The sequence below is a fragment of the Salmo salar genome, chromosome 15 (genome assembly GCF_965601325.2).
Source record: "Salmo salar chromosome 15, fSalSal1, whole genome shotgun sequence".
Classification (NCBI taxonomy): Eukaryota; Metazoa; Chordata; class Actinopteri; order Salmoniformes; family Salmonidae; genus Salmo; species Salmo salar.
The window spans coordinates 16739504-16811592 of record NC_138305.1 but is presented as its reverse complement, the minus strand read 5'-3'; positions in this window follow the sequence as shown (position 1 = coordinate 16811592).

Below are 72089 nucleotides of genomic sequence, written 5' to 3'. Positions count from 1 at the left end.
TACCTCTATACCTCCACCTGCAGACCCATACCTCTATACCTCCACCTGCAGTCCCATACCCCTATACCTCCACCTACAGTTCCATACCTCTATACCTCCACCTACAGTCCCATACCTCTATACCTCCACCTACAGTCCTATACCTCTATACCTCCACCTACAGTCCCATACCTCTATACCTCCACCTGCAGTCCCATACCTCTATACCTCCACCTACAGTCCCTTACCTCCACCTACAGTCCCATACCTCCACCTGCAGTCCCATACCTCTATACCTCCACTTACAGTCCCATACCTCTATACCTCCACCTGCAGTCCCATATCTCTATACCTCCACCTACAGTCCCATACCTCTTTACCTCCACCTGCAGTCCCGTACCTCTTTACCTCCACCTGCAGTCCCATACCTCTTTACCTCCACCTGCAGTCCCATACCTCTATACCTACACCTACAGTCCTTTACCTACAGTCCTGAACCTCCACCTACAGTCCTATACCTCCACCTACAGTTCTGTACCTCTATACCTCCACCTGCAGTCCCATACCACTATTCCTCCACCTACAGTTCCATACCTCTATACCTCCACCTACAGTCCCATACCTCTATACCTCCACCTACAGTCCTATACCTCTATACCTCCACCTACAGTCCCATACCTCTATACCTCCACCTGCAGTCCCATACCTCTATACCTCCACCTACAGTCCCCTTACCTCCACCTACAGTCCCATACCTCCACCTGCAGTCCCATACCTCTATACCTCCACTTACAGTCCCATACCTCTATACCTCCACCTGCAGTCCCATACCTCCACCTGCCGTCCCATACCTCCACCTGCAGTCCCATACCTCCACCTGCTGTCCCATACCTCCACCTGCAGTCCAATACCTCCTCCTGCAGTCCCATACCTCTATACCTCCAGCTGCAGTCCCATACCTCCACCTGCAGTTCCATACCTCCACCTGCAGTCCCATACCTCCACCTGCTGTCCCATACCTCCACCTGCAGTTCCATACCTCCACCTGCAGTTCCATACCTCCACCTGCAGTCCCATACCTCCACCTGCAGTCCCATACCTCCACCTGCGATCCCATACCTCCACCTACAGTCCTATACCTCCACCTACATTCCCGTACCTCTATACCTCCACCTACAGTCCCGCACCTCTATACCTCCACCTACAGTCCCGCACCTCTATACCTCCACCTACAGTCCCACACCTCTATACCTCCACCTGCAGTCCCATACCTCTTTACCTCCACATGCAGTCCAGTACCTCTTTACCTCCACCTGCAGTCCAGTACCTCTTTACCTCCACCTCCAGTCCCGTACCTCTATACCTCCTCCTCCAGTCCCATACCTCCACCTGCAGTCCCATACCTCTATACCTCCACCTACAGTCCCATACCTCCACCTACAGTCCTGTACCTCTATACCTCCACCTGCAGTCCCATACCTCCACCTACAGTCCTGTACCTCTATACCTCCACCTGCAGTCCCATACCTCCACCTGCTGTCCCATACCTCCACCTACAGTCCTATACCTCCATCTACAGTCCCATACCTCCACCTACATTCCCGTACCTCTATACCTCCACCTACAGTCCCGCACCTCTATACCTCCACCTACAGTCCCGCACCTCTATACCTCCACCTACAGTCCCACACCTCTATACCTCCACCTGCAGTCCCATACCTCTTTACCTCCACATGTAGTCCAGTACCTCTTTACCTCCACCTGCAGTCCAGTACCTCTTTACCTCCACCTGCAGTCCCGTACCTCTTTACCTCCACCTGCAGTCCCATACCTCTATACCTCCACCTACAGTCCCATACCTCCACCTACAGTCCTGTACCTCTATACCTCCACCTGCAGTCCCATACCTCCACCTACAGTCCTGTACCTCTATAACTCCACCTGCAGTCCCATACCTCCATCTACAGTCCTGTACCTCTATACCTCCACCTGCAGTCCCATACCTCCACCTGCTGTCCCATACCTCCACCTACAGTCCTATACCTCCATCTACAGTCCCATACCTCCACCTACATTCCCGTACCTCTATACCTCCACCTACAGTCCCGCACCTCTATACCTCCACCTACAGTCCCGCACCTCTATACCTCCACCTACAGTCCCACACCTCTATACCTCCACCTGCAGTCCCATACCTCTTTACCTCCACATGCAGTCCAGTACCTCTTTACCTCCACCTGCAGTCCAGTACCTCTTTACCTCCACCTGCAGTCCCGTACCTCTTTACCTCCACCTGCAGTCCCATACCTCTATACCTCCACCTACAGTCCCATACCTCCACCTACAGTCCTGTACATCTATACCTCCACCTGCAGTCCCATACCTCCACCTACAGTCCTGTACCTCTATAACTCCACCTGCAGTCCCATACCTCAACCTGCAGTCCCATACCTCAACCTGCAGTCCCATACCTCCACCTGCTTCCCATACCTCCACCTGCAGTTCTATACCTCCATCTACAGTCCCATACCTCCACCTACATTCCCGTACCTCTATACCTCCACCTACAGTCCCGCACCTCTATACCTCCACCTACAGTCCCGCACCTCTATACCTCCACCTACAGTCCCACACCTCTATACCTCCACCTGCAGTCCCATACCTCTTTACCTCCACATGCAGTCCAGTACCTCTTTACCTCCACCTGCAGTCCAGTACCTCTTTACCTCCACCTGCAGTCCCGTACCTCTTTACCTCCACCTGCAGTCCCATACCTCTATACCTCCACCTGCAGTCCCATACCTCCACCTACAGTCCTGTACCTCTATAACTCCACCTGCAGTCCCATACCTCCATCTACAGTCCTGTACCTCTATACCTCCACCTACAGTCCCGTACCTCCACCTACAGTCCCATACCTCCACCTACAGTCCCATACCTCCATACCTCCTCCTCCAGTCCCATACCTCCACCTGCAGTCCCATACCTCTATACCTCCACCTGCAGTCCCATACCTCCACCTGCAGTCCCATACCTCTATACCTCCACCTGCAGTCCCATACCTCTATACCTCCACCTGCAGTCCCATACCTCTATACCTCCACCTGCAGTCCCATACCCCTATACCTCCACCTACAGTTTCATACCTCTATACCTCCACCTACAGTCCCATACCTCTATACCTCCACCTACAGTCCTATACCTCTATACCTCCACCTACAGTCCCATACCTCTATACCTCCACCTGCAGTCCCATACCTCTATACCTCCACCTACAGTCCCTTACCTCCACCTACAGTCCCATACCTCCACCTGCAGTCCCATACCTCTATACCTCCACTTACAGTCCCATACCTCTATACATCCACCTGCAGTCCCATATCTCTATACCTCCACCTACAGTCCCATACCTCTTTACCTCCACCTGCAGTCCCGTACCTCTTTACCTCCACCTGCAGTCCCATACCTCTTTACCTCCACCTGCAGTCCCATACCTCTATACCTCCACCTACAGTCCTTTACCTACAGTCCTGAACCTCCACCTACAGTCCTATACCTCCACCTACAGTTCTGTACCTCTATACCTCCACCTACAGTCCCGTACCTCTATACCTCCTCCTCCAGTCCCATACCTCCACCTGCAGTCCCATACCTCTATACCTCCACCTACAGTCCCATACCTCCACCTACAGTCCTGTACCTCTATACCTCCACCTGCAGTCCCATACCTCCACCTACAGTCCTGTACCTCTATACCTCCAGCTGCAGTCCCATACCTCCACCTGCTGTTCCATACCTCCACCTGCAGTCCCATACCTCCACCTGCTGTCCCATACCTCCACCTGCAGTTCCATACCTCCACCTGCAGTTCCATACCTCCACCTGCAGTCCCATACCTCCACCTGCAGTCCCATACCTCCACCTGCTGTCCCATACCTCCACCTACAGTCCTATACCTCCACCTACATTCCCGTACCTCTATACCTCCACCTACAGTCCCGCACCTCTATACCTCCACCTACAGTCCCGCACCTCTATACCTCCACCTACAGTCCCACACCTCTATACCTCCACCTGCAGTCCCATACCTCTTTACCTCCACATGCAGTCCAGTACCTCTTTACCTCCACCTGCAGTCCAGTACCTCTTTACCTCCACCTCCAGTCCCGTACCTCTATACCTCCTCCTCCAGTCCCATACCTCCACCTGCAGTCCCATACCTCTATACCTCCACCTACAGTCCCATACCTCCACCTATAGTCCTGTACCTCTATACCTCCACCTGCAGTCCCATACCTCCACCTGCTGTCCCATACCTCCACCTACAGTCCTATACCTCCATCTACAGTCCCATACCTCCACCTACATTCCCGTACCTCTATACCTCCACCTACAGTCCCGCACCTCTATACCTCCACCTACAGTCCCGCACCTCTATACCTCCACCTACAGTCCCACACCTCTATACCTCCACCTGCAGTCCCATACCTCTTTACCTCAACATGCAGTCCAGTACCTCTTTACCTCCACCTGCAGTCCAGTACCTCTTTACCTCCACCTGCAGTCCCGTACCTCTTTACCTCCACCTGCAGTCCCATACCTCTATACCTCCACCTACAGTCCCATACCTCCACCTACAGTCCTGTACCTCTATACCTCCACCTGCAGTCACATACCTCCACCTACAGTCCTGTACCTCTATACCTCCACCTGCAGTCCCATACCTCCACCTACAGTCCTGTACCTCTATACCTCCACCTACAGTCCCGTACCTCCACCTATAGTCCCATACCTCCACCTACAGTCCCATACCTCCATACCTCCTCCTCCAGTCCCATACCTCCACCTGCAGTCCCATACCTCTATACCTCCACCTGCAGTCCCATACCTCCACCTGCAGTCCCATACCTCTATACCTCCACCTGCAGTCCCGTACCTCTATACCTCCACCTGCAGTCCCGTACCTCTATACCTCCACCTGCAGTCCCGTACCTCTATACCTCCACCTGCAGTCCCATACCTCCACCTGCAGTCCCATACCTCCACCTGCAGTCCCATACCTCCACCTGCCGTCCCATACCTCCACCTGCAGTCCCATACATCCACCTGCTGTCCCATACCTCCACCTGCAGTCCAATACCTCCACCTGCAGTCCCATACCTCTATACCTCCAGCTGCAGTCCCATACCTCCACCTGCAGTTCCATACCTCCACCTGCAGTCCCATACCTCCACCTGCTGTCCCATACCTCCACCTGCAGTTCCATACCTCCACCTGCAGTTCCATACCTCCACCTGCAGTCCCATACCTCCACCTGCAGTCCCATACCTCCACCTGCTGTCCCATACCTCCACCTACAGTCCTATACCTCCACCTACAGTCCCATACCTCCACCTACATTCCCGTACCTCTATACCTCCACCTACAGTCCCGCACCTCTATACCTCCACCTACAGTCCCGCACCTCTATACCTCCACCTACAGTCCCATACCTCTATACCTCCACCTGCAGTCCCATACCTCTTTACCTCCACATGCAGTCCAGTACCTCTTTACCTCCACCTGCAGTCCAGTACCTCTTTACCTCCACCTCCAGTCCCGTACCTCTATACCTCCTCCTCCAGTCCAATACCTCCACCTGCAGTCCCATACCTCTATACCTCCACCTACAGTCCTGTACCTCTATACCTCCACCTGCAGTTCCATACCTCCACCTGCAGTTCCATACCTCCACCTGCAGTCCCATACCTCCACCTGCAGTCCCATACCTCAACCTGCTGTCCCATACCTCCACCTACAGTCCTATACCTCCACCTACATTCCCGTACCTCTATACCTCCACCTACAGTCCCGCAGCTCTATACCTCCACCTACAGTCCCGCACCTCTATACCTCCACCTACAGTCCCACACCTCTATACCTCCACCTGCAGTCCCATACCTCTTTACCTCCACATGCAGTCCCATACCTCCACCTGCAGTCCCATACCTCAACCTGCAGTCCCATACCTCCACCTGCTTCCCATACCTCCACCTGCAGTTCCATACCTCCACCTGCAGTCCCATACCTCCACCTGCAGTCCCATACCTCAACCTGCAGTCCCATACCTCCAGCTGCTTCCCATACCTCCACCTGCAGTTCTATACCTCCATCTACAGTCCCATACCTCCACCTACATTCCCGTACCTCTATACCTCCACCTACAGTCCCGCACCTCTATACCTCCACCTACAGTCCCGCACCTCTATACCTCCACCTACAGTCCCACACCTCTATACCTCCACCTGCAGTCCCATACCTCTTTACCTCCACATGCAGTCCAGTACCTCTTTACCTCCACCTGCAGTCCAGTACCTCTTTACCTCCACCTGCAGTCCCGTACCTCTTTACCTCCACCTGCAGTCTCATACCTCTATACCTCCACCTACAGTCCCATACCTCCACCTAAAGTCCTGTACCTCTATACCTCCACCTGCAGTCCCATACCTCCACCTACAGTCCTGTACCTCTATACCTCCACCTGCAGTCCCATACCTCCACCTACAGTCCTGTACCTCTATACCTCCACCTACAGTCCCGTACCTCCACCTACAGTCCCATACCTCCACCTACAGTCCCATACCTCCATACCTCCTCCTCCAGTCCCATACCTCCACCTGCAGTCCCATACCTCTATACCTCCACCTGCAGTCCCATACCTCCACCTGCAGTCCCATACCTCTATACCTCCACCTGCAGTCCCATACCTCTATACCTCCACCTGCAGTCCCATACCTCTATACCTCCACCTGCAGTCCCATACCCCTATACCTCCACCTACAGTTCCATACCTCTATACCTCCACCTACAGTCCCATACCTCTATACCTCCACCTACAGTCCTATACCTCTATACCTCCACCTACAGTCCCATACCTCTATACCTCCACCTGCAGTCCCATACCTCTATACCTCCACCTACAGTCCCTTACCTCCACCTACAGTCCCATACCTCCACCTGCAGTCCCATACCTCTATACCTCCACTTACAGTCCCATACCTCTATACATCCACCTGCAGTCCCATATCTCTATACCTCCACCTACAGTCCCATACCTCTTTACCTCCACCTGCAGTCCCGTACCTCTTTACCTCCACCTGCAGTCCCATACCTCTTTACCTCCACCTGCAGTCCCATACCTCTATACCTCCACCTACAGTCCTTTACCTACAGTCCTGAACCTCCACCTACAGTCCTATACCTCCACCTACAGTTCTGTACCTCTATACCTCCACCTACAGTCCCGTACCTCTATACCTCCTCCTCCAGTCCCATACCTCCACCTGCAGTCCCATACCTCTATACCTCCACCTACAGTCCCATACCTCCACCTACAGTCCTGTACCTCTATACCTCCACCTGCAGTCTCATACCTCCACCTACAGTCCTGTACCTCTATACCTCCAGCTGCAGTCCCATACCTCCACCTGCAGTTCCATACCTCCACCTGCAGTCCCATACCTCCACCTGCTGTCCCATACCTCCACCTGCAGTTCCATACCTCCACCTGCAGTTCCATACCTCCACCTGCAGTCCCATACCTCCACCTGCAGTCCCATACCTCCACCTGCTGTCCCATACCTCCACCTACAGTCCTATACCTCCACCTACATTCCCGTACCTCTATACCTCCACCTACAGTCCCACACCTCTATACCTCCACCTACAGTCCCGCACCTCTATACCTCCACCTACAGTCCCACACCTCTATACCTCCACCTGCAGTCCCATACCTCTTTACCTCCACATGCAGTCCAGTCCCATACCTCTATACCTCCTCCTCCAGTCCCATACCTCCACCTGCAGTCCCATACCTCTATACCTCCACCTACAGTCCTATACCTACAGTCCTGAACCTCCACCTACAGTCCTATACCTCCACCTACAGTCCTGTACCTCTATACCGCCACCTGCAGTTCCATACCTCCACCTGCAGTTCCATACCTCCACCTGCAGTTCCATACCTCCACCTGCAGTCCCATACCTCCACCTGCAGTCCCATACCTCCACCTGCTGTCCCATACCTCCACCTACAGTCCTATACCTCCACCTACATTCCCGTACCTCTATACCTCCACCTACAGTCCCGCACCTCTATACCTCCACCTACAGTCCCGCACCTCTATACCTCCACCTACAGTCCCACACCTCTATACCTCCACCTGCAGTCCCATACCTCTATACCTCCACCTACAGTCCCTTACCTCCACCTACAGTCCCATACCTCCACCTGCAGTCCCATACCTCTATACCTCCACTTACAGTCCCATACCTCTATACATCCACCTGCAGTCCCATATCTCTATACCTCCACCTACAGTCCCATACCTCTTTACCTCCACCTGCAGTCCCGTACCTCTTTACCTCCACCTGCAGTCCCATACCTCTTTACCTCCACCTGCAGTCCCATACCTCTATACCTCCACCTACAGTCCTTTACCTACAGTCCTGAACCTCCACCTACAGTCCTATACCTCCACCTACAGTTCTGTACCTCTATACCTCCACCTACAGTCCCGTACCTCTATACCTCCTCCTCCAGTCCCATACCTCCACCTGCAGTCCCATACCTCTATACCTCCACCTACAGTCCCATACCTCCACCTACAGTCCTGTACCTCTATACCTCCACCTGCAGTCCCATACCTCCACCTACAGTCCTGTACCTCTATACCTCCAGCTGCAGTCCCATACCTCCACCTGCAGTTCCATACCTCCACCTGCAGTCCCATACCTCCACCTGCTGTCCCATACCTCCACCTGCAGTTCCATACCTCCACCTGCAGTTCCATACCTCCACCTGCAGTCCCATACCTCCACCTGCAGTCCCATACCTCCACCTGCTGTCCCATACCTCCACCTACAGTCCTATACCTCCACCTACATTCCCGTACCTCTATACCTCCACCTACAGTCCCGCACCTCTATACCTCCACCTACAGTCCCGCACCTCTATACCTCCACCTACAGTCCCACACCTCTATACCTCCACCTGCAGTCCCATACCTCTTTACCTCCACATGCAGTCCAGTCCCATACCTCTATACCTCCTCCTCCAGTCCCATACCTCCACCTGCAGTCCCATACCTCTATACCTCCACCTACAGTCCTATACCTACAGTCCTGAACCTCCACCTACAGTCCTATACCTCCACCTACAGTCCTGTACCTCTATACCGCCACCTGCAGTTCCATACCTCCACCTGCAGTTCCATACCTCCACCTGCAGTCCCATACCTCCACCTGCAGTCCCATACCTCCACCTGCTGTCCCATACCTCCACCTACAGTCCTATACCTCCACCTACATTCCCGTACCTCTATACCTCCACCTACAGTCCCGCACCTCTATACCTCCACCTACAGTCCCGCACCTCTATACCTCCACCTACAGTCCCACACCTCTATACCTCCACCTGCAGTCCCATACCTCTTTACCTCCACATGCAGTCCAGTACCTCTTTACCTCCACCTGCAGTCCAGTACCTCTTTACCTCCACCTCCAGTCCCGTACCTCTATACCTCCTCCTCCAGTCCCATACCTCCACCTGCAGTCCCATACCTCTATACCTCCACCTACAGTCCCATACCTCCACCTATAGTCCTGTACCTCTATACCTCCACCTGCAGTCCCATACCTCCACCTGCTGTCCCATACCTCCACCTACAGTCCTATACCTCCATCTACAGTCCCATACCTCCACCTACATTCCCGTACCTCTATACCTCCACCTACAGTCCCGCACCTCTATACCTCCACCTACAGTCCCGCACCTCTATACCTCCACCTACAGTCCCACACCTCTATACCTCCACCTGCAGTCCCATACCTCTTTACCTCAACATGCAGTCCAGTACCTCTTTACCTCCACCTGCAGTCCAGTACCTCTTTACCTCCACCTGCAGTCCCGTACCTCTTTACCTCCACCTGCAGTCCCATACCTCTATACCTCCACCTACAGTCCCATACCTCCACCTACAGTCCTGTACCTCTATACCTCCACCTGCAGTCACATACCTCCACCTACAGTCCTGTACCTCTATACCTCCACCTGCAGTCCCATACCTCCACCTACAGTCCTGTACCTCTATACCTCCACCTACAGTCCCGTACCTCCACCTATAGTCCCATACCTCCACCTACAGTCCCATACCTCCATACCTCCTCCTCCAGTCCCATACCTCCACCTGCAGTCCCATACCTCTATACCTCCACCTGCAGTCCCATACCTCCACCTGCAGTCCCATACCTCTATACCTCCACCTGCAGTCTCGTACCTCTATACCTCCACCTGTAGTCCTTTACCTCTATACCTCCACCTGCAGTCCCGTACCTCTATACCTCCACCTGCAGTCCCATACCTCCACCTGCAGTCCCATACCTCCACCTGCAGTCCCATACCTCCACCTGCCGTCCCATACCTCCACCTGCAGTCCCATACATCCACCTGCTGTCCCATACCTCCACCTGCAGTCCAATACCTCCACCTGCAGTCCCATACCTCTATACCTCCAGCTGCAGTCCCATACCTCCACCTGCAGTTCCATACCTCCACCTGCAGTCCCATACCTCCACCTGCTGTCCCATACCTCCACCTGCAGTTCCATACCTCCACCTGCAGTTCCATACCTCCACCTGCAGTCCCATACCTCCACCTGCAGTCCCATACCTCCACCTGCTGTCCCATACCTCCACCTACAGTCCTATACCTCCACCTACAGTCCCATACCTCCACCTACATTCCCGTACCTCTATACCTCCACCTACAGTCCCGCACCTCTATACCTCCACCTACAGTCCCGCACCTCTATACCTCCACCTACAGTCCCATACCTCTATACCTCCACCTGCAGTCCCATACCTCTTTACCTCCACATGCAGTCCAGTACCTCTTTACCTCCACCTGCAGTCCAGTACCTCTTTACCTCCACCTCCAGTCCCGTACCTCTATACCTCCTCCTCCAGTCCAATACCTCCACCTGCAGTCCCATACCTCTATACCTCCACCTACAGTCCTGTACCTCTATACCTCCACCTGCAGTTCCATACCTCCACCTGCAGTTCCATACCTCCACCTGCAGTCCCATACCTCCACCTACAGTCCCATACCTCCATACCTCCTCCTCCAGTCCCATACCTCCACCTGCAGTCCCATACCTCTATACCTCCACCTGCAGTCCCATACCTCCACCTGCAGTCCCATACCTCTATACCTCCACCTGCAGTCTCGTACCTCTATACCTCCACCTGTAGTCCTTTACCTCTATACCTCCACCTGCAGTCCCGTACCTCTATACCTCCACCTGCAGTCCCATACCTCCACCTGCAGTCCCATACCTCCACCTGCAGTCCCATACCTCCACCTGCCGTCCCATACCTCCACCTGCAGTCCCATACATCCACCTGCTGTCCCATACCTCCACCTGCAGTCCAATACCTCCACCTGCAGTCCCATACCTCTATACCTCCAGCTGCAGTCCCATACCTCCACCTGCAGTTCCATACCTCCACCTGCAGTCCCATACCTCCACCTGCTGTCCCATACCTCCACCTGCAGTTCCATACCTCCACCTGCAGTTCCATACCTCCACCTGCAGTCCCATACCTCCACCTGCAGTCCCATACCTCCACCTGCTGTCCCATACCTCCACCTACAGTCCTATACCTCCACCTACAGTCCCATACCTCCACCTACATTCCCGTACCTCTATACCTCCACCTACAGTCCCGCACCTCTATACCTCCACCTACAGTCCCGCACCTCTATACCTCCACCTACAGTCCCATACCTCTATACCTCCACCTGCAGTCCCATACCTCTTTACCTCCACATGCAGTCCAGTACCTCTTTACCTCCACCTGCAGTCCAGTACCTCTTTACCTCCACCTCCAGTCCCGTACCTCTATACCTCCTCCTCCAGTCCAATACCTCCACCTGCAGTCCCATACCTCTATACCTCCACCTACAGTCCTGTACCTCTATACCTCCACCTGCAGTTCCATACCTCCACCTGCAGTTCCATACCTCCACCTGCAGTCCCATACCTCCACCTGCAGTCCCATACCTCAACCTGCTGTCCCATACCTCCACCTGCTGTCCTATACCTCCACCTACATTCCCGTACCTCTATACCTCCACCTACAGTCCCGCAGCTATATACCTCCACCTACAGTCCCGCACCTCTATACCTCCACCTACAGTCCCACACCTCTATACCTCCACCTGCAGTCCCATACCTCTTTACCTCCACATGCAGTCCCATACCTCCACCTGCAGTCCCATACCTCAACCTGCAGTCCCATACCTCCACCTGCTTCCCATACCTCCACCTGCAGTTCCATACCTCCACCTGCAGTCCCATACCTCAACCTGCAGTCCCATACCTCAACCTGCAGTCCCATACCTCCACCTGCTTCCCATACCTCCACCTGCAGTTCTATACCTCCATCTACAGTCCCATACCTCCACCTACATTCCCGTACCTCTATACCTCCACCTACAGTCCCGCACCTCTATACCTCCACCTACAGTCCCGCACCTCTATACCTCCACCTAAAGTCCCACACCTCTATACCTCCACCTGCAGTCCCATACCTCTTTACCTCCACATGCAGTCCAGTACCTCTTTACCTCCACCTGCAGTCCAGTACCTCTTTACCTCCACCTGCAGTCCCGTACCTCTTTACCTCCACCTGCAGTCTCATACCTCTATACCTCCACCTACAGTCCCATACCTCCACCTACAGTCCTGTACCTCTATACCTCCACCTGCAGTCCCATACCTCCACCTACAGTCCTGTACCTCTATACCTCCACCTGCAGTCCCATACCTCCACCTACAGTCCTGTACCTCTATACCTCCACCTACAGTCCCGTACCTCCACCTACAGTCCCATACCTCCACCTACAGTCCCATACCTCCATACCTCCTCCTCCAGTCCCATACCTCCACCTGCAGTCCCATACCTCTATACCTCCACCTGCAGTCCCATACCTCCACCTGCAGTCCCATACCTCTATACCTCCACCTGCAGTCCCATACCTCTATACCTCCACCTGCAGTCCCATACCTCTATACCTCCACCTGCAGTCCCATACCCCTATACCTCCACCTACAGTTCCATACCTCTATACCTCCACCTACAGTCCCATACCTCTATACCTCCACCTACAGTCCTATACCTCTATACCTCCACCTACAGTCCCATACCTCTATACCTCCACCTGCAGTCCCATACCTCTATACCTCCACCTACAGTCCCTTACCTCCACCTACAGTCCCATACCTCCACCTGCAGTCCCATACCTCTATACCTCCACTTACAGTCCCATACCTCTATACATCCACCTGCAGTCCCATATCTCTATACCTCCACCTACAGTCCCATACCTCTTTACCTCCACCTGCAGTCCCGTACCTCTTTACCTCCACCTGCAGTCCCATACCTCTTTACCTCCACCTGCAGTCCCATACCTCTATACCTCCACCTACAGTCCTTTACCTACAGTCCTGAACCTCCACCTACAGTCCTATACCTCCACCTACAGTTCTGTACCTCTATACCTCCACCTACAGTCCCGTACCTCTATACCTCCTCCTCCAGTCCCATACCTCCACCTGCAGTCCCATACCTCTATACCTCCACCTACAGTCCCATACCTCCACCTACAGTCCTGTACCTCTATACCTCCACCTGCAGTCCCATACCTCCACCTACAGTCCTGTACCTCTATACCTCCAGCTGCAGTCCCATACCTCCACCTGCAGTTCCATACCTCCACCTGCAGTCCCATACCTCCACCTGCTGTCCCATACCTCCACCTGCAGTTCCATACCTCCACCTGCAGTTCCATACCTCCACCTGCAGTCCCATACCTCCACCTGCAGTCCCATACCTCCACCTGCTGTCCCATACCTCCACCTACAGTCCTATACCTCCACCTACATTCCCGTACCTCTATACCTCCACCTACAGTCCCGCACCTCTATACCTCCACCTACAGTCCCGCACCTCTATACCTCCACCTACAGTCCCACACCTCTATACCTCCACCTGCAGTCCCATACCTCTTTACCTCCACATGCAGTCCAGTCCCATACCTCTATACCTCCTCCTCCAGTCCCATACCTCCACCTGCAGTCCCATACCTCTATACCTCCACCTACAGTCCTATACCTACAGTCCTGAACCTCCACCTACAGTCCTATACCTCCACCTACAGTCCTGTACCTCTATACCTCCACCTGCAGTCCCATACCTCCACCTGCTGTCCCATACCTCCACCTACAGTCCTATACCTCCATCTACAGTCCCATACCTCCACCTACATTCCCGTACCTCTATACCTCCACCTACAGTCCCGCACCTCTATACCTCCACCTACAGTCCCACACCTCTATACCTCCACCTGCAGTCCCATACCTCTTTACCTCCACATGCAGTCCAGTACCTCTTTACCTCCACCTGCAGTCCAGTACCTCTTTACCTCCACCTGCAGTCCCATACCTCTATACCTCCACCTACAGTCCCATACCTCCACCTACAGTCCTGTACCTCTATACCTCCACCTGCAGTCACATACCTCCACCTACAGTCCTGTACCTCTATACCTCCACCTGCAGTCCCATACCTCCACCTACAGTCCTGTACCTCTATACCTCCACCTACAGTCCCGTACCTCCACCTATAGTCCCATACCTCCACCTACAGTCCCATACCTCCATACCTCCTCCTCCAGTCCCATACCTCCACCTGCAGTCCCATACCTCTATACCTCCACCTGCAGTCCCATACCTCCACCTGCAGTCCCATACCTCTATACCTCCACCTGCAGCCCCGTACCTCTATACCTCCACCTGCAGTCCCGTACCTCTATACCTCCACCTGCAGTCCCGTACCTCTATACCTCCACCTGCTGTCCCATACCTCCACCTGCAGTTCCATACCTCCACCTGCAGTTCCATACCTCCACCTGCAGTCCCATACCTCCACCTGCAGTCCCATACCTCCACCTGCTGTCCCATACCTCCACCTACAGTCCTATACCTCCACCTACATTCCCGTACCTCTATACCTCCACCTACAGTCCCGCACCTCTATACCTCCACCTACAGTCCCGCACCTCTATACCTCCACCTACAGTCCCACACCTCTATACCTCCACCTGCAGTCCCATACCTCTTTACCTCCACATGCAGTCCAGTCCCATACCTCTATACCTCCTCCTCCAGTCCCATACCTCCACCTGCAGTCCCATACCTCTATACCTCCACCTACAGTCCTATACCTACAGTCCTGAACCTCCACCTACAGTCCTATACCTCCACCTACAGTCCTGTACCTCTATACCGCCACCTGCAGTTCCATACCTCCACCTGCAGTTCCATACCTCCACCTGCAGTCCCATACCTCCACCTGCAGTCCCATACCTCCACCTGCTGTCCCATACCTCCACCTACAGTCCTATACCTCCACCTACATTCCCGTACCTCTATACCTCCACCTACAGTCCCGCACCTCTATACCTCCACCTACAGTCCCGCACCTCTATACCTCCACCTACAGTCCCACACCTCTATACCTCCACCTGCAGTCCCATACCTCTTTACCTCCACATGCAGTCCAGTACCTCTTTACCTCCACCTGCAGTCCAGTACCTCTTTACCTCCACCTCCAGTCCCGTACCTCTATACCTCCTCCTCCAGTCCCATACCTCCACCTGCAGTCCCATACCTCTATACCTCCACCTACAGTCCCATACCTCCACCTATAGTCCTGTACCTCTATACCTCCACCTGCAGTCCCATACCTCCACCTACAGTCCTGTACCTCTATACCTCCACCTGCAGTCCCATACCTCCACCTGCTGTCCCATACCTCCACCTACAGTCCTATACCTCCATCTACTGTCCCATACCTCCACCTACATTCCCGTACCTCTATACCTCCACCTACAGTCCCGCACCTCTATACCTCCACCTACAGTCCCGCACCTCTATACCTCCACCTACAGTCCCACACCTCTATACCTCCACCTGCAGTCCCATACCTCTTTACCTCCACATGCAGTCCAGTACCTCTTTACCTCCACCTGCAGTCCAGTACCTCTTTACCTCCACCTGCAGTCCCGTACCTCTTTACCTCCACCTGCAGTCCCATACCTCTATACCTCCACCTACAGTCCCATACCTCCACCTACAGTCCTGTACCTCTATACCTCCACCTGCAGTCACATACCTCCACCTACAGTCCTGTACCTCTATACCTCCACCTGCAGTCCCATACCTCCACCTACAGTCCTGTACCTCTATACCTCCACCTACAGTCCCGTACCTCCACCTATAGTCCCATACCTCCACCTACAGTCCCATACCTCCATACCTCCTCCTCCAGTCCCATACCTCCACCTGCAGTCCCATACCTCTATACCTCCACCTGCAGTCCCATACCTCCACCTGCAGTCCCATACCTCTATACCTCCACCTGCAGTCCCGTACCTCTATACCTCCACCTGCAGTCCCGTACCTCTATACCTCCACCTGCAGTCCCGTACCTCTATACCTCCACCTGCAGTCCCATACCTCCACCTGCAGTCCCATACCTCCACCTGCAGTCCCATACCTCCACCTGCCGTCCCATACCTCCACCTGCTGTCCCATACATCCACCTGCTGTCCCATACCTCCACCTGCAGTCCAATACCTCCACCTGCAGTCCCATACCTCTATACCTCCAGCTGCAGTCCCATACCTCCACCTGCAGTTCCATACCTCCACCTGCAGTCCCATACCTCCACCTGCTGTCCCATACCTCCACCTGCAGTTCCATACCTCCACCTGCAGTTCCATACCTCCACCTGCAGTCCCATACCTCCACCTGCAGTCCCATACCTCCACCTGCTGTCCCATACCTCCACCTACAGTCCTATACCTCCACCTACAGTCCCATACCTCCACCTACATTCCCGTACCTCTATACCTCCACCTACAGTCCCGCACCTCTATACCTCCACCTACAGTCCCGCACCTCTATACCTCCACCTACAGTCCCATACCTCTATACCTCCACCTGCAGTCCCATACCTCTTTACCTCCACATGCAGTCCAGTACCTCTTTACCTCCACCTGCAGTCCAGTACCTCTTTACGTCCACCTCCAGTCCCGTACCTCTATACCTCCTCCTCCAGTCCAATACCTCCACCTGCAGTCCCATACCTCTATACCTCCACCTACAGTCCTGTACCTCTATACCTCCACCTGCAGTTCCATACCTCCACCTGCAGTTCCATACCTCCACCTGCAGTCCCATACCTCCACCTGCAGTCCCATACCACAACCTGCTGTCCCATACCTCCACCTACAGTCCTATACCTCCACCTACATTCCCGTACCTCTATACCTCCACCTACAGTCCCGCAGCTCTATACCTCCACCTACAGTCCCGCACCTCTATACCTCCACCTAAAGTCCCACACCTCTATACCTCCACCTGCAGTCCCATACCTCTTTACCTCCACATGCAGTCCCATACCTCCACCTGCAGTCCCATACCTCAACCTGCAGTCCCATACCTCCACCTGCTTCCCATACCTCCACCTGCAGTTCCATACCTCAACCTGCAGTCCCATACCTCCACCTGCAGTCCCATACCTCCTCCTGCAGTCCCATACCTCCACCTGCTGTCCCATACCTCCACCTACAGTCCTATACCTCCACCTACAGTCCCATACCTCCACCTACATTCCCGTACCTCTATACCTCCACCTACAGTCCCGCACCTCTATACCTCCACCTACAGTCCCGCACCTCTATACCTCCACCTACAGTCCCACACCTCTATACCTCCACCAGCAGTCCCATACCTCTTTACCTCCACATGCAGTCCAGTACCTCTTTACCTCCACCTGCAGTCCAGTACCTCTTTACCTCCACCTCCAGTCCCGTACCTCTATACCTCCTCCTCCAGTCCCATACCTCCACCTGCAGTCCCATACCTCTATACCTCCACCTACAGTCCTATACCTACAGTCCTGAACCTCCACCTACAGTCCTATACCTCCACCTACAGTCCTGTACCTCTATACCGCCACCTGCAGTTCCATACCTCCACCTGCAGTTCCATACCTCCACCTGCAGTCCCATACCTCCACCTGCAGTCCCATACCTCCACCTGCTGTCCCATACCTCCACCTACAGTCCTATACCTCCACCTACATTCCCGTACCTCTATACCTCCACCTACAGTCCCGCACCTCTATACCTCCACCTACAGTCGCGCACCTCTATACCTCCACCTACAGTCCCACACCTCTATACCTCCACCTGCAGTCCCATACCTCTTTACCTCCACATGCAGTCCAGTACCTCTTTACCTCCACCTGCAGTCCAGTACCTCTTTACCTCCACCTCCAGTCCCGTACCTCTATACCTCCTCCTCCAGTCCCATACCTCCACCTGCAGTCCCATACCTCTATACCTCCACCTACAGTCCCATACCTCCACCTACAGTCCTGTACCTCTATACCTCCACCTGCAGTCCCATACCTCCACCTACAGTCCTGTACCTCTATACCTCCACCTGCAGTCCCATACCTCCACCTGCTGTCCCATACCTCCACCTACAGTCCTATACCTCCATCTACAGTCCCATACCTCCACCTACATTCCCGTACCTCTATACCTCCACCTACAGTCCCGCACCTCTATACCTCCACCTACAGTCCCGCACCTCTATACCTCCAACTACAGTCCCACACCTCTATACCTCCACCTGCAGTCCCATACCTCTTTACCTCCACATGCAGTCCAGTACCTCTTTACCTCCACCTGCAGTCCAGTACCTCTTTACCTCCACCTGCAGTCCCGTACCTCTTTACCTCCACCTGCAGTCCCATACCTCCACCTACAGTCCTGTACCTCTATACCTCCACCTGCAGTCCCATACCTCCACCTACAGTCCTGTACCTCTATACCTCCACCTGCAGTCCCATACCTCCACCTACAGTCCTGTACCTTTATACCTCCACCTACAGTCCCGTACCTCCACCTACAGTCCCATACCTCCACCTACAGTCCCATACCTCCATACCTCCTCCTCCAGTCCCATACCTCCACCTGCAGTCCCATACCTCTATACCTCCACCTGCAGTCCCATACCTCCACCTGCAGTCCCATACCTCTATACCTCCACCTGCAGTCCCATACCTCTATACCTCCACCTGCAGTCCCATACCTCTATACCTCCACCTGCAGTCCCATACCCCTATACCTCCACCTACAGTTCCATACCTCTATACCTCCACCTACAGTCCCATACCTCTATACCTCCACCTACAGTCCTATACCTCTATACCTCCACCTACAGTCCCATACCTCTATACCTCCACCTGCAGTCCCATACCTCTATACCTCCACCTACAGTCCCTTACCTCCACCTACAGTCCCATACCTCCACCTGCAGTCCCATACCTCTATACCTCCACTTACAGTCCCATACCTCTTTACATCCACCTGCAGTCCCATATCTCTATACCTCCACCTACAGTCCCATACCTCTTTACCTCCACCTGCAGTCCCGTACCTCTTTACCTCCACCTGCAGTCCCATACCTCTTTACCTCCACCTGCAGTCCCATACCTCTATACCTCCACCTACAGTCCTTTACCTACAGTCCTGAACCTCCACCTACAGTCCTATACCTCCACCTACAGTTCTGTACCTCTATACCTCCACCTACAGTCCCGTACCTCTATACCTCCTCCTCCAGTCCCATACCTCCACCTGCAGTCCCATACCTCTATACCTCCACCTACAGTCCCATACCTCCACCTACAGTCCTGTACCTCTATACCTCCACCTGCAGTCCCATACCTCCACCTACAGTCCTGTACCTCTATACCTCCAGCTGCAGTCCCATACCTCCACCTGCAGTTCCATACCTCCACCTGCAGTCCCATACCTCCACCTGCTGTCCCATACCTCCACCTGCAGTTCCATACCTCCACCTGCAGTTCCATACCTCCACCTGCAGTCCCATACCTCCACCTGCAGTCCCATACCTCCACCTGCTGTCCCATACCTCCACCTACAGTCCTATACCTCCACCTACATTCCCGTACCTCTATACCTCCACCTACAGTCCCGCACCTCTATACCTCCACCTACAGTCCCGCACCTCTATACCTCCACCTACAGTCCCACACCTCTATACCTCCACCTGCAGTCCCATACCTCTTTACCTCCACATGCAGTCCAGTCCCATACCTCTATACCTCCTCCTCCAGTCCCATACCTCCACCTGCAGTCCCATACCTCTATACCTCCACCTACAGTCCTATACCTACAGTCCTGAACCTCCACCTACAGTCCTATACCTCCACCTACAGTCCTGTACCTCTATACCGCCACCTGCAGTTCCATACCTCCACCTGCAGTTCCATACCTCCACCTGCAGTCCCATACCTCCACCTGCAGTCCCATACCTCCACCTGCTGTCCCATACCTCCACCTACAGTCCTATACCTCCACCTACATTCCCGTACCTCTATACCTCCACCTACAGTCCCGCACCTCTATACCTCCGCCTACAGTCCCGCACCTCTATACCTCCACCTACAGTCCCACACCTCTATACCTCCACCTGCAGTCCCATACCTCTTTACCTCCACATGCAGTCCAGTACCTCTTTACCTCCACCTGCAGTCCAGTACCTCTTTACCTCCACCTCCAGTCCCGTACCTCTATACCTCCTCCTCCAGTCCCATACCTCCACCTGCAGTCCCATACCTCTATACCTCCACCTACAGTCCCATACCTCCACCTATAGTCCTGTACCTCTATACCTCCACCTGCAGTCCCATACCTCCACCTACAGTCCTGTACCTCTATACCTCCACCTGCAGTCCCATACCTCCACCTGCTGTCCCATACCTCCACCTACAGTCCTATACCTCCATCTACAGTCCCATACCTCCACCTACATTCCCGTACCTCTATACCTCCACCTACAGTCCCGCACCTCTATACCTCCACCTACAGTCCCGCACCTCTATACCTCCACCTACAGTCCCACACCTCTATACCTCCACCTGCAGTCCCATACCTCTTTACCTCCACATGCAGTCCAGTACCTCTTTACCTCCACCTGCAGTCCAGTACCTCTTTACCTCCACCTGCAGTCCCGTACCTCTTTACCTCCACCTGCAGTCCCATACCTCTATACCTCCACCTACAGTCCCATACCTCCACCTACAGTCCTGTACCTCTATACCTCCACCTGCAGTCACATACCTCCACCTACAGTCCTGTACCTCTATACCTCCACCTGCAGTCCCATACCTCCACCTACAGTCCTGTACCTCTATACCTCCACCTACAGTCCCGTACCTCCACCTATAGTCCCATACCTCCACCTACAGTCCCATACCTCCATACCTCCTCCTCCAGTCCCATACCTCCACCTGCAGTCCCATACCTCTATACCTCCACCTGCAGTCCCATACCTCCACCTGCAGTCCCATACCTCTATACCTCCACCTGCAGTCCCGTACCTCTATACCTCCACCTACAGTCCTATACCTACAGTCCTGAACCTCCACCTACAGTCCTATACCTCCACCTACAGTCCTGTACCTCTATACCGCCACCTGCAGTTCCATACCTCCACCTGCAGTTCCATACCTCCACCTGCAGTCCCATACCTCCACCTGCAGTCCCATACCTCCACCTGCTGTCCCATACCTCCACCTACAGTCCTATACCTCCACCTACATTCCCGTACCTCTATACCTCCACCTACAGTCCCGCACCTCTATACCTCCACCTACAGTCCCGCACCTCTATACCTCCACCTACAGTCCCACACCTCTATACCTCCACCTGCAGTCCCATACCTCTTTACCTCCACATGCAGTCCAGTACCTCTTTACCTCCACCTGCAGTCCAGTACCTCTTTACCTCCACCTCCAGTCCCGTACCTCTATACCTCCTCCTCCAGTCCCATACCTCCACCTGCAGTCCCATACCTCTATACCTCCACCTACAGTCCCATACCTCCACCTACAGTCCTGTACCTCTATACCTCCACCTGCAGTCCCATACCTCCACCTACAGTCCTGTACCTCTATACCTCCACCTGCAGTCCCATACCTCCACCTGCTGTCCCATACCTCCACCTACAGTCCTATACCTCCATCTACAGTCCCATACCTCCACCTGCATTCCCGTACCTCTATACCTCCACCTACAGTCCCGCACCTCTATACCTCCACCTACAGTCCCGCACCTCTATACCTCCAACTACAGTCCCACACCTCTATACCTCCACCTGCAGTCCCATACCTCTTTACCTCCACATGCAGTCCAGTACCTCTTTACCTCCACCTGCAGTCCAGTACCTCTTTACCTCCACCTGCAGTCCCGTACCTCTTTACCTCCACCTGCAGTCCCATACCTCCACCTACAGTCCTGTACCTCTATACCTCCACCTGCAGTCCCATACCTCCACCTACAGTCCTGTACCTCTATACCTCCACCTGCAGTCCCATACCTCCACCTACAGTCCTGTACCTTTATACCTCCACCTACAGTCCCGTACCTCCACCTACAGTCCCATACCTCCACCTACAGTCCCATACCTCCATACCTCCTCCTCCAGTCCCATACCTCCACCTGCAGTCCCATACCTCTATACCTCCACCTGCAGTCCCATACCTCCACCTGCAGTCCCATACCTCTATACCTCCACCTGCAGTCCCATACCTCTATACCTCCACCTGCAGTCCCATACCTCTATACCTCCACCTGCAGTCCCATACCCCTATACCTCCACCTACAGTTCCATACCTCTATACCTCCACCTACAGTCCCATACCTCTATACCTCCACCTACAGTCCTATACCTCTATACCTCCACCTACAGTCCCATACCTCTATACCTCCACCTGCAGTCCCATACCTCTATACCTCCACCTACAGTCCCTTACCTCCACCTACAGTCCCATACCTCCACCTGCAGTCCCATACCTCTATACCTCCACTTACAGTCCCATACCTCTTTACATCCACCTGCAGTCCCATATCTCTATACCTCCACCTACAGTCCCATACCTCTTTACCTCCACCTGCAGTCCCGTACCTCTTTACCTCCACCTGCAGTCCCATACCTCTTTACCTCCACCTGCAGTCCCATACATCTATACCTCCACCTACAGTCCTTTACCTACAGTCCTGAACCTCCACCTACAGTCCTATACCTCCACCTACAGTTCTGTACCTCTATACCTCCACCTACAGTCCCGTACCTCTATACCTCCTCCTCCAGTCCCATACCTCCACCTGCAGTCCCATACCTCTATACCTCCACCTACAGTCCCATACCTCCACCTACAGTCCTGTACCTCTATACCTCCACCTGCAGTCCCATACCTCCACCTACAGTCCTGTACCTCTATACCTCCAGCTGCAGTCCCATACCTCCACCTGCAGTTCCATACCTCCACCTGCAGTCCCATACCTCCACCTGCTGTCCCATACCTCCACCTGCAGTTCCATACCTCCACCTGCAGTTCCATACCTCCACCTGCAGTCCCATACCTCCACCTGCAGTCCCATACCTCCACCTGCTGTCCCATACCTCCACCTACAGTCCTATACCTCCACCTACATTCCCGTACCTCTATACCTCCACCTACAGTCCCGCACCTCTATACCTCCACCTACAGTCCCGCACCTCTATACCTCCACCTACAGTCCCACACCTCTATACCTCCACCTGCAGTCCCATACCTCTTTACCTCCACATGCAGTCCAGTCCCATACCTCTATACCTCCTCCTCCAGTCCCATACCTCCACCTGCAGTCCCATACCTCTATACCTCCACCTACAGTCCTATACCTACAGTCCTGAACCTCCACCTACAGTCCTATACCTCCACCTACAGTCCTGTACCTCTATACCGCCACCTGCAGTTCCATACCTCCACCTGCAGTTCCATACCTCCACCTGCAGTCCCATACCTCCACCTGCAGTCCCATACCTCCACCTGCTGTCCCATACCTCCACCTACAGTCCTATACCTCCACCTACATTCCCGTACCTCTATACCTCCACCTACAGTCCCGCACCTCTATACCTCCGCCTACAGTCCCGCACCTCTATACCTCCACCTACAGTCCCACACCTCTATACCTCCACCTGCAGTCCCATACCTCTTTACCTCCACATGCAGTCCAGTACCTCTTTACCTCCACCTGCAGTCCAGTACCTCTTTACCTCCACCTCCAGTCCCGTACCTCTATACCTCCTCCTCCAGTCCCATACCTCCACCTGCAGTCCCATACCTCTATACCTCCACCTACAGTCCCATACCTCCACCTATAGTCCTGTACCTCTATACCTAAACCTGCAGTCCCATACCTCCACCTACAGTCCTGTACCTCTATACCTCCACCTGCAGTCCCATACCTCCACCTGCTGTCCCATACCTCCACCTACAGTCCTATACCTCCATCTACAGTCCCATACCTCCACCTACATTCCCGTACCTCTATACCTCCACCTACAGTCCCGCACCTCTATACCTCCACCTACAGTCCCGCACCTCTATACCTCCACCTACAGTCCCACACCTCTATACCTCCACCTGCAGTCCCATACCTCTTTACCTCCACATGCAGTCCAGTACCTCTTTACCTCCACCTGCAGTCCAGTACCTCTTTACCTCCACCTGCAGTCCCGTACCTCTTTACCTCCACCTGCAGTCCCATACCTCTATACCTCCACCTACAGTCCCATACCTCCACCTACAGTCCTGTACCTCTATACCTCCACCTGCAGTCACATACCTCCACCTACAGTCCTGTACCTCTATACCTCCACCTGCAGTCCCATACCTCCACCTACAGTCCTGTACCTCTATACCTCCACCTACAGTCCCGTACCTCCACCTATAGTCCCATACCTCCACCTACAGTCCCATACCTCCATACCTCCTCCTCCAGTCCCATACCTCCACCTGCAGTCCCATACCTCTATACCTCCACCTGCAGTCCCATACCTCCACCTGCAGTCCCATACCTCTATACCTCCACCTGCAGTCCCGTACCTCTATACCTCCACCTGCAGTCCCGTACCTCTATACCTCCACCTGCAGTCCCGTACCTCTATACCTCCACCTGCAGTCCCATACCTCCACCTGCAGTCCCATACCTCCACCTGCCGTCCCATACCTCCACCTGCAGTCCCATACCTCCACCTGCTGTCCCATACCTCCACCTGCAGTCCAATACCTCCACCTGCAGTCCCATACCTCTATACCTCCAGCTGCAGTCCCATACCTCCACCTGCAGTTCCATACCTCCACCTGCAGTCCCATACCTCCACCTGCTGTCCCATACCTCCACCTGCAGTTCCATACCTCCACCTGCAGTTCCATACCTCCACCTGCAGTCCCATACCTCCACCTGCAGTCCCATACCTCCACCTGCTGTCCCATACCTCCACCTACAGTCCTATACCTCCACCTACAGTCCCATACCTCCACCTACATTCCCGTACCTCTATACCTCCACCTACAGTCCCGCACCTCTATACCTCCACCTACAGTCCCGCACCTCTATACCTCCACCTACAGTCCCATACCTCTATACCTCCACCTGCAGTCCCATACCTCTTTACCTCCAAATGCAGTCCAGTACCTCTTTACCTCCACCTGCAGTCCAGTACCTCTTTACCTCCACCTCCAGTCCCGTACCTCTATACCTCCTCCTCCAGTCCAATACCTCCACCTGCAGTCCCATACCTCTATACCTCCACCTACAGTCCTGTACCTCTATACCTCCACCTGCAGTTCCATACCTCCACCTGCAGTTCCATACCTCCACCTGCAGTCCCATACCTCCACCTGCAGTCCCATACCTCAACCTGCTGTCCCATACCTCCACCTACAGTCCTATACCTCCACCTACATTCCCGTACCTCTATACCTCCACCTACAGTCCCGCAGCTCTATACCTCCACCTACAGTCCCGCACCTCTATACCTCCACCTACAGTCCCACACCTCTATACCTCCACCTGCAGTCCCATACCTCTTTACCTCCACATGCAGTCCCATACCTCCACCTGCAGTCCCATACCTCAACCTGCAGTCCCATACCTCCACCTGCTTCCCATACCTCCACCTGCAGTTCCATACCTCCACCTGCAGTTCCATACCTCCACCTTCAGTCCCATACCTCCTCCTGCAGTCCCATACCTCCACCTGCTGTCCCATACCTCCACCTACAGTCCTATACCTCCACCTACAGTCCCATACCTCCACCTACATTCCCGTACCTCTATACCTCCACCTACAGTCCCGCACCTCTATACCTCCACCTACAGTCCCACACCTCTATACCTCCACCAGCAGTCCCATACCTCTTTACCTCCACATGCAGTCCAGTACCTCTTTACCTCCACCTGCAGTCCAGTACCTCTTTACCTCCACCTCCAGTCCCGTACCTCTATACCTCCTCCTCCAGTCCCATACCTCCACCTGCAGTCCCATACCTCTATACCTCCACCTACAGTCCTATACCTACAGTCCTGAACCTCCACCTACAGTCCTATACCTCCACCTACAGTCCTGTACCTCTATACCGCCACCTGCAGTTCCATACCTCCACCTGCAGTTCCATACCTCCACCTGCAGTCCCATACCTCCACCTGCAGTCCCATACCTCCACCTGCTGTCCCATACCTCCACCTACAGTCCTATACCTCCACCTACATTCCCGTACCTCTTTACCTCCACCTGCAGTCCAGTACCTCTTTACCTCCACCTCCAGTCCCGTACCTCTATACCTCCTCCTCCAGTCCCATACCTCCACCTGCAGTCCCATACCTCTATACCTCCACCTACAGTCCCATACCTCCACCTACAGTCCTGTACCTCTATACCTCCACCTGCAGTCCCATACCTCCACCTACAGTCCTGTACCTCTATACCTCCACCTGCAGTCCCATACCTCCACCTGCTGTCCCATACCTCCACCTACAGTCCTATACCTCCATCTACAGTCCCATACCTCCACCTACATTCCCGTACCTCTATACCTCCACCTACAGTCCCGCACCTCTATACCTCCACCTACAGTCCCGCACCTCTATACCTCCACCTACAGTCCCACACCTCTATACCTCCACCTGCAGTCCCATACCTCTTTACCTCCACATGCAGTCCAGTACCTCTTTACCTCCACCTGCAGTCCAGTACCTCTTTACCTCCACCTGCAGTCCCGTACCTCTTTACCTCCACCTGCAGTCCCATACCTCTATACCTCCACCTACAGTCCCATACCTCCACCTACAGTCCTGTACCTCTATACCTCCACCTGCAGTCCCATACCTCCACCTACAGTCCTGTACCTCTATACCTCCACCTGCAGTCCCATACCTCCACCTACAGTCCTGTACCTCTATACCTCCACCTACAGTCCCGTACCTCCACCTACAGTCCCATACCTCCACCTACAGTCCCATACCTCCATACCTCCTCCTCCAGTCCCATACCTCCACCTGCAGTCCCATACCTCTATACCTCCACCTGCAGTCCCATACCTCCACCTGCAGTCCCATACCTCTATACCTCCACCTGCAGTCCCATACCTCTATACCTCCACCTGCAGTCCCATACCTCTATACCTCCACCTGCAGTCCCATACCCCTATACCTCCACCTACAGTTCCATACCTCTATACCTCCACCTACAGTCCCATACCTCTATACCTCCACCTACAGTCCTATACCTCTATACCTCCACCTACAGTCCCATACCTCTATACCTCCACCTGCAGTCCCATACCTCTATACCTCCACCTACAGTCCCTTACCTCCACCTACAGTCCCATACCTCCACCTGCAGTCCCATACCTCTATACCTCCACTTACAGTCCCATACCTCTATACATCCACCTGCAGTCCCATATCTCTATACCTCCACCTACAGTCCCATACCTCTTTACCTCCACCTGCAGTCCCGTACCTCTTTACCTCCACCTGCAGTCCCATACCTCTTTACCTCCACCTGCAGTCCCATACCTCTATAGCTCCACCTACAGTCCTTTACCTACAGTCCTGAACCTCCACCTACAGTCCTATACCTCCACCTACAGTTCTGTACCTCTATACCTCCACCTACAGTCCCGTACCTCTATACCTCCTCCTCCAGTCCCATACCTCCACCTGCAGTCCCATACCTCTATACCTCCACCTACAGTCCCATACCTCCACCTACAGTCCTGTACCTCTATACCTCCACCTGCAGTCCCATACCTCCACCTACAGTCCTGTACCTCTATACCTCCAGCTGCAGTCCCATACCTCCACCTGCAGTTCCATACCTCCACCTGCAGTCCCATACCTCCACCTGCTGTCCCATACCTCCACCTGCAGTTCCATACCTCCACCTGCAGTTCCATACCTCCACCTGCAGTCCCATACCTCCACCTGCAGTCCCATACCTCCACCTGCTGTCCCATACCTCCACCTACAGTCCTATACCTCCACCTACATTCCCGTACCTCTATACCTCCACCTACAGTCCCGCACCTCTATACCTCCACCTACAGTCCCGCACCTCTATACCTCCACCTACAGTCCCACACCTCTATACCTCCACCTGCAGTCCCATACCTCTTTACCTCCACATGCAGTCCAGTCCCATACCTCTATACCTCCTCCTCCAGTCCCATACCTCCACCTGCAGTCCCATACCTCTATACCTCCACCTACAGTCCTATACCTACAGTCCTGAACCTCCACCTACAGTCCTATACCTCCACCTACAGTCCTGTACCTCTATACCGCCACCTGCAGTTCCATACCTCCACCTGCAGTTCCATACCTCCACCTGCAGTCCCATACCTCCACCTGCAGTCCCATACCTCCACCTGCTGTCCCATACCTCCACCTACAGTCCTATACCTCCACCTACATTCCCGTACCTCTATACCTCCACCTACAGTCCCGCACCTCTATACCTCCACCTACAGTCCCGCACCTCTATACCTCCACCTACAGTCCCACACCTCTATACCTCCACCTGCAGTCCCATACCTCTTTACCTCCACATGCAGTCCAGTACCTCTTTACCTCCACCTGCAGTCCAGTACCTCTTTACCTCCACCTCCAGTCCCGTACCTCTATACCTCCTCCTCCAGTCCCATACCTCCACCTGCAGTCCCATACCTCTATACCTCCACCTACAGTCCCATACCTCCACCTATAGTCCTGTACCTCTATACCTCCACCTGCAGTCCCATACCTCCACCTACAGTCCTGTACCTCTATACCTCCACCTGCAGTCCCATACCTCCACCTGCTGTCCCATACCTCCACCTACAGTCCTATACCTCCATCTACAGTCCCATACCTCCACCTACATTCCCGTACCTCTATACCTCCACCTACAGTCCCGCACCTCTATACCTCCACCTACAGTCCCGCACCTCTATACCTCCACCTACAGTCCCACACCTCTATACCTCCACCTGCAGTCCCATACCTCTTTACCTCCACATGCAGTCCAGTACCTCTTTACCTCCACCTGCAGTCCAGTACCTCTTTACGTCCACCTGCAGTCCCATACCTCTATACCTCCACCTACAGTCCCATACCTCCACCTACAGTCCTGTACCTCTATACCTCCACCTGCAGTCACATACCTCCACCTACAGTCCTGTACCTCTATACCTCCACCTGCAGTCCCATACCTCCACCTACAGTCCTGTACCTCTATACCTCCACCTACAGTCCCGTACCTCCACCTATAGTCCCATACCTCCACCTACAGTCCCATACCTCCATACCTCCTCCTCCAGTCCCATACCTCCACCTGCAGTCCCATACCTCTATACCTCCACCTGCAGTCCCATACCTCCACCTACAGTCCTGTACCTCTATACCTCCACCTGCAGTCCCATACCTCCACCTACAGTCCTGTACCTCTATACCTCCAGCTGCAGTCCCATACCTCCACCTGCAGTTCCATACCTCCACCTGCAGTCCCATACCTCCACCTGCTGTCCCATACCTCCACCTGCAGTTCCATACCTCCACCTGCAGTTCCATACCTCCACCTGCAGTCCCATACCTCCACCTGCAGTCCCATACCTCCACCTGCTGTCCCATACCTCCACCTACAGTCCTATACCTCCACCTACATTCCCGTACCTCTATACCTCCACCTACAGTCCCGCACCTCTATACCTCCACCTACAGTCCCGCACCTCTATACCTCCACCTACAGTCCCACACCTCTATACCTCCACCTGCAGTCCCATACCTCTTTACCTCCACATGCAGTCCAGTCCCATACCTCTATACCTCCTCCTCCAGTCCCATACCTCCACCTGCAGTCCCATACCTCTATACCTCCACCTACAGTCCTATACCTACAGTCCTGAACCTCCACCTACAGTCCTATACCTCCACCTACAGTCCTGTACCTCTATACCGCCACCTGCAGTTCCATACCTCCACCTGCAGTTCCATACCTCCACCTGCAGTCCCATACCTCCACCTGCAGTCCCATACCTCCACCTGCTGTCCCATACCTCCACCTACAGTCCTATACCTCCACCTACATTCCCGTACCTCTATACCTCCACCTACAGTCCCGCACCTCTATACCTCCACCTACAGTCCCGCACCTCTATACCTCCACCTACAGTCCCACACCTCTATACCTCCACCTGCAGTCCCATACCTCTTTACCTCCACATGCAGTCCAGTACCTCTTTACCTCCACCTGCAGTCCAGTACCTCTTTACCTCCACCTCCAGTCCCGTACCTCTATACCTCCTCCTCCAGTCCCATACCTCCACCTGCAGTCCCATACCTCTATACCTCCACCTACAGTCCCATACCTCCACCTATAGTCCTGTACCTCTATACCTCCACCTGCAGTCCCATACCTCCACCTACAGTCCTGTACCTCTATACCTCCACCTGCAGTCCCATACCTCCACCTGCTGTCCCATACCTCCACCTACAGTCCTATACCTCCATCTACAGTCCCATACCTCCACCTACATTCCCGTACCTCTATACCTCCACCTACAGTCCCGCACCTCTATACCTCCACCTACAGTCCCGCACCTCTATACCTCCACCTACAGTCCCACACCTCTATACCTCCACCTGCAGTCCCATACCTCTTTACCTCCACATGCAGTCCAGTACCTCTTTACCTCCACCTGCAGTCCAGTACCTCTTTACGTCCACCTGCAGTCCCATACCTCTATACCTCCACCTACAGTCCCATACCTCCACCTACAGTCCTGTACCTCTATACCTCCACCTGCAGTCACATACCTCCACCTACAGTCCTGTACCTCTATACCTCCACCTGCAGTCCCATACCTCCACCTACAGTCCTGTACCTCTATACCTCCACCTACAGTCCCGTACCTCCACCTATAGTCCCATACCTCCACCTACAGTCCCATACCTCCATACCTCCTCCTCCAGTCCCATACCTCCACCTGCAGTCCCATACCTCTATACCTCCACCTGCAGTCCCATACCTCCATTTTGCAGTCCCATACCTCTATACCTCCACCTGCAGTCCCGTACCTCTATACCTCCACCTGCAGTCCCGTACCTCTATACCTCCACCTGCAGTCCCGTACCTCTATACCTCCACCTGCAGTCCCATACCTCCACCTGCAGTCCCATACCTCCACCTGCAGTCCCATACCTCCACCTGCCGTCCCATACCTCCACCTGCAGTCCCATACCTCCACCTGCTGTCCCATACCTCCACCTGCAGTCCAATACCTCCACCTGCAGTCCCATACCTCTATACCTCCAGCTGCAGTCCCATACCTCCACCTGCAGTTCCATACCTCCACCTGCAGTCCCATACCTCCACCTGCTGTCCCATACCTCCACCTGCAGTTCCATACCTCCACCTGCAGTTCCATACCTCCACCTGCAGTCCCATACCTCCACCTGCAGTCCCATACCTCCACCTGCTGTCCCATACCTCCACCTACAGTCCTATACCTCCACCTACAGTCCCATACCTCCACCTACATTCCCGTACCTCTATACCTCCACCTACAGTCCCGCACCTCTATACCTCCACCTACAGTCCCGCACCTCTATACTTCCACCTACAGTCCCATACCTCTATACCTCCACCTGCAGTCCCATACCTCTTTACCTCCACATGCAGTCCAGTACCTCTTTACCTCCACCTGCAGTCCAGTACCTCTTTACCTCCACCTCCAGTCCCGTACCTCTATACCTCCTCCTCCAGTCCAATACCTCCACCTGCAGTCCCATACCTCTATACCTCCACCTACAGTCCTGTACCTCTATACCTCCACCTGCAGTTCCATACCTCCACCTGCAGTTCCATACCTCCACCTGCAGTCCCATACCTCCACCTGCAGTCCCATACCTCAACCTGCTGTCCCATACCTCCACCTACAGTCCTATACCTCCACCTACATTCCCGTACCTCTATACCTCCACCTACAGTCCCGCAGCTCTATACCTCCACCTACAGTCCCGCACCTCTATACCTCCACCTACAGTCCCACACCTCTATACCTCCACCTGCAGTCCCATACCTCTTTACCTCCACATGCAGTCCCATACCTCCACCTGCAGTCCCATACCTCAACCTGCAGTCCCATACCTCCACCTGCTTCCCATACCTCCACCTACAGTCCCATACCTCTATACCTCCACCTACAGTCCTATACCTCTATACCTCCACCTACAGTCCCATACCTCTATACCTCCACCTGCAGTCCCATACCTCTATACCTCCACCTACAGTCCCTTACCTCCACCTACAGTCCCATACCTCCACCTGCAGTCCCATACCTCTATACCTCCACTTACAGTCCCATATCTCTATACCTCCACCTACAGTCCCATACCTCTTTACCTCCACCTGCAGTCCCGTACCTCTTTACCTCCACCTGCAGTCCCATACCTCTTTACCTCCACCTGCAGTCCCATACCTCTATACCTCCACCTACAGTCCTTTACCTACAGTCCTGAACCTCCACCTACAGTCCTATACCTCCACCTACAGTTCTGTACCTCTATACCTCCACCTACAGTCCCGTACCTCTATACCTCCTCCTCCAGTCCCATACCTCCACCTGCAGTCCCATACCTCTATACCTCCACCTACAGTCCCATACCTCCACCTACAGTCCTGTACCTCTATACCTCCACCTGCAGTCCCATACCTCCACCTACAGTCCTGTACCTCTATACCTCCACCTGCAGTCCCATACCTCCACCTACAGTCCTGTACCTCTATACCTCCAACTTCAGTCCCGTACCTCCACCTACAGTCCCATACCTCCACCTACAGTCCCATACCTCCATACCTCCTCCTCCAGTCCCATACCTCCACCTGCAGTCCCATACCTCTATACCTCCACCTGCAGTCCCATACCTCCACCTGCAGTCCCATACCTCTATACCTCCACCTGCAGTCCCATACCTCTATACCTCCACCTGCAGTCCCATACCTCTATACCTCCACCTGCAGTCCCATACCTCTCTACCTCCACCTACAGTTCCATACCTCTATACCTCCACCTACAGTCCCATACCTCTATACCTCCACCTACAGTCCTATACCTCTATACCTCCACCTACAGTCCCATACCTCTATACCTCCACCTGCAGTCCCATACCTCTATACCTCCACCTACAGTCCCTTACCTCCACCTACAGTCCCATACCTCCACCTGCAGTCCCATACCTCTATACCTCCACTTACAGTCCCATACCTCTATACCTCCACCTGCAGTCCCATATCTCTATACCTCCACCTACAGTCCCATACCTCTATATCTCCACCTGCAGTCCCATACCTATATACCTCCACCTGCAGTCCCATACCTCTATACCTCCACCTACAGTCCCATACCTCTATACCTCCACCTACAGTCCCATACCTCCACCTACAGTCCCAAACCTCTATACCTCCACCTGCAGTCCCAAACCTCTATACCTCCACCTGCAGTCCCATATCTCTATACCTCCACCTACAGTCCCGTACCTCTATACCTCCACCTACAGTCCCATACCTCTATACCTCCACCAACAGTCCCATACCTCTTTACCTCCACCTGCAGTCCCATACCTCTATACCTCCACCTACAGTCCCATACCTCCACCTACGGTCCCATACCTCTTTACCTCCACCTGCAGACCCATACCTCTATACCTCCACCTACAGTCCCATACCTCTACACCTCCACCTACAGTCCCATACCTCCACCTGCAGTCCCATACCTCTATACCTCCACTTACAGTCCCATACCTCTATACCTCCACCTGCAGTCCCATATCTCTATACCTCCACCTACAGTCCCATACCTCTATATCTCCACCTGCAGTCCCATACCTCTATACCTCCACCTGCAGTCCCATACCTCTATACCTCCACCTACAGTCCCATACCTCTATACCTCCACCTACAGTCCCATACCTCCACCTACAGTCCCAAACCTCTATACCTCCACCTGCAGTCCCAAACCTCTATACCTCCACCTGCAGTCCCATATCTCTATACCTCCACCTACAGTCCCGTACCTCTATACCTCCACCTACAGTCCCATACCTCTATACCTCCACCAACAGTCCCATACCTCTTTACCTCCACCTGCAGTCCCATACCTCTATACCTCCACCTACAGTCCCATACCTCCACCTACGGTCCCATACCTCTTTACCTCCACCTGCAGACCCATACCTCTATACCTCCACCTACAGTCCCATACCTCTACACCTCCACCTACAGTCCCATACCTCCACCTACAGTCCCATACCTCTTTACCTCCACCTGCAGTCCCATACCTCTAAACCTCCACCTACAGTCCCATACCTCTATACCTCTATAACTCCACGTACTGTCCTATACCTCTATACCTCCACCTACAGTCCTATACCTCCGCCTACAGTCCTATACCTCCGCCTACAGTCCAATACCTTCGCCTACAGTCCTATACCACCGCCTACAGTCCCATACCTCTATACCTCCACCCACAGTACTATACCTCTATACCTCCACCTACAGTCCCATACCGCCACCTACAGTCACATACCTCTATTCCTCCACCTGCAGTCCGATACCTCCAACTACAGTCCCGTACCTCTATAACTCCATCTACAGTCCCGTACCTCTATACCTCCACCTGCAGTCCCGTACCTCTATACCTCCACCTGCAGTCCCGTACCTCTATACCTCCACCTGCAGTCCCGTACCTCCACCTGCAGTCCCATACCTCCACCTGCAGTCCCATACCTCCACCTGCAGTCCCATACCTCCACCTGCAGTCCCATACCTCCACCTGCAGTCCCATACCTCTATACCTCCACCTGCAGTCCCATACCTCTATACCTCCACCTGCAGTCCCATACCTCTATACCTCCACCTACAGTTCCATACCTCTATACCTCCACCTACAGTTCCATACCTCTATACCTCCACCTACAGTCCTATACCTCTATACCTCCACCTACAGTCCCATACCTCTATACCTCCACCTACAGTCCCTTACCTCCACCTACAGTCCCATACCTCCACCTGCAGTCCCATACCTCTATACCTCCACTTACAGTCCCATACCTCTATACCTCCACCTGCAGTCCCATATCTCTATACCTCCACCTACAGTCCCATACCTCTATATCTCCACCTGCAGTCCCATACCTCTATACCTCCACCTGCAGTCCCATACCTCTATACCTCCACCTACAGTCCCATACCTTTATACCTCCAACTACAGTCCCATACCTCTATACCTCCAACTACAGTCCCATACCTCCACCTACAGTCCCAAACCTCTATACCTCCACCTGCAGTCCCAAACCTCTATACCTCCACCTGCAGTCCCATATCTCTATACCTCCACCTACAGTCCCATACCTCTATACCTCCACCTAAAGTCCCATACCTCTTTACACCCACCTGCAGTCCCATACCTCCACCTACAGTCCCGTACCTCTATAACTCCACCTACAGTCCCATACCTCTATACCTCCACCGACAGTCCCATACCTTCACCAACAGTCCCATACCTCTTTACCTCCACCTGCAGTCCCATACCTCTATACCTCCACCTACAGTCCCATACCTCCACCTACGTTCCCATACCTCTTTACCTCCACCTGCAGACCCATACCTCTATACCTCCACCTACAGTCCCATACCTCTACACCTCCACCTACAGTCCCATACCTCCACCTACAGTCCTATACCTCTTTAGCTCCACCTGCAGTCCCATACCTCTAAACCTCCACCTACAGTCCCATACCTCTATACCTCTATACCTCCACGTACAGTCCTATACCTCTATACCTCCACCTACAGTCCTATACCTCTGCCTACAGTCCTATACCTCCGCCTACAGTCCAATACCTTCGCCTACAGTCCTATACCACCGCCTACAGTCCCATACCTCTATACCTCCACCCACAGTACTATACCTCTATACCTCCACCTACAGTCCCATACCGCCACCTACTGTCACATACCTCTATTCCTCCACCTGCAGTCCGATACCTCCAACTACAGTCCCGTACCTCTATAACTCCATCTACAGTCCCGTACCTCTATACCTCCACCTGCAGTCCCGTTCCTCTATACCTCCACCTGCAGTCCCGTACCTCTATACCTCCACCTGCAGTCCCGTACCTCCACCTGCAGTCCCATACCTCCACCTGCAGTCCCATACCTCCACCTGCAGTCCCATACCTCCACCTGCAGTCCCATACCTCCACCTGCAGTCCCATACCTCCACCTGCAGTCCCATACCTCCACCTGCAGTCCCATACCTCCACCTGCTGTCCCATACCTCCACCTGCAGTCCAATACCTCCACCTGCAGTCCCATACCTCTATACCTCCACCTGCAGTCCCATAACTCTATACCTCCACAAGCAGTCCCATACCTCCACCTACAATCCTATACCTCCACCTACAGTCCCATACCTCCACCTGCAGTCCCATACCTCCACCTGCAGTCCCATACCTCCACCTGCAGTCCCATACCTCCACCTGCAGTCCCATACCTCCACTTGCTGTCCCATACCTCCACCTGCAGTCCCATACCTCCACCTGCAGTCCCATACCTCTATACCTCCACCTGCAGTCCCATACCTCCACCTGCAGTCCCATACCTCTATACCTCCACCTGCAGTCCTATACCTCTATACCTCCACCTGCAGTCCCATACCTCTATACCTCCACCTGCAGTGCCATACCTCCACCTGCAGTCCCATACCTCCACCTGCAGTCCCATACCTCCACCTACAGTCCCATACCTCCACCTACAGTCCCATACCTCCACCTACAGTCCCGTACCTCTATACCTCCACCTGCAGTCCCATAGCTCCACCTACAGTCCCATTCCTCCACCTACAGTCCCGTACCTCTATACCTCCACCAACAGTCCCATACCTCTATACCTCCACCTACAGTCCCATACCTCCACCTGCAGTCCCATACCTCTATACCTCCACCTGCAGTCCCATACCTCTATACCTCCTCCTGCAGTCCCATACGTCCACCTACAGTCCCATACCTCCACCTACAGTCCCATACCTCCACCTACAGTCCTATACCTCCGCCTACAGTCCTATACCTCCACCTACAGTCCTATACCACCACCTACAGTCCTATACCTCTATACCTCAACCTACAGTCCTAAACCTCCACCTGCAGTCCCATACCTCTAAACCTCCACCTACAGTCCTATACCTCTATACCTCCACCTACAGTCCTATACCTCCACCTGCAGTCCCATACCTCTAAACCTCCACCTGCAGTCCCATACCTCTATACCTCCACCTACAGTCCCATACCTCCACCTACAGTCCCATACCTCTATACCTCCACCTACAGCCCCATACCTCCACATACAGTCCCGTACCTCTATACCTCCACCTACAGTCCTATACCTCTATACCTCCACCTACAGTCCTAAACCTCCACCTGCAGTCCCATACCTCTATACCTCCACCTGCAGTCCCATACCTCTATACCTCCACCTGCAGTCCCGTACCTCCACCTGCAGTCCCATACCTCCACCTGCAGTCCCATACCTCCACCTGCAGTCCCATACCTCCACCTGCAGTCCCATACCTCCACCTGCTGTCCCATACCTCCACCTGCAGTCCCATACCTCCACCTGCAGTCCCATACCTCTATACCTCCACCTGCAGTCCCATACCTCCACCTGCAGTTCCATACCTCTATACCTCCACCTGCAGTCCCATACCTCTATACCTCCACCTGCAGTCCCATACCTCTATACCTCCACCTGCAGTCCCATACCTCTATACCTCCACCTACAGTCCCATACCTCCACCTACAGTCCCATACTTCTATACCTCCACCTACAGTCCCGTACCTCTATACCTCCACCTACATTCCCATACCTCCACCTACTGTCCCGTACCTCTATACCTCCACCTACAGTCCCATACCTCCACCTACAGTCCCATACCTCTATACCTCCACCTACAGTCCCATACCTCCACCTTCAGTCCCATACCTCCACCAACAGTCCCATACCTCCACCTACAGTCCCGTACCTCTATACCTCCACCTACAGTCCCATACCTCTATACCTCCACCTACTGTCCCATACCTCCACCTACAGTTCCGTAACTCTATACCTCCACCTACAGTCCCGCACCTCTATACCTCCACCTACAGTCCCGCACCTCTATACCTCCACCTACAGTCCCGCACCTCTATACCTCCACCTGCAGTCCCGCACCTCTATACCTCCACCTACAGTCCCACACCTCTATACCTCCACCTGCAGTCCCATACCTCTTTACCTCCACCTGCAGTCCCATACCTCTTTACCTCCACCTGCAGTCCCATACCTCTATACCTCCACCTACAGTCCCGTACCTCTATACCTCCACCTACAGTCCCATACCTCCACCTACAGTCCCATACCTCTATACCTCCACCTACAGTCCCATACCTCCACCTACAGTCCCATACCTCCACCAACAGTCCCATACCTCCACCTACAGTCCCGTACCTCTATACCTCCACCTACAGTCCTATACCTACAGTCCTATACCTCCACCTACAGTCCTGTACCTCTATACCTCCACCTACTGTCCCGTACCTCTATACCTCCACCTACAGTCCCATACCTCCACCTACAGTCCCGTACCTCCACCTGCAGTCCCATACCTCTATACCTCCACCTACAGTCCCATACCTCTATACCTCCACCTGCAGTCCCATACCTCCACCTACAGTCCTGACCTCTATACCTCCACCTACAGTCCTGTTCCTCTATACCTCCACCTACAGTCCCATACCTCCACCTACAGTCCCATACCTCCACCTACAGTCCCATACCTCTATACCTCCACCTACAGTCCCGTACCCCCACCTACAGTCCCATACCTCCACCTACAGTCCCATACCTCCATACCTCCTCCTCCAGTCCCATACCTCCACCTGCAGTCCCATACCTCCATACCTCCTCCTCCATTCCCATACCTCCACCTGCAGTCCCATACCTCTATACCTCCACCTGCATTCCCATACCTCTATACCTCCACCTACAGTCCCGTACCGCTATACCTCCACCTACAGTTCCATACCTCTATACCTCCACCTACAGTCCCATACCTCTATACCTCCACCTACAGTCCCGTTCCTCTTTCACATCACGGGGAGTTGAGCTGTAGCAGTGTGTTGTGTTCCATCTTACTAGAGGCGTCTGTAACACAAACCTCTCATGCTACTCCTCTGGAACACCAGACTGGAACACCAGACATGTACATTCCCTAACCCCATCTCACCTAGTTGTTCCACATTTGTCTGTTATCCTTGTTCCTGGACTGACCCATCACTCTCCTGCCCTGAGCCTATCTCTGCTCTCCCTGCCGACAGCCTGGCCAATCCCCGGCCAGCGCAGGCCACCTGGGCGGAGCCATGGAGCTGTAACGCCTCATCCTGGCTGAGGCCTCCGCCCCTGACCTGTCTGCTCTCTCATTGGAGGAGGTGTCTGCCAGTCTGAGGTTCATTGGCCTTTCAGAGGCGGTGGTGGGCGTGTTCCAAAGAGAGCGTATTGACTGGAGCCTCCTGGTGCGGCTCGATGAGGAGACCCTGTCACATGACTTCCACCTCAGCCGACTGCACGTCACCAAGATCAGTTTATACAGGGCTGGAGGCCCGGGGGGCTGGAGACCCAAGATAACACAAACACAGCTGCCTGTCTTTACTATGTGCCTGTTCACCATAGAGCCATCCTAAATGTGCCATCTGAGTGGTTGAACTGTCTACTGTGTGCCTTCTGATTGGTTGAACCAACTGCTTTCAGCCTTCTGATTGGTTTGAGGAGAGATATTGACTTGGAGGGTGAACTGCAGCAGACAGTCCAGAGACAGACAGGTCTTAACAACCCAGCGGTGCTCTCATTTCCTCTGTCTGAGCTCTTCCTCCTTTGTTATGGATCTGTAACCGTGGAGACAGAGGGTGTTCTGCTGTAACTACAGACTGTAGTTTACTAACCAATGGCTGCTACAGCAGGTCCCCATGGTAACCACTGGCTGCTACGTGTGGTTGCTGTAGTGATTTGCTATGGTAAGGGCTGCTGTATGCTATTGGTCTCTTTATTGTTAGTGATATTGATTATTAAAGGTGCTCCATGAAGCCACCAATTGATCATTTATTGTTTATGATGAAAACCTGAAATAGCTGATGACATGTTGCATAGAACACGTTTAACCAGAGAATATACTGTATATAAGCCACAGACAGTTCTAACATGGTCTAAAGTTAAGGATGTCAAAAATCATTACATTGAGAATGAAATAACCTCTCAACATGGCACTTGGTTTGTCTGAAACAGACACACACAGAGTGGAGGTTGTGTGGTTTGTTGAAGGCCAGGCACAGTCATCAAGTAAATAACATCAGACGCACACACAAACATGTTTAGTGCCAAAATTCTTCCCTGACTTCACTGGAAGCCACAGTCTGATACAGATAAACAGAAAGACTGCATTCACATGGTGACGTGAATTTACAGAACAATGGTAGCCCAGAAGCGGTAAGGCTCACCAAAAGGGTTACTTGTGGAACTTCCAAGTTGGGTCCTTGGTGTGGTCCAATAGCAGCTGACAGGGTGAGAACCGATGACAATAAACATCCTCATGGCAATGCATCTTCCTTAAAAGTATCACCCAGACAACACGGTTAGTCAGTCACCGAGACAACACGGTTAGTCAGTCACCTAGACAACACGGTTAGTCAGTCACCTAGACAACACGGTTAGTCAGTCACCTAGACAACACGGTTAGTCAGTCACCGAGACAACACGGTTAGTCAGTCACCTAGACAACACGGTTAGTCAGTCACCGAGACAATACGGACAGCCATGTGCTGTTATAATCTCCACCCGGCACAGCCAGAAGAGGACTGGCCACCCCTCATAGCCTGGTTCCTCTCTAGGTTTCGGCCTTTCATGGGAGTTTTTCCTAGCCACCGTGCTTCTACACCTGCTTGCTGTTTGGGGTTTTAGTCTGGGTTTCTGTACAGCACTTTGAGATATCAGCTGATGTAAGAAGGGCTATATAAATACATTTGATTTGAAGAGTTAGTCTATCATCTAGACAACACAGTTACAGTCAGGCACCTAGACAACACAGTTACAGTCAGGCACCTAGACAGCACAGTTACAGTCAGTCACCTAGAAAACACAGTCTATCACCTAGACAACACAGTTAGTCTATCACCTAGACAGCACAGTTACAGTCAGGCACCTAGACAGCACAGTAACAGTCAGGCACCTAGACAGCACAGTTACAGTCAGGCACCTAGACAGCACAGTTACAGTCAGGCACCTAGACAACACAGTTACAGTCAGGCACCTAGACAGCACAGTTACAGTCAGGCACCTAGACAGCACAGTTACAGTCAGGCACCTAGACAGCACAGTTACAGTCAGGCACCTAGACAACACAGTTAGTCAGGCACCTAGACAACACAGTTACAGTCAGTCACCTAGACAACACAATAACAGTCAGGCACCTAGACAGCACAGTTAGTCTATCACCTAGACAGCACAGTTACAGTCAGTCACCTAGACAACACAGTAACAGTCAGTCACCTAGACAGCACAGTTACAGTCAGTCACCTAGACAGCACAGTTACAGTCAGGCACCAAGGCAACACAGTTAACGAAGGTTCCACACGCTTCGGGAGCTCGCTTGGATTCGTCGGATCGGAAGCTGGAGAGGACGGTTTGGTGTGACCCCACAGTTACCCACGGTTTTGTAGAAGCCCCTTGAAACCAACAGTTCCAAGGCCGCTGCCTATTTATATTCCAATTGGCAGAAAGTGCCCTACAAGCATCCGAAAAACGATGTCAAGCGTAATGTTTTTTTGAGCTCCAACGGCGCCAACAAACGTTTTTCAGTTTAGAACCCAGGTTTATTAAGCTGTCTTAAAGTTGTATTGTGTCGTGTGGATTGTAGATTGAATGCAAGTGTATCATTCATTATTTTCTATATAAGCATTCTATCTGTACCTAAGAACTCTGGTCTGTCAGTTTTTTCCCTAGCGGGTTACCTTCATACCAGGTTTATTACAAACTGACAGTGTACTTTTCACCATACTTAATGTAGTAATTTATCTGAGCCTGTGGTGAGAGGGTAACACGTCTATTGAGTGGGGCTGATCACAGCAGGCCAGTGTGATGCCATAGTAACGGTGTATTGTCTGTGTTGTAGGAGTGGGGCTGATCAAATCAAATCAAAGTTTATTTGTCATGTGGGCCGAATACAACAGGTGTAGACCTCACAGTGAAATGCTGAATAGAACAGGTGTAGACCTTACAGTGAAATGCTTACTTACAGGCTCTAACCAATAGTGCAAAAAGGTATTAGGTGAACAATAGGTAAGTAAAGAAATAAAACAACAGTAAAAAGACAGCCTATATACAGTAGAGAGGATATATACAGTAGCGAGGCTATATACAGTAGCGAGGCTATATACAGTAGCGAGGCTATATACAGAAGCGAGGCTATATACAGTAGGGAGGCTATATACAGTAGGGAGGCTATATACAGTAGAGAGGCTATATACAGGCACCGGTTAGTCAGTCTGATTGAGGTAGTATGTACATGTAGATATGGTTAAAGTGACTATGCATATATGATGAACAGAGAGTAGCAGTAGCGTAAAAGAGGGGTTGGCGGGTGGTGGGTGGTGGGTGGGGACACAATACAGATAGCCCGGTTAGCCAATGTGCGGGAGCACTGGTTGGTCGGCCCAATTGAGGTAGTATGTACATGAATGTATAGGTAAAGTGACTATGCATATATGATAAACAGAGAGTAGCAGTAGCGTAAAAGAGGGGTTGGGGGGCACACAATGCAAATAGTCCGGGTAGCCATTTGATTACCTGTTCAGGAGTCTTATGGCTTGGGGGTAAAAACTGTTGAGAAGCCTTTTTGTCCTAGACTTGGCACTCCGGTACCGCTTGCCATGCAGTAGTAGAGAGAACAGTCTATGACTGGGGTGGCTGGGGTCTTTGACCATTTTTAGGAACTTCCTCTGACACCACCTGGTATAGAGGTCCTGGATGGCAGGAAGCTTGGCCCCAGTGATGTACTGGGTCATACACACTACCCTCTGTAGTGCCTTGCGATTGCCGTACCAGGCAGTGATGCAACCAGTCAGGATGCTCTTGATGTTGCAGCTGTAGAACCTTTTGAGGATCTCAGGACCCATGCCAAATCTTTTCAGTCTCCTGAGGTGGAATAGGCTTTGTCGTGCCCTCTTCACGACTGTCTTGGTGTGTTTGGACCGTTCTAGTTTGTTGTTGATGTGGACACCAAGGAACTTGAAGCTCTTTAAATGAAATTATGGGCAGAAAGACAAATTCAATTTCATTAATAATTTTAATGATTACTTCATTGGTAAAAGTGTGAAACCTTAGGCAGGAAATGCCAACAACAAACATTGAGCCATGTATTCATGCATAAAAAAACAAAATGAAAGAAAAGCATTGTAAGTTTGAATTTTGTAAAGTTAGTGTGGGAGAGGTGGAAAAATTATTGTTATCGATCAATAGTGACAAACCTTCTGGCATTGACAACTTCGATGGAAGGCTACCGAGGATGGTAGCTGACTCTATAGCCACTCCAGTCTGTCATATCTTTAATCTGAGCCTAGAGGAAAGTCTTTGTCCTCAGGCCTAGAGGGAAGGCAAAGTCATTCTTCTACCCAAGAATGGTAAAGCAGCCTGTTACACCCTGACCTGAGAGAGAGGGTTTGTTTCTCTATGGTGTTAGGTCAGGGTGTGGGGTGGGCATTCTATGTTTTGCATTTCTTTGTGTTGGGCCGAGTATGGTTCCTAATCAGAGGCAGCTGTCTATCGTTGTCTCTGATTAGGAACCATACTTAGGCAGCCTTTTTTCCACCTGTGTTTGTGGGATCTTGTTTTTGTATTGCTGTGAGTAGCCTGCAAAACTTTTGTTCGCTCGTTCGTTGTGTTTATTGTTTTGGTTTTTGCTGGTTCACCGACAAATAAAATATGATGAACCCGACACACGCTGTGCCTTGCACCTTTAACGACGGACGTTACACAGCCTTTACTGGTTCTAACAGCAGACCTATCAGCTTGCTGCCAGCTCTTAGCAAACTGTTGGGAAATAACTGTGTTTGACCAAATAAAATGCTACTTCACTGTAAACAAATTAACAACAGACTTTCAGAGAAGGGCACTCAACATGTGCTGTACTGACACAAATGACTGATTGGTTGAAAGAAATGTATAATAAGCAGATTGTGGGAGCTGTACTGTTAGATTTCAGTGCAGCTTTTGGTATTATTGACCATAACCTGTTGTGAGAAAACATACACTCTCGTTAACCTGTTGGGGCTAGGGGGCAGTATTTGCACGGCCGGATAAAAAACGTACCCGATTTAATCTGGTTACTACTCCTGCCCAGTAACTAGAATATGCATATAATTATTGGCTTTGGATAGAAAACACCCTAAAGTTTCTAAAACTGTTTGAATGGTGTCTGTGAGTATAACAGAACTCATTTGGCAGGCCAAAACCTGAGAAGATTCCTTACAGGAAGTGGCCTGTCTGACAATTTCTTGCCCTCCTTGATCATCTCTAACAAATACAGGGGATCTCTGGCATGACGTGACACTTCCTACGGCTCCCATGGGCTCTCAGAAGGCGGGAAAAAGCTGAACGATGTAATTCCATCCCCAGGCTGAAACACATTAGCGCGTTTGGCAAGTGCTCTATCAGAGGGCCATTAGACTGAGGCTCGTGCATGAGGGGATAGCATGCTTTTACTTTCACTCTCTTTGTAATAAAAAACGATTTCCCGGTCGGATTATTATCGCTTTTTTACGAGAAAAATTGCATAAAAATTTATTTTAAACAGCGGTTGACATGCTTCGAAGTACGGTAATGGAATATTTAGAAATTTTCTGTCACAAAATGCGCCGTGCTCGTAACCCTTCTTTACCCTTTCGGATAGTGTCTTGAACGCACAAACAAAATGCCGCTATTTGGATATAACAATGGATTATTTGGGACCAAACCAACATTTGTTATTGAAGTAGAAGTCCTGGGAGTGCATTCTGACGAAGACAGCAAAGGTAATAACATTTTTCTTATAGTAAATCTGACTTTGGTGAATACTAAACTTGCTGGGTGTCTAAATAGCTAGCCCTGTGATGCCGGGCTATCTACTGAGCATATTGCAAAATGTGCTTTCACCGAAAAGCTATTTTAAAATCGGACATATCGAGTGCATAGAGGAGTTCTGTATCTATAATTCTTAAAATAATTGTTATGTTTTTTGTGAACGTTTATCGTGAGTAATTTAGTAAATTCACCGGCAGTGTTCGGTGGGAATGCTAGTCACATGCTAGTCACATGCTAATGTAAAAAGCTGGTTTTTGATATAAATATGAACTTGATTGAACAAAACATGCATGTATTGTATAACATAATTTCCTAGGGTTGTCATCTGATGAAGCTCATCAAAGGTTAGTGCTGCATTTAGCTGTGGTTTGGGTTTATGTGACAGTATATGCTAGCTTGAAAAATGGGTGTCTGATTATTTCTGGCTGTGTACTCTGCTGACATAATCTAATGTTTTGCTTTCGTTGTAAAGCAAGCGTCCCACCTAGCCCATAGAGGGTAAAAATGTTGGGGTCACTTTGAAATGTCCTTGTTTTTTAAAGAAAAGCATTTTTTTTGTCCATTAAAATAACATCAAATTCATCAGAAATACAGTGTAGACATTGTTAATGTTGTAAATGACTATTGTAGCGGGAAACGGCAGATTTTTAATGGAATATCTACACAGGCGTACAGAGGCCCATTATCAGCAACCATCACTCCTGTGTTCCAATGGCACGTTGTGTTAGCTAATCCAAGTTTATCATTTTAAAAGGCTAATTGATCATTAGAAAACCCTTTTGCAATTATGCTAGCGCAGCTGAAAACTGTTGTTCTGATTAACCTGTTATGGCTAGGGGGCAGTGTTTTCACGGCTGGATAAAAAACGTACCCGATTTAATCTGATTATTAGTCCTGCCCAGAAACTAGAATATGCATATAATTATTAGCTTTCGATAGAAAACACTCCAAAGTTTCTAAAACTGTTTGAATGGTGTCTGTGAGTATAACAGAACTCATTTGGCAGGCCAAAACGTGAGAAGATTCTGTACAGGAAGTACCCTGTCTGACCATTTCTTGAACTTCTTTGCCATCTCTATCCATTATAAAGGATCTCTGCTCTAACGTGACACTTCCTACGGCTCACATGGTTTCTCAGAGCCCGGGAAAAAGCTGAATGACGTAATTCAAAGCCCTGGCTGAAACACACGAGCGCTTTTGCTAAGTGGTCTATCAGAGGACAAAGGGCTTAGGCTCGTGCACTGGCCGCCCCCGTCTTTGTGTTTTTCCCTCTATTTGCCGAAACACAGATTCCCGGTCGGAATATTATCGCTTTTTTACGAGAAAAATGGCATAAAAATTGATTTTAAACAGCGGTTGACATGCTTCGAAGTATGGTAATGAAATATTTAGAAATCTTTTGTCACGAAATGCGCCATGCGCACGACCCTTATTTACCATTCGGATAGTGTCTAGAACGCACGAACAAAACGCCGCAATTTGGATATAACGATGGATTATTTTGGACCAAACCAACATTTGTTATTGAAGTAGAAGTCCTGGGAGTGCATTCTGACGAAGAACAGGAAAGGTAATCAAACTTTTGTAATAGTAAATCTGATATTGGTGAGTGCTAAACTTGGTGGGTGTCTAAATAGCTAGCCCTGTGATGCCGGGCTATCTACTGAGAATATTGTAAAATGTGCTTTCACCGAAAAGCTATTTTAAAATCGAACATATCGAGTGCATAGAGGAGTTCTGTATCTATAATTCTTAAAATAATTGTTATGTTTTTTGTGAACGTTTATCGTGAGTAATTTAGTAAATTCACCGGCAGTGTTCGGTGGGAATGCTAGTCACATGCTAGTCACTAGTCACATAAAGTGTTTCAGCCAGAGCCTGCCTCGATATCGTTCAACGTTTTCCCGGGCTCTGAGACCCTTTGGAAGACGTAGGAAGTGTCACATTATTGCACAGATCCTGAGTCTTCAATAAAAAGACCCAAGATGAAACACTACTTCTCAGACAGGCCACTTCCTGCTTGAAATCTTCTCAGGTTTTGGCCTGCCATAGGAGTTCTGTTATACTCACAGACACCATTCAAACAGTTTTAGAAACTTTAGGGTGTTTTCTATCCAAAGCCAACAATTATATGCATATTCTAGTTACTGGGCAGGAGTAGTAACCAGATTAAATCGGGTACGTTTTTTATCCAGCCGTGTCAATACTGCCCCCTAGCCCTAACAGGTTAAAGAAGCAATACAACTGGCCTTCTTTTGACTAGTTGAGTATCTGGAGCATCAGCATTTGTGGGTTTGATACAGGCTCAAAATGGCCAGAAACAAAGATCTTTCTTCTGAAACTCGTCAGTCTATTCTTGTTCTGAGAAATGAAGGCTATTCCATGCGCGGAATTGCCAATAAACTGAAGATCTCGTACAACACTGTGTACTACTCCCTTCACAGAACAGCACAAACTGGCTCTAACCAGAATAGAAAGAGGAGTGGGAGGCCCCGGTGCACAACTGAGCAAGAGGACGAGTACATTAGAGTGTCTAGTTTGAGAAACAGACGCCTCACAAGTCCTCAACTGGCAGCTTCATTAATTAAATAGTACCCGCAAAACACCAGTCTCAACGTCAACAGTGAAGAGGCAACTCCAGGATGCTGGCCTTCTAGGCAGAGTTCCTCTGTCCAGTGTCTGTGTTCTGTTGCCCATCTTAATCTTTTCATTCTATTGGCCAGTCTGAGATATGGCTTTTCTTTGCAACTCTGCCTAGAAGGCCAGCATCCCAGTCGCCTCTTCACTGTTGACGTTGAGACTGGTGTTTATATAAACATTCAATGGTTGCAAAGATTGGAAGAGATCAGTCTTTATTAGAGATCATCTCTAATAAAGAGATGCTCTGCTTTTTTGACACCAAACTCCACAAAGCAAGTTCTGCAGGCTCTAGTTTTGTCTTATCTTGTTTATTGTCCAGTCATATGGTCAAGTGCTGCAAAGGAAAACTGAGTTAAGCTGCAGCTGGCCCAGAACAAAGCAACACATCTTACTCTTCGTTGTATCAGGGGCTGATACAAATTCTACACATGACAGCCTCTCTTGACTAAGAGATGAGGAGAGACTGACTGCATCACCTCTTTTGTTTATAAGAAACATTAATAATGTGTTGAAAATTCCAAATTGTTTGCGTAGTCAACTTACACTCAGCACTGATACACGCCCCAACATAGAAGCGAAAGGGGTCTTTTCACAGTCCACATATCCAGAACAAATTCCAGAAAGTGTACAGACATTATTGCATGGAACTCCCTTCTATCTCATATTGCTCAAATGAACAACAAACCTGGTTAAAAAAGGCAGATAAAGCAACACTTCACGGCCCGACAACTCTCCCCTATTGGACCTAAATAGTTTGTGTGCATGTATTGATATGTAGGCTTTGTGTGCTGTTTTTAAACGTATGCAGTTCTGTCCTTGAGCTGTTCTTGTCTATTAATGTTCTGTATTATGTCATGTTTTATGCAGACACCAGGAAGAGTAGCTGCTGCTATTGCAACAGCTAATGGGGATCCTTATAAAACACCAAAATTACCAAGTACCTTGATGATAAGTAGCCTCGTGGAGAACCAGGCTTCCCTCGGCGTGACAACAAGGTGATTTTGGAGGTATGAGAGACTAGATGATAACAGATGAGTCAGATTAAACACTGATTGTCATACTGTCACATAATGTTACTCATCCTGCACTTCTGTGTGTGTGTGTCTTCTAGTAGTAGTAACCCCAGCAGTACCACTTATTCAAGACATCTAATTTCCCAAGTAAAACCCTCGTGTGTGTGTGTGTGTGTGTGTGTGTGTGTGTGTGTGTGTGTGTGTGTGTGTGTGTGTGTGTGTGTGTGTGTGTGTGTGTGTGTGTGTGTGTGTGTGTGTGTGTGCTCCAGGGTTTGTTAATGCAGCCTAGTTGTCACAGGGAGCAGGCAGGGAAATATAACCAATGTTTTACTGTTGAGGCAAAACGGAGCTCAATGTAAATAGCAGCAGGTTTTGTTCTGAAGCTTCAAACCGTTTCCACTCTGCGAGACGTGGAGACAGGGAGAGACACGGCGGGAGCCTCCCTGCCTATCTGCCGCTCTGCGCAACTTTGATCAGACTGCAGCCTTTTATATGGGGTGACTGGAGGATGCTTCGCTGCTGTCACCACAAATATACCTCACACTAAACATCACACACACACACACTCCTCGAAGCACGAGGGGGCAAAGGAAGGAGGGAGGAGGAAGGAGGGAGACTTTCATCTTGTCCTAGGGGGCTCAGGCGGGAGATACCTGCTGAAAGCGGAGCATGAAAAAAGCACTAGCCATATACTTCCCTTCCTCACCATGGTGAGAGTGTATTTGCTGAGTAATATACCTGAGGTGTATCAGTGCATTTGGAAAGTATTCAGACCCCTTTCCTTTTTTCCACATTTTATTACGTTACAGCTGTCACGTCCTGACCCTTGTAAGATGTAATTTTCTATAGTTGAGTAGGTCAGGGCGTGACAGGGGGTGTTTTGGGTGGTTTTCTATGTTTTCTATTTCTATGTTTTAAGTTCTAGTTTTTCTATTTCTCTGTTGTTGTTTTTCAATTGATCTCCTATTGGAGGCAGCTGGTCCTCGTTGCCTCTAATTGGAGATCATATTTAAGTAGGGGTTTTTTTCCACCTGTGTTTGTGGGCAGTTATTTTCTGTTTAGTCTCTGTACCTGACAGAACTGTCACCTGATCGTTTGCCGTTTGTTATTTTGTCAATAGTGTTTTTGAGTTAATAAATACACTGCTCAAAAAAATAAAGGGAACACTTAAACAACACATCCTAGATCTGAATGAAAGAAATAATCTTATTAAATACTTTTTTCTTTACATAGTTGAATGTGCTGACAACAAAATCACACAAAAATAATCAATGGATATCCAATTTATCAACCCATGGAGGTCTGGACTTGGAGTCACACTCAAAATTAAAGTGGAAAACCACACTACAGGCTGATCCAACTTTGATGTAATGTCCTTAAAACAAGTCAAAATGAGGCTCAGTAGTGTGTGTGGCCTCCACGTGCCTGTATGACCTCCCTACAACGCCTGGGCATGCTCCTGATGAGGTGGCGGATGGTCTCCTGAGGGATCTCCTCCCAGACCTGGACGAAAGCATCCGCCAACTCCTGGACAGTCTGTGGTGCAACGTGGCGTTGGTGGATGGAGCGAGACATGATGTCCCAAATGTGCTCAATTGGATTCAGGTCTGGAGAATGGGCAAGCCAGTCCATAGCATCAATGCCTTCCTCTTGCAGGAACTGCTGACACACTCCAGCCACATGAGGTCTAGCCTTGTCTTGCATTAGGAGGAACCCAGGGCCAACCGCACCAGCATATGGTCTCACAAGGGGTCTGAGGATCTCATCTCGGTACCTAATGACAGTCAGGCTACCGCTGGTGAGCACATGGAGGGCTGTGCGGCCCCCCAAAGAAATGCCACCCCACACCATGACTGACCCACCGCCAAACCGGTCATGCTGGAGGATGTTGCAGGCAGCAGAACGTTCTCCACGGCGTCTCCAGACTCTGTCACGTCTGTCACGTGCTCAGTGTGAACCTGCTTTCATCTGTGAAGCACAGGGCGCCAGTGGCGAATTTGCCAATCTTGGTGTTCTCTGGCAAATGCCAAACGTCCTGCACGGTGTTGGGCTGTAAGCACAACCCCCACCTGTGGACGTCGGACCCTCATACCACCCTCGTGGAGTCTGTTTCTGACCGTTTGAGCAGACACATGCACATTTGTGGCCTGCTGGAGGTCATTTTGCAGGGCTCTGGCAGTGCTCCTCCTGCTCCTCCTTGCACAAAGGCGGAGGTAGCGGTCCTGCTGCTGGGTTGTTGCCCTCCTACGGCCTCCTCCACGTCTCCTGTTGTACTGGCCTGTCTCCTGGTAGCGCCTCCATGCTCTGGACACTACGCTGACAGACACAGCAAACCTTCTTGCCACAGCTCGCATTGATGTGCCATCCTGGATGAGCTGCACTACCTGAGCCACTTGTGTGGGTTGTAGACAACGTCTCATGCTACCACTAGAGTGAAAGCACCGCCAGCATTCAAAAGTGACCAAAACATCAGCCAGGAAGCATAGGAACTGAGAAGTGGTCTGTGGTCACCCCCTGCAGAACCACTCCTTTATTGGGGGTGTCTTGCTTATTGCCTATAAATTCCACCTGTTGTCTATTCCATTTGCACAACAGCATGTGAAATGTATTGTCAATCAGTGTTGCTACCTAAGTGGACAGTTTGATTTCACAGAAGTGTGATTGACTTGGAGTTACATTGTGTTGTTTAAGTGTTCCCTTTATTTTTTTGAGAAGTATATAATGAACACTCAACACGCTGCGCTTTGGTCCCCTTTATATGACGCCCGTTACAACAGCCTTATTCTGAAATGGATTAAATAATTATTTCCCAACATCAATCTACACACAATACCCCATAATGATAAAATTAAAAAGTGTAAAAAAAAAAAAAAACGACAGAAATACCTAATTTACATAAGTATTCAGACCCTTTGCTATGAGACTCGAAATTGAGCTCAGGTGCATCCTATTTCCATTGATCATCCTTGATGTTTCCACAACTTGATTGTAGTCCACCTGTGGTAAATTAAATTGATTGGACATGATTTGGAAAGGCACACACCTGTCTAAGGACCCACAGTTAACAGTGCATGTCAACAAGTAAAAAAGCCTCATGGCTTAGAGCAAGTCGAAAGAATTGTCCGTAAAGCTCCGAGACAGGATTGTGTTGAGGCACAGATCTGGGGAACGGTACCAAAACATTTCTGCAGCATTGAAAGGTCCCCAGGAACACAGTGGGCTCCATCATACTTAAATGGAAGAAGTTTGGAACCACCTTGACTCTTCCTAGAGCTGGCCGCCGCCCGGCCAAACTGAGCCTTGGTCAGGGAGGGGACCAAGAACCAAATAATCACTCTAACAGAGTTCCTCTGTGGAGATGGGAGAACCTTCCAGAAGGACAACCATCTCTGCAGCTCTCCACCAATCAGGCCTTTATGGTAGAGTGTCCAGACGGAAGCCACTCCTCTGTAAAAGGCACATGACAGCCAGCTGAGAAACAAGATTCTCTGGTCTGATGGAACCAAGATTGAACTCTTTGGCCTGAATGCCAAGCGTCACGTCTGGATGAAACCTGGTACCATCCCTACGGTGTAGCATGTTGGTTGAAGCATAATGCTGTGGGGATGTTTTTCAGCGGCAGGGACTGGGAGACTAGTCAGGAAAAGGTGAACAGCGCAAAGTGTAGAGAGATTCTTGATAATAACCTGCTGCAGAGCACTCAGGACCTCAGGATGGAGTGAAGTTTCACCTTCCAACAGGACAACGACCCTAAACACTCAGCCAAGACAACACAGGAGTGGCTTCCGGACAAGTCTCTATGTTGGAATGATGGAATGGAAGCCATCATATATAAAGGGACAGATAGAGCCATCATATATAAAGGGACAGATGGAGCCATCATATATAAAGGGACAGATGGAGCCATCATATATAAAGGGACAGATGGAGCCATCATATATAAAGGGACAGATGAGAGCATTCATATATAAAGGGACAGATGGAGGGCATCATATATAAAGGGACAGATGAGGCCATCATATATAAAGGGACAGATGTGAGCCATCATATATAAAGGGACAGATGGGAGCCATCATATATAAAGGGACAGATGGGAGCCATCATATATAAAGGGACAGATGGACACCAACATATATAAAGGGACAGATGGGAGCCATCATATATAAAGGGACAGATGTGCACCATCATATATAAAGGGACAGATGGGAGCCATCATATATAAAGGGACAGATGAGAGCCATCATATATAAAGGGACAGATGAGAGCCATCATATATAAAGGCACAGATGGGAGCCATCATATATAAAGGGACAGATGGTAGGTCATCATATATAAAGGGACAGATGTGAGCCATCATATATAAAGGCACAGATGGGAGCCATCATATATAAAGTGACAGATGAAGCCATCATATATAAAGGGACAGATAGAGCCATCATATATAAAGGGACAGATTGAGCCATCATATATAAAGGGACAGATGGGGCCATCATATATAAAGGGACAGATGAGAGCATTCATATATAAAGGGACAGATGGAAGGCATCATATATAAAGGGACAGATGAGGCCATCATATATAAAGGGACAGATGGGAGCCATCATATATAAAGGGACAGATGGTAGGTCATCATATATAAAGGGACAGATGTGAGCCATCATATATAAAGGCACAGATGGGAGCCATCATATATAAAGCGACAGATGAAGCCATCATATATAAAGGGACAGATAGAGCCATCATATATAAAGGGACAGATTGAGCCATCATATATAAAGGGACAGATGGAGCCATCATATATAAAGGGACAGATGGGGCCATCATATATAAAGGGACAGATGAGAGCATTCATATATAAAGGGACAGATGGTAGGCATCATATATAAAGGGACAGATGAGGCCATCATATATAAAGGGACAGATGTGAGCCATCATATATAAAGGGACAGATGGGAGCCATCATATATAAAGGGACAGATGGGAGCCATCATATATAAAGGGACAGATGGTCAGGTCATCATATATAAAGGGACAGATGAGAGCCATCATATATAAAGGCACAGATAAAGGCCATCATATATAAAGGCACAGATAAAGGCCATCATATATAAAGTGACAGATTGAGCCATCATATATAAAGGGACAGATAGGAGCCTTCATATATAAAGGGACAGATGAAGGCCATCATATATAAAGGGTCAGATAGAGCCATCATATATAAATGGACAGATGGAGGCCATCAAATATATTATTATATATTATTATATTATTTTATATTATTATTGTAGTAGAATGTTTACTTCATTAAAAATGTGGGTGCAGTTGATATTTGGTCATAGAATCAACGACTGAAAAATTTGTATTTTCAACATCCCGGAAGAATTTATGCATCTGAAAGATTCGTCTTTTCAATGTCTTTCCTTTCGTTCAGCACCTAAAATGCACTTGACATCAACATCTGATGTATTTTCAACGTTATTTTGACTTCTACTACAGACCTGTTTCTCCTGACTTCTACTGTCTTCTACACACTGTACACAAAAACACTATACACACACTACACACTATACACACACACTATACACACACTATACACACACACTGTACACACAAACACTATACACAAACTACACACACACTACACACACTATACACACACACTATACACACACTATGCACACACTATGCACACACTACACACAATATACACACACACACTACACACACTATACACACACACTACACACACACTACACACACTATACACACACACACTACACACACACTATACACACAAACACTGTACACACACTATACACACACTACACACACACTATACGCACAAACAGTATACACACAATACACACACACTATACACACACTGTACACACTATACACACACACTATACATACACACTATACACACACTATACACAAACAGTATACACACACTACACACACACTACACACACTGTACACACACTATACACACAAACACTATACACACACTATACACACACTATACACACAATACAAACACTATACACACACTATACACACACTATACACACACTATACAAACACTATACACACACTATACACACACTATACACACACTATACACACACACTATACACACACACCATACACACACACACTATACACACACACCATACACACAAACACTGTACACACCATACACACACTATACACACACACCATACACACACACACACTATACACACACACTATACACACACACACCATACACACAAACACTATACACACACAATATACACACTATTCACACAAACACTGTACACACACTATTCACACACACACTATACACACACTATACACACACACTATACACACTCTATTCACACACACACTGTACACACACTATTCACACACATACTTTACACAAATCAAATCAAATGTATTTATATAGCCCTTTATATAGCCCTATACACAAACTATACACACAAACAGTATACACACACTACACACACACTACACACACTGTACACACACTATACACACAAACACTATACACACACTATACACACACTATACAAACACTATACACACACTATACACACACTATACACACACTATACACACACTATACACACACTATACAAACACTATACACACACTATACACACACTATACACATACTATACACACACTATACACACACTATACACACACTATACACACACTATACACACACCATACACACATTATACACACACACTATACACACACACCATACACACACACTATACACACACACTATACACACACACCATACACACAAACACTGTACACGCACTATACACACACACCATACACACACACACTATACACACACACTATACACACACACCATACACACAAACACTATACACACACAATATACACACTATTCACACACACACTGTACACACACTATTCACACACACACTATACACACACTATACACACACACTATACACACACTATTCACATACACACTCTACACACACTATTCACACACACACTGTACACAAATCAAATCAAATCAAATGTATTTATATAGCCCTTCTTACATCAGCTGATATCACAAAGTGCTGTACAGAAACCCAGCCTAAAACCCCAAACAGCAAGCAATGCAGGTGTAGAAGCACGGTGGCTAGGAAAAACTCCCTAGAAAGGCCAACACCGAGGAAGAAACCTAGAGAGGAACCAGGCTATGAGGGGTGGCCAGTCCTCTTCTGGCTGTGCCGGGTGGAGATTATAACAGCACATGGCCTAGATGTTCAAATGTTCATAAATGACCAGCATTGTCAAATAATAATAATCATAGTAGTTGTCGAGGGTGCAACAAGTCAGTAACACAAGAGTAAGTGTCAGTTGGCTTTTTCATAGCCGATCTTTGAGAGTATCTCTACCGCTCCTGCTGTCTCTAGAGAGTTGAAAACAGCAGGTCTGGGACAGGTAGCACGTCCTGTGAATAGGTCAGGGTTCCAGCAGGTCTGGGACAACAGGTCTGGGACAGGTAGCACGTCCGGTGAACAGGTCAGGGTTCCATAGCTGCAGGCAGAACAGTTGGAACTGGAGCAGCAGCACGGCCAGGTGAACTGGGGACAGCAAGGAGTCATCAAGCCAGGTAGTCCTGAGGCATGGTCCTAGGGCCCAGGTCCTCCGAGAGAGAGAAAGAAAGAAAGAGAAAGAGAGAATTAGAGAGAGCATATTTAAATTCACACAGGACACCGGAAAAGACAAGAGAAATACTCCAGATGTGACAGACTGACCCTAGCCCCCCGACACATAAACTACTGCAGCATAAATACTGGAGGCTGAGACAGGAGGGGTCAGGAGACACTGTGGCCCCATCCGATGAAACCCCCGGACAGGGCCAAACAGGTAGGATATAACCCCACCCACTTTGCCAAAGCATAGCCTCCACACCACTGGAGGGATATCTCCAACCACCAACATACCATCCCGGGACAAGGCCGAGTATAGCCCACAAAGATCTCCGCCACGGCACAGCCCAAGGGGTGAACACACACTATACACACACTATACACACACTATACACACACTACACACACACTATACACACACTACACACACACTATACACACAAACAGTATACACACACTACACACACACTATACACACACTGTACACACACTATACACACACTATACACACAAACAGTATACACACACTACACAAACACTACACACACACTATACACACACTGTACACACATGACACACACACTATGCACACACTATACATAAACTATACACACAAACAGTATACACACACTACACACACACTACACACACACTGTACACACACTGTACACACACTACACACACACTATACACACACTACACACACTGTACACACACTACACACGCTATACACACATTATACACACACTATACACACGCTATACACACTACACACACACTATACACACACTGTACACACACTACACAAACAAACACTATACACACACTATACAGACACTACACACACACACTATACACCCATTATACACACTATACACACACTATAAACACATCACACACTATACACACACTATACACACATTATACACACACTATACACACACTACACACACTATACACACACCACATACACAATATAAACACACTATACACACACTACACACACACTACACCCACACTATACACACATTATACCCACACTATACACACACAAACACTATACACACACTATACACACACAAACACTATACACACACTACACACACTACACACACTATACACACACATTATACACACTATACACAGACTATACACACATCACACACAATACACACTCACTACACACACACTATACACACTATACACAAACTATACACACACTACACACACACTACACACACTACACACACACTATATACACTATACACACACTACACACACACTACACACGCTACACACACACACTATACGAACTATACACAAACTATACACACACTACACACACACTATACACACACACTATACACACACTACACACACACTACACACACACTATACACACTATACACACACTACACACACACTATACACACTATACACACACTATACACGCACTACACACACACTATACACGCTATACACAAACTATATACACACTATACACACACTGCACACACTATACACACGCTATACACACACTATACACACACTATACACACACTATACAAACACTATACACACACTATACACACACTATACACATACTATACAAACACTATACACACACTATACACACACTATACACACACTATACACACACCATACACACATTATACACACACACTATACATACACACCATACACACACACACTATACACACACACCATACACACAAACACTGTACACACACTATACACACACACCATACACACACACACTATACACACACACTATACACACACACCATACACACAAACACTATACACACACAATATACACACTATTCACACACACACTGTACACACACTATTCACACACACACTATACACACACTATACACACACACTATACACACACTATTCACATACACACTCTACACACACTATTCACACACACACTGTACACAAATCAAATCAAATCAAATGTATTTATATAGCCCTTCTTACATCAGCTGATATCACAAAGTGCTGTACAGAAACCCAGCCTAAAACCCCAAACAGCAAGCAATGCAGGTGTAGAAGCACGGTGGCTAGGAAAAACTCCCTAGAAAGGCCAACACCGAGGAAGAAACCTAGAGAGGAACCAGGCTATGAGGGGTGGCCAGTCCTCTTCTGGCTGTGCCGGGTGGAGATTATAACAGCACATGGCCTAGATGTTCAAATGTTCATAAATGACCAGCATTGTCAAATAATAATAATCATAGTAGTTGTCGAGGGTGCAACAAGTCAGTAACACAAGAGTAAGTGTCAGTTGGCTTTTTCATAGCCGATCTTTGAGAGTATCTCTACCGCTCCTGCTGTCTCTAGAGAGTTGAAAACAGCAGGTCTGGGACAGGTAGCACGTCCTGTGAATAGGTCAGGGTTCCAGCAGGTCTGGGACAACAGGTCTGGGACAGGTAGCACGTCCGGTGAACAGGTCAGGGTTCCATAGCTGCAGGCAGAACAGTTGGAACTGGAGCAGCAGCACGGCCAGGTGAACTGGGGACAGCAAGGAGTCATCAAGCCAGGTAGTCCTGAGGCATGGTCCTAGGGCCCAGGTCCTCCGAGAGAGAGAAAGAAAGAAAGAGAAAGAGAGAATTAGAGAGAGCATATTTAAATTCACACAGGACACCGGAAAAGACAAGAGAAATACTCCAGATGTGACAGACTGACCCTAGCCCCCCGACACATAAACTACTGCAGCATAAATACTGGAGGCTGAGACAGGAGGGGTCAGGAGACACTGTGGCCACATCCGATGAAACCCCCGGACAGGGCCAAACAGGTAGGATATAACCCCACCCACTTTGCCAAAGCATAGCCTCCACACCACTGGAGGGATATCTCCAACCACCAACATACCATCCCGGGACAAGGCCGAGTATAGCCCACAAAGATCTCCGCCACGGCACAGCCCAAGGGGTGAACACACACTATACACACACTATACACACACTATACACACACTACACACACACTATACACACACTACACACACACTATACACACAAACAGTATACACACACTACACACACACTATACACACACTGTACACACACTATACACACACTATACACACAAACAGTATACACACACTACACAAACACTACACACACACTATACACACACTGTACACACATGACACACACACTATGCACACACTATACATAAACTATACACACAAACAGTATACACACACTACACACACACTACACACACACTGTACACACACTGTACACACACTACACACACACTACACACACTACACACACTGTACACACACTACACACGCTATACACACATTATACACACACTATACACACGCTATACACACTACACACACACTATACACACACTGTACACACACTACACAAACAAACACTATACACACACTATACAGACACTACACACACACACTATACACCCATTATACACACTATACACACACTATAAACACATCACACACTATACACACACTATACACACATTATACACACACTATACACACACTACACACACTATACACACACCACATACACAATATAAACACACTATACACACACTACACACACACTACACCCACACTATACACACATTATACCCACACTATACACACACAAACACTATACACACACTATACACACACAAACACTATACACACACTACACACACTACACACACTATACACACACATTATACACACTATACACAGACTATACACACATCACACACAATACACACTCACTACACACACACTATACACACTATACACAAACTATACACACACTACACACACACTACACACACTACACACACACTATATACACTATACACACACTACACACACACTACACACGCTACACACACACACTATACGAACTATACACAAACTATACACACACTACACACACACTATACACACACACTATACACACACTACACACACACTACACACACACTATACACACTATACACACACTACACACACACTATACACACTATACACACACTATACACGCACTACACACACACTATACACGCTATACACAAACTATATACACACTATACACACACTGCACACACTATACACACGCTATACACACACTATACACACACTATACACACACTATACAAACACTATACACACACTATACACACACTATACACATACTATACAAACACTATACACACACTATACACACACTATACACACACTATACACACACCATACACACATTATACACACACACTATACATACACACCATACACACACACACTATACACACACACCATACACACAAACACTGTACACACACTATACACACACACCATACACACACACACTATACACACACACTATACACACACACCATACACACAAACACTATACACACACAATATACACACTATTCACACACACACTGTACACACACTATTCACACACACACTATACACACACTATACACACACACTATACACACACTATTCACATACACACTCTACACACACTATTCACACACACACTGTACACAAATCAAATCAAATCAAATGTATTTATATAGCCCTTCTTACATCAGCTGATATCACAAAGTGCTGTACAGAAACCCAGCCTAAAACCCCAAACAGCAAGCAATGCAGGTGTAGAAGCACGGTGGCTAGGAAAAACTCCCTAGAAAGGCCAACACCGAGGAAGAAACCTAGAGAGGAACCAGGCTATGAGGGGTGGCCAGTCCTCTTCTGGCTGTGCTTGGTGGAGATTATAACAGCACATGGCCTAGATGTTCAACTGTTCATAAATGACCAGCATTGTCAAATAATAATAATCATAGTAGTTGTCGAGGGTGCAACAAGTCAGTAACACAAGAGTAAGTGTCAGTTGGCTTTTTCATAGCCGATCTTTGAGAGTATCTCTACCGCTCCTGCTGTCTCTAGAGAGTTGAAAACAGCAGGTCTGGGACAGGTAGCACGTCCTGTGAATAGGTCAGGGTTCCAGCAGGTCTGGGACAACAGGGTGGGACAGGTAGCACGTCCGGTGAACAGGTCAGGGTTCCATAGCTGCAGGCAGAACAGTTGGAACTGGAGCAGCAGCACGGCCAGGTGAACTGGGGACAGCAAGGAGTCATCAAGCCAGGTAGTCCTGAGGCATGGTCCTAGGGCCCAGGTCCTCCGAGAGAGAGAAAGAAAGAAAGAGAAAGAGAGAATTAGAGAGAGCATATTTAAATTCACACAGGACACCGGAAAAGACAAGAGAAATACTCCAGATGTGACAGACTGACCCTAGCCCCCCGACACATAAACTACTGCAGCATAAATACTGGAGGCTGAGACAGGAGGGGTCAGGAGACACTGTGGCCCCATCCGATGAAACCCCCGGACAGGGCCAAACAGGTAGGATATAACCCCACCCACTTTGCCAAAGCATAGCCTCCACACCACTGGAGGGATATCTCCAACCACCAACATACCATCCCGGGACAAGGCCGAGTATAGCCCACAAAGATCTCCGCCACGGCACAGCCCAAGGGGTGAACACACACTATACACACACTATACACACACTATACACACACTACACACACACTATACACACACTACACACACACTATACACACAAACAGTATACACACACTACACACACACTATACACACACTGTACACACACTATACACACACTATACACACAAACAGTATACACACACTACACAAACACTACACACACACTATATACACACTGTACACACATGACACACACACTATGCACACACTATACATAAACTATACACACAAACAGTATACACACACTACACACACTATACACACATTATACACACACTATACACACGCTATACACACTACACACACACTATACACACACTGTACACACACTACACAAACAAACACTAAACACACACTATACAGACACTACACACACACACTATACACCCATTATACACACTATACACACACTATACACACATCACACACTATACACACACTATACACACATTATACACACACTATACACACACTACACACACTATACACACACCACATACACAATATAAACACACTATACACACACTACACACACACTACACCCACACTATACACACATTATACCCACACTATACACACAAACACTATACACACACTATACACACACAAACACTATACACACACTACACAGACTATACACACATCACACACAATACACACTCACTACACACACACTATACACACTATACACAAACTATACACACACTACACACACACTACACACACTACACACACACTATATACACTATACACACACTACACACACTACACACGCTACACACACACACTATACGAACTATACACAAACTATACACACACTACACACACACTATACACACACACTATACACACACTACACACACACTATACACACTATACACACACTATACACACACTACACACACACTATACACACTATACACACACTATACACGCACTACACACACACTATACACGCTATACACAAACTATATACACACTATACACACACTGCACACACTATACACACGCTATACACACACTACACACACTATACACACACTACACACACACTATACACAAACTATACACACACTATACACACACAACACACACTATACACACTATACACACACTACAAACACATTATACACACACTACACACACTACACACACACTATGAACACACTACACACACACTATAGACACACTATACACTACACACACACTACACGCACAAACACTATACACACACTATTCACACACACTACACACACTACACACACACTACACACACACTATACACACACTATACACACACTACACACACACTATACGCACTATACACAAACTATACACACTATACACACACTATACACACACTATACACACACTACAAACACACTATACACACACTATACACACACTACACACACACACACACACACTATAAACACACTACACACACACTATACACACACTATACACACACTATGAACTATACACACTGTAAACACACTATACATTATACTCAAACTATACACACACTATACGCACTATACACAAACTATACACACACTATACACACTATACACACACTATACACACACTACAAACATACTATACACACACTATACACACACTACACACACACTACACACACACTATACACACTATACACACACTACAAACACATTATACACACTACACACACACACACTATAAACACACTACACACACACTATACACACACTATACACACACTATGAACTATACACACTGTACACACACTATACATTATACTCAAACTATACACACACTATACACACACTACACACACACTATACACACTATACGCACACACTACAAACACATTATACACACACTACACACACTATACACACACTACACACACACTACACACACACTAAACACACACTATACATACACTATACACACACTATACACATGCTATACACACGCTATACACACGTTATACACACGCTAAACACACACTAAACACACGCTATACTAACACTATACACACACTATACACACACACTGGTACCTCACTTATAGGTAGATTGCAGAGTGTTAGTGGTGCGAGTGAATTATGGGTAATTGGCTGTCCAGAGCAGTTGTGTGTATCCAGAGTTCATCATGTTCTCATAACGTTCTGTTAGTGTGTTCCGCGGAGGCTGATCTCCTGTCGGGGTTGTAAATGTTATCGATCAGACTGAGACGCTGCATACATAAACAGACAGCAGATTGGACACACAGACACCTTACCTCACTAGACACATGGACTCCCCTCATTAAAGCATGGTAGTATAACTCTGTCTTACACACACACACACACACACACACACACCGGAGGAAAGAGGGTGGAGGGCGAACTGAATAGGGCGGAGGGAAGAGGGTCTAGGGCGGAGGAAGTAGGGTCGAGGGAGATGGGAGGAGGGAGGAAGGAGATGGGAGGAGGGAGATGGGAGGAGGGAGGAGAGAGGAATGGAGGAGGGAGGAGGGAGATGGGAAATGGGAGGAGGGAGGAGGGAGATGGGAGGAGGGAGATGGGAGATGGGAGGAGGGAGGAGGGAGGAGGGAGATGGGTGTGGGGGAGGAGGGAGATGGGTGGAGGGAGGAGGGAGATGGGAGGAGGGAGATGGGAGGAGGGAGATGGGCGGAGGGAGGAGGGAGTAGGGAGGAGGGAGATGGGAGATGGAGGATGGAGATGGGAGTAGGGAGGAGGGAGGTGGAGGATGGAGGAGGGAGAAGGGAGGAGGGAGGAGGGAGGAGCGAGATGGACGGAGGGCGGAGGGAGATGGGAGGAGGGCGGAATGGAGGAGGGAGATGGGAGGAGGGAGATGGGAGATGGGAGGAGGGAGATGGGAGGAGGGAGGAGGGAGTAGGGAGGAGGGAGATGGGAGATGGAGGATGGAGGAGGGAGATGGGAGGAGGGAGGATGGAGATGGGCGGAGGGAGGAGGGAGATGGGAGGAGGGAGGAGCGAGATGGGCGGAGGGAGATGGGCGGAGGGAGGACGGCGGAGGGAGATGGGAGGAGGGAGGAGGGAGGAGGGAGATGGGAGGAGGGAGGAGGGAGATGGGAGATGGGAGGAGGGAGATGGGAAATGGGAGATGGGAGGAGGGAGGAGGGAGATGGGAGGAGGGAGGAGCGAGATGGGCGGAGGGAGGAGGGCGGAGGGAGATGGGAGGAGGGAGATGGGCGGAGGGAGGAGGGCGGAGGGAGATGGGAGGAGGGAGGAGGGAGATTGGAGATGGGAGGAGGGAGGAGGGAGATGGGAGGAGGGAGATGGGAGATGGGAAGAGGGAGATGGGAGATGGGAGGGGGGAGGAGGGTGGAGGGAGGAGGGAGATGGGTGGAGGGAGGAGGGAGATGGGAGATGGAAGGAGGGAGATGGGAGTAGGGAGATGGGAGGAGGGAGGAGGGAGATGGGAGGAAGGAGGAGGGAGAAGCGAGATGGGCGGAGGGAGGTGCGAGGAGGGAGGAGCGAGATGGGCGGAGGGAGGAGGGCGGAGGGAGATGGGAGGAGGGAGATGGGCGGAGGGTGGAGGGAGGAAGGAGGAGGGAGGAGGGAGATGGGGGGAGGTAGGAGGGAGGAGGGAGATGGGAGGAGGGAGGATGGAGGAGGGAGATGGGGGGAGGGAGGAGGGAGATGGGAGGAGGGAGATGAGGGAGATGGGAGGAGGGAGATGGGAGGAGGGAGGAAAGGTGGAGGGATGATGGAGGAGGGAGATGGGAGGAGGGAGGAGTGAGAAGGGAGATGGGTGGAGGGAGGAGGGAGATGGAAGGATGGAGGAGGGAGATGGAGGATGGAGGAGGGAGATGGGAGGAGGGAGGAGGGAGATGGGAGGAGGGAGATGGGCGGAGGGTGGAGGGAGGAGGGAGGAGGGAGGAGGGAGATGGGGGGAGGTAGGAGGGAGGAGGGAGATGGGAGGAGGGAGGATGGAGGAGGGAGATGGGGGGAGGGAGGAGGGAGATGGGAGGAGGGAGATGAGGGAGATGGGAGGAGGGAGATGGGAGGAGGGAGGAAAGGTGGAGGGATGATGGAGGAGGGAGATGGGAGGAGGGAGGAGTGAGAAGGGAGATGGGTGGAGGGAGGAGGGAGATGGAAGGATGGAGGAGGGAGATGGAGGATGGAGGAGGGAGATGGGAGGAGGGAGGAGGGAGATGGGAGTAGGGAGATGGGAGGAGGGAGGAGGGAGGACGGAGATGGGAGGAGGGAGGAGAGAGATGGGGGGAGGTAGGAGGGAGGAGGGAGATGGGGGGAGGTAGGAGGGAGGAGGGAGATGGGAGGAGGGAGGATGGAGGAGGGAGATGGGGGGAGGGAGGAGGGAGATGGGAGGAGGGAGATGAGGGAGATGGGAGGAGGGAGATGGGAGGAGGGAGGAAAGGTGGAGGGATGATGGAGGAGGGAGATGGGAGGAGGGAGGAGTGAGAAGGGAGATGGGTGGAGGGAGGAGGGAGATGGAAGGATGGAGGAGGGAGATGGAGGATGGAGGAGGGAGATGGGAGGAGGGAGGAGGGAGATGGGAGTAGGGAGATGGGAGGAGGGAGGAGGGAGGACGGAGATGGGAGGAGGGAGGAGAGAGATGGGAGGAGGGAGGATGGAGGAGAGAGATGGGAGGAGGGAGGAGGGAGGAGAGAGGAGCGAGATGGGCGGAGGGAGGAGGGCGGAGGGAGATGGGAGGAGGGAGATGGGAGGAGGGCGGAGGGAGATGGGAGATGGGAGGAGGGAGGAGGGAGGAGGGAGATGGGAGATGGGAGGAAGGAGGGAGATGGGAGATGGGAGGAGGGAGATGGGAGGAGGGAGGAGGGAGGAGGGAGATGGGAGGAGGGAGATGGGTGGAGGGAGGAGGGTGGAGGGAGATGGGAGGAGGGAGATGGGAGGTGGGAGGAGGGAGATGGGAGATGGGAGAGGGGGGGGGGAGGGAGATGGGAGATGGGAGATGGGAGGACGGAGATGGGAGATGGGAGGAGGGAGATGGGAGGAGGGAGGAGGGTGGAGGGAGATGGGAGGAGGGAGGAGGGAGATGGGAGATGGGAGGAGGGAGGAGGGAGATGGGAGATGGGAGATGGGAGGAGGAGGAGGGAGATGGGAGATGGGAGGAGGGAGGAGGGAGATGGGAGATGGAAGATGGGAGGAGGGAGGAGGGAGATGGGTGGAGGGAGATGGGTGGAGGGAGATGGGAGGAGGAGATGGGAGGAGGGAGGAGGGTGGAGGGAGATGAGAGGAGGGGAGGAAGGAGGAGGGAGATGGGTGGAGGGAGGAGGGGGGAGGGAGGAGGGAGATAGGAGGGGGAGGAGGGTGGAGGGAGATGGGTGGAGGGAGATGGGAGGAGGGAGATGGGAGGAGGGAGGAGGGTGGAGGGAGATGGGAGGAGAAGGAGGAAGGAGGAGATGGGAGGAAGGAGGAGGGAGATGGGAGGAGGGAGGAAGGAGGAGGGAGATGGGTGGAGGGAGGAGGGGGGAGGGGAGGAGGGAGATAGGAGATGGGAGGAGGGAGGAGGAGGAGGATGGGTGGAGGGAGATGGGAGGAGGGAGGAGGGAGATGGGAGGAGGGAGGAGGGAGATGGGAGACGTGTGTAGATGTAGGAGACGTGTGTGTGTAGGAGACGTGTGTAGATGTAGGAGACGTGTGTAGATGTAGGAGACGTGTGTGTGTGTGTAGGAGACGTATGTAGATGTCGGAGACGTGTGTAGATGTAGGAGACGTGTGTGTGTAGGAGATGTGTGTAGATGTAGGAGACGTGTGTAGATGTAGGAGAAGGGTGTAGATGTAGGAGACGTGTGTGTGTAGGAGACGTGTGTAGATGTAGGAGACGTGTGTAGATGTAGGAGACGTGTGTGTGTGTGTAGGAGACGTATGTAGATGTCGGAGACGTGTGTAGATGTAGGAGACGTGTGTGTGTAGGAGATGTGTGTAGATGTAGGAGACGTGTGTAGATGTAGGAGAAGGGTGTAGATGTAGGAGACGTGTGTGTGTGTGTAGGAGACGTGTGTGTGTGTGTGTGTAGGAGACGTGTGTGTGTAGGAGACGTGTGTGTGTAGAGGACGTGTGTAGATGTAGGAGACGTGTGTAGATGTAGGAGACGTGTGTGTGTGTGTAGGAGACGTGTGTGTGTGTAGGAGACGTGTGTGTGTGTGTGTGTGTGTGTGTGTGTGTGTGTGTGTGTGTGTGTGTGTGTGTGTTTGTGTGTGTGTGTTAGAGACGTGTGTGTGTGTGAGAGATGTCAGTCTGACAGGCTGTGTTGTGTCAGTCTATGTGGTTTTGAAGCGAGGGAGATGGGAAATGGGAGTAGGGAGGAGGGAGATGGGAGGAGGGAGATGGGAGATGGGAGGAGGGAGGAGGGAGATGGGTGTGGGGGAGGAGGGAGATGGGTGGAGGGAGGAGGGAGATGGGAGATGGGAGGAGGGAGATGGGAGGAGAGAGATGGGCGGAGGGAGGAGGGAGTAGGGAGGAGAGAGATGGGAGATGGAGGAGGGAGATGGGAGTAGGGAGGAGGGAGATGGAGGATGAAGGAGGGAGAAGGGAGGAGGGAGGAGGGAGGAGCGAGATGGGCGGAGGGCGGAGGGAGATGGGAGGAGGGAGGAGGGCGGAGGGAGATGGGAGGAGGGAGGAGGGAGGAGGGAGATGGGAGGAGGGAGATGGGAGATGGGAGGAGGGAGATGGGAAATGGGAGATGGGAGGAGGGAGGAGGGAGATGGGAGGAGGGAGGAGCGAGATGGGCGGAGGGAGATGGGAGGAGGGAGATGGGCGGAGGGAGGAGGGCAGAGGGAGATGGGAGGAGGGAGGAGGGAGATGGGAGATGGGAGGAGGGAGGAGGGAGATGGGAGGAGGGAGATGGGAAGAGGGAGATGGGAGATGGGAGATGGGAGGGGGGAGGAGGGTGGAGGGAGGAGGGAGATGGGTGGAGGGAGGAGGGAGATGGGTGAAGGGAGATGGGAGATGGAAGGAGGGAGATGGGAGGAAGGAGGAGGGAGAAGCGAGATGGGCGGAGGGAGGAGCGAGGAGGGAGGAGCGAGATGGGCGGAGGGAGGAGGGAGGAGGGCGGAGGGAGATGGGAGGAGGGAGATGGGAGGAGGGAGATGGGCGGAGGGTGGAGGGAGGAGGGAGGAGGGAGGAGGGAGATGGGGGGAGGGAGGAGGGAGATGGGAGGAGGGAGGATGGAGGAGGGAGATGGGGGGAGGGAGGAGGGAGATGGGAGGAGGGAGATGAGGGAGATGGGAGGAGGGAGATGGGAGGAGGGAGGAGGGTGGAGGGATGATGGAGGAGGGAGGAGTGAGAAGGGAGATGGGAGGAGGGAGATGGAAGGATGGAGGAGGGAGATGGAGGATGGAGGAGGGAGATGGAGGATGGAGGAGTGAGATGGGAGGAGGGAGGAGGGTGGAGGGATGATGGAGGAGGGAGGAGGGAGATGGGAGGAGGGAGGAGGGAGGACGAGATGGGAAGAGGGAGGAGAGAGATTGGAGGAGGGAGGATGGAGGAGGGAGGAGAGAGATGGGAGGAGGGAGGAGGGAGGAGAGAGGAGCGAGATGGGCGGAGGGAGGAGGGCGGAGGGAGATGGGAGGAGGGCGGAGGGAGATGGGAGTGGGGAGGAGGGAGGAGGGAGGAGGGAGATGGGAGATGGGAGGAAGGAGGGAGATGGGAGATGGGAGGAGGGAGGAGGGAGATGGGAGGAGGGAGATGGGAGGTGGGAGGAGGGAGATGGGAGATGGGAGGAGGGAGGAGGGAGATGGGAGATGGGAGGACGGAGATGGGAGATGGGAGGAGGGAGATGGGAGGAGGGTGGAGGGAGATGAGAGGAGGGAGGAGGGAGATGGGAGATGGGAAGAGGGAGGAGGGAGATGGGAGATGGGAGGAGGGAGGAGGGAGGAGGGAGATGGGAGGAGGGAGGAGGGTGGAGGGAGATGGGTGGAGGGAGATGGGAGGAGGGAGGAGGGTGGAGGGAGATGGGAGGAGAAGGAGGAAGGAGGAGATGGGAGGAAGGAGGAGGGAGATGGGAGGAGGGAGGAAGGAGGAGGGAGATGGGTGGAGGGAGGAGGGGGGAGGGAGGAGGGAGATAGGAGATGGGAGGAGGGAGGAGGGAGGAGGAAGATGGGTGGAGGGAGATGGGAGGAGGGAGGAGGGAGATGGGAGGAGGGAGATGGGAGACGTGTGTAGATGTAGGAGACGTGTGTGTGTAGGAGACGTGTGTAGATGTAGGAGACGTGTGTAGATGTAGGAGACAAGTGTGTGTGTAGGAGACGTATGTAGATGTCGGAGACGTGTGTAGATGTAGGAGACGTGTGTGTGTAGGAGATGTGTGTAGATGTAGGAGACGTGTGTAGATGTAGGAGAAGGGTGTAGATGTAGGAGACGTGTGTGTGTGTGTGTAGGAGACGTGTGTGTGTGTAGGAGACGTGTGTGTGTGTAGGAGACGTGTGTGTGTAGAGGACGTGTGTAGATGTAGGAGACGTGTAGATGTAGGAGACGTGTGTGTGTGTAGGAGACGTGTGTGTGTGTAGGAGACGTGTGTGTGTGTGGGAGACGTGTGTGTGTGTGTGTGTGTGTGTGTGGGTGTGTGTGTGTGTGTGTGTGTGTGTGTGTGTGTGTGTGTGTGTGTGTGTGTGTGTGTGTGTGTGTGTGTGTGTGTTAGAGACGTGTGTGTGTGTGAGAGATGTCAGTCTGACAGGCTGTGTTGTGTCAGTCTATGTGGTTTTGAAGCGAGACATTAACAGCTCCTGTCATTCTGCTGACAACATTTCCCATGGTGCTGCTGGCGTTTGTCAACAACCCTGTCACTGCCACGACAGCCCCGACCCAGGAGCACCACGGAGAGGGTGTGTGTGTGTTTCTTAGACTGAAGAACCAAAATGAGCTGTCACTCCAATTCCCAGGATGCCTTGCTGTTTAACATAGCTCTGGTGTGTGGGCCGGTGACACACACATACACATTTACTAGTACAAACACACACTGTGAGATAATTAAGCAGAGCAGTGGCTCCCCGACGCGGAGCAGAGCTCATCTACATTTTGGCCTCCGGCACCTGGTTAGGAGCTACGCCTGGCGGAGGGAGAGATGGAGGAGGAAGGAGGGATGAGGGAGGGAGAGGGAGAGCGGGAGGTAGGATGGAGGGATGAGGGAGGGAGAGAGAGAGAGAGAGAGAGAGAGAAAGAAAGAGAGCGAGAGAGAGAGAGGGTAATGAGCCAATTAGCCAACTGGTTGGATGAGTGACTGACAGCCTTCTGACACACTACTACCTGAGCTACACACACACACACACACACACACACACACACACACACACACACACACACACACACACACACACACACACACACACACACACAGTGTACCTCTTGTTTCTCTGTTTGTATCTGTTGTTCTGTGTCTCCATGGCGATGC